A 70,281-nucleotide genomic window follows, 5' to 3' on the forward strand; every position below is an offset into this window, starting at 1 on the left:
TTTTCTCAAGATGCCAACACCCCTCAGCTATCATTTGTCACCTGCTGGGGTGGCTGCATTGCTAGGAGGGACAGGAACGGGGAAGGGGGGAAGGGGGAAGAGATGTTGGAGGTCACTAAGCTTCCCCCACCCCTGAGCTAGACGTCTTATTTCCCAGGTGAGGCTCTTTTATGAGTAAGCAGAATATCCCAGGCTCCCAGGCTCTGAGGAAACACGTGAGCCAGCCATAAACGAACCCTTTCTGGTGAGGTGGGGTGCCTCTTGCCTGAGGCACCATGGGCAGAGTCCCCTTCTCTGGATGTTTGGGGCTTGGCTGGTTTTCTTAGGCCTGCCCCTTGGTGTCAAGCCCATGCTTTCTAGCCTCTATCTCCTTCTGAGGCCTGGCGGTGGCTCCAGAAAGCTTCCTAGGGTCTTACTTGGTTGCTCAGAAACTCCTGGAGGCCATGGATTTTGAAGACAAGGTCAAACCCCTGGGGTTCATGAAACCTGTCTATAATCCTAGCTACTCCAGAGGCTGAAATCTGAGGATTGAGGTTTGAAACTAGCTGAGACAGAAAAGTCCATGAGAGTCTTATTTCCAATTAACCATCAAAAAGCCAGAAGTGGAACTGTGGCTCAAGTGGTAGAGCACTAGCCTTGTGCAAAAAAGCTCAGGGACAGCACCCAGGCCCTGAGTTCAAGCCCCAGGTCCAGCGTATGTGCGCGTGCGCACACACACACACACACACACACACACACACACACACACACACACACAAATATAGACTATAGTTAAGCAGTTATACAAATGGATTTCAATTCAACATGTCAGTTTATGAGCACAATGGATCTGGATCAAAGTCACCCCTTCTATCATTCTCCCATGTCTGCCAGCCTCCTTTTCTTTTTTTAAGGACCTTTAGAGCCAAAGATCTTAGCCAGCTGCTAAGAACCTAGATGACCTAAAACTCAAACCACTCTTGCCACATTTGAAGAAACCAGCTGAGAAAGCAAGTGATTTGCTTCAAGCCAACACAGCCGGTAAGTAAAGAGCTGGAAGTCAAACTCTGGTCCAGTGACCAAGTCTTGGTCCTGCCCCTACTGCACGACAGTACTGCAAGCAGTTGTGGAGCACAGTGCTGCTCATGCGTTTAATGCTGCAGCCATCCCAGGAAGGAAATATTTCTCATTTCCATCTTACAGTTAAAGCGAACGACCCAGAAAAATGAGTTATAAAGCTCAGGGTCACACTACCAAAAACTGAGTCATATTTTAAACCTAGGTCTGTCCCAAAGTCTAGAGTATGATTGAAGGCATAAGAAGACTAAGTTAGAGCCCTAACTTTCAACACCCCAAAACTACCTCACAGGCTTCAGGGAACCCCCAAGGACTAGTCCCAACCAGATGGGGCTATGTCTGAGTTGTCGCCTTAGACCAAGAGAAGCCAAATGACATAGTGTGACCCTATATTGGGTTGTCAGCCATATCAGAGGCCACTAGTAATTTTGAAATATGGCCAAACTATCTAAGTTGGGTGGAGCTAGAGAGTCAAGGCACTGTCACCAGCCCACCAAGCCTCTCATCCTCTTAGAGGTGGGTAATCCTGGGGGTGGGAGTATGTGATAAACCAGGAAGGTTCAGATGATTGAGCCCATTGTGCAAGGGGAGAGGGCTGAGGCTGCAGGCTCTTCACAGAGAGAGCTGTCCTGGTATGATTCAGATTTCTAAGGAACCTGGGCACAGAGCAACAGTCATGCCCATGTTGTCTGGGGCAGGGGAGCCTGGTGACTAATCCTACCACCAGGGACATCCGCCATGGGCTGAGTGCCTTGGGGGACAGACACAAAGAAGGAACAAGACAAGGACTCACTGTTTCACTGGGGTGGCAAGAAATGCCATCCCTTAGACAAAACAACAGCAGACAGTTAGCATAAGATGCTGAATGTTAGCTGCATGTTACCCCATCTGCAAATACCTTACAAGTAAGAGTTAGGCCTGCTTTACAGATGAAGAAACTGAGGCTCGCAGAGATCAAAGAACTTGCTGAAAGTCACATGGCAATAAATTGTAGAACCTGGATTTGAACCCCAGAATGTCACAACTAGCTGTGCTCTACCACTTGTGTGTGTGTGTGTGTGTTGGAGCAGGTGATCAGTCCACAGTAGAGATCTCTGTATCCGCTCAAGAGTGAGATTAGCAATCTCTTATGGACTCCTCCTACATGAGTTCTGTGACACTTGATAATAAAACTAATAGTCCACAGGTAGGTAAAGGAAAAGCTTTCCAAAGCAAAGGGGCTTCGTAAAGGTGGACTTACTTGTGGGCAAAAGCACACTTACTGCAGATAAGTACAGATGCTGGACCTGAGGATGTCTCCCCACGGTTATTAAATGATATGCACTAAGCTGACATAAGGTGATGGATGGGTTCCAATTCCAGTGCAGTTATTCTAGAGATGTATGACCTATTAAAGCTCCATAGTTGGCTCCCACATGTATAAATAAGATGTGGGCAATTGTAAGGACTAAAGAAAACAGGACAAGTCAAGTGCCTGAAGCCTGGCATATAGTAAGTGCTGAGAACATGAGAGCTCTCTCCCCGTATAATCTGGAGGTAGGCTAACGTGCTTTCTTCCTTTGGTATGCCTGTTCCATGCGTCATCAATCTCTTTTCTCTATCTTTCAAAAAAAATGAGGTTTTAGCATGTGCTTAGGGTGCTAAGCATGTACTCTACAACTGAAGTATATATAGATATATATACACACACACATATCCCCTTTTATTGTAATTTTTGATGATGATTAAGTAAATCTCAAAAGAAAAAAGAAAAAAGAAATCTCCATATTCACTGAATGTAAGTTAAACAAAGAGTGCATAATGAGTATAGATTTTAGAGCTCTGGAGAATGGAAAATGTGGGGCATAGGACCAAATAAATGAACCAGCCTAGAAGCAGTTGATGTAGGCCTGGAGCACATGTAGGCAGTGTGGCTGTCCGGAGTCCAGGCTGGAAGGTCAGCAGTGTCAAGGAACAGGTGGTAATAATGATGGTGACTTTGAGCAGTCACCTTCCTAACGGAAGAGCCAGAGGGCCTTGATTTGCTCCCTGGGCTAGTGCGCGGGCCACAGGATCAAAGGTCATAGTTTCTAAACTGTCCCCTTCCCATTTCCCACTACCCCAAATTGAGGGCTTTTTAAACCTTCTTGGCAGGCCAGCCCTGGGATTCAGAAAATCTCTCTCCTGAATATTCAGGCCCAAGGTTGAGCACTTAACCTCTGAATACATGTCTTCTACTGTCCTGGGATTGGGGGTGGAGGTGGGGATGGAGGTGAAGGGTGGGAAGAATTGCAGGACCCAGTGGAGAGCACAGTAAAACCCTCCCTCTCCAGCAAGAAAGATCAGCTCACCAGTGGCTGGTGGCTCACGCCTGTAATCCTAGCTACTCAGGAGGCTGAGATCTGAGGATCTCTGTTCAAAGCCAGCCTGGGCAGGAAAGTCCCCATAAGACTCTTATCTCCAATTACCCACCAGAAAACCTGAAGTAGTGCGGTGGCTCAAGTGGTAGAGTGTTAACCCTAAGCAAAAAAAGCTCAGGGACAGCACGCAGACACTTAGTTCAAGCCCCATTACTAACAACAACAACAACAAAAAATCATCTCATGAACACCTGTGAGGGCTAAAATGACTAGAACAGAGTTGGTTGGCTCTTGATGGCTCTCTACAGCAGGCTCCACTATGTCCTACCCTGACCTAGGATGGCATCGCTGACCCTGGCCACTTGCTCCCCCTGGTCAGTCCCATACCTTGTTCATTTTCCCCCTGCATAGTTCTTCCAGGAGCCTCTTCCAGGTCCTCCAAGACAGAGCTTGCCACCTGCAGAGGAGGAAGCGTATGTCCACGTCAGTGCCACTGCCACGTGGGGGGATTTTTCTCTGGGATGCACTTTTGTTTATAAATGAGCAGTCTCTTGTTGAATATCCCTTTAAGGCCCAGGATGGTGATAGATCCAACAATACCAATAAAGCTTTGGGCTGAAAAGGCAGAGGCACCGGTCCCTGGATACGGCAGACCCCAGAATTTTTCTAGGGCCAATACAATTGGACTCTGCCTTTTCCAGCAGGGCTTCTCTAGCATGACACCCCTCGCTCTGGCTGCCTCCTGTTTTGGCTGGTTACAGAGGAATGAACTTCTGGTCACAGAGGAAGGATCTTTTAACCATCACTTGGCTGCTTCCTCTCCAGCTTAGAGATGTCTTCCCTGACTTGCTACTTTTTGTTTACTTATTTTTTGTTGGTTGTGGGGCTTGAACTCTAGGCCTGGGCACTGTCCCTCAGCTCTTCAGCTCAAGGCGAGCCCTCTACCACTTGAGCCACAAATGTCACTTCCAGTTTTCTGGTCATTTACTAGAGATAAGAGTCTCACAGACTTTCCTGCCTGGGCTGGCTTTGAACGGCAACCCTCAGAGCTCAGCCTCCTGAGTAGCTAGGATGACAGGCGTGAGCCACCAGTGCCCGACATTGCTACTTTTTAGTAAGTACAAAATTCCCTTTTTTTCCTACTAACTAGAGATAATATCCACATATAAGCAAAAAGAATAAAATATAAACCATCATTAACTTATCTGGGTGTCCCTACATCTTGTCTATTCTTTCTCTGTTCCTCTAAATGAACTTTAAAAATAGGAATGGGAAGAGTCGATGAAAGCATTGCTTAGATTACCTGGAGTGAGCTGTGTCATTCCTGGGCCATTCCTCATTTGTAAAATAAAGATAATAGCAGTTACTGGATGAAGTCCTTGCTGGGATTAAATGGGGAAGTGTTAACAATCACACTGCTAGTGCAGGCAGTGACTTCCTCTGCATCCTTCTAATTGGTCACCCAGTCTCCAGCTGCATTTAGTATCCCCAGAACCCCTGCTGAGGGCATTTATATCAATTCTTATGTTTTTGTAGCAAACTCTGCACATAGAGATGATGTACTTACACTAAGTTCCTATGAGTGAAATCACTAGATCATAGGATGGGCTACAACTGGAAGCCAAAGCTAGGCCTAGCTCACTTTCTTCCCAGCAAGGACAGCCTGTTTCCCCTTACCTTTGCCAATACTGGGGCAGCATTTTCTTTCATCCTTATCAGCTTGATAAACGGGAAAAGTAACTGCTTGTTCTTAGGGTACTCAAGAGACTTCACTTCCTTTTAAGGGAGATTTCAGGGTGAGCTTAGACCCTATAATACTCCCAATGTTCAAGGAACCATTAATAAAGAATGTAGGTGGTGTCATAGGCAGAACCATGATAAGATTCTTAAGTACAGAGTGTAAAAGGGCCCAGTGGCTGCCCACGCCATATCTTGGTCCAGGAGCACAGCTCCCAGGTCCATCCAAGCCTTCCAAAGAAGGCCACGTCTTCTATCCCTCCACTTCGGTCCAGTGGTATGAAGAGAAAAGTGTAGTAAACATTGACAAGAGCTAGAGGTGCACACCACACCTGGATGGGTACACATGGATGTGTAGGATGATGCTTCCTCCAAAAGCCCAGGTTCCAATTTAAAATCTTCTAACTGGAGGTGGAAACTTGTTTCGAGATCACATGGAGCCAATACCACATTCTTGCCCTGTCTTCCCAGGGCGGATATGCCTAGACAAACTCTGGGCATGAGCTCTATGTGCAGAATGGGTTGTTTTAAAGGGAGGTTGCACCCAGATGCTGTGCACTTCTCTATGTTGAGGCTGGGAATAGCAAGGCAACTAAAAGGACCCCATTCTCAGGCAGGGCTTACCTATGACACCAGCTGTCTTTTATTGGGTACCTACCTTGGCTAGTGACTTTACATCAAGATCCCAGCTAACTTAGCCCTCAGGGATGACTGTGGGGAAAGCCCTTTCAGAAGTGAAATCACAGGGCCAGAGTAAAGTCACTGGGACATGCTAGTAAGCCAGGGTAGGGATTCAAACTCCACCAATCTTCCACAGGGGGTAAAAAGTGTGGACATCTTGCAGTCGATGCTCATTTGGCCTTTTTCATTTATTGAACAAGTATGTATTGGGCACCTGCTACACTGAGCCCTGGGATGGGGCTAGGTGAGGTTTTTCTTTGTAGTTTCTGCTCTCCAGGTGCTTACAAACCCTATCTACATCATACAGAACTATCAACCAACCTATCAACCTTCCTTCTTTTCTGTCCTCCTTCCTCTGCCTGTCAATCCATCCTGGCCTTGTTCCACATTAGAAATCAGGAAAGTCAAAGGACTGTTTCCATGGCTTTGGAGACAGGCAAACCTCAATTTGATTCCTTGTTGCTAAGTAGACACCCAGGCGGCCTTAGATGTGACATTTAAAAATGTACAATTATAGCCAGATACCACTGGCTCACATTTGTAACCTCCAACCACTCCAGAGGCTGAGATCTGAGGCTGAGCTTAAAGTGGAGCTCTGGCTTAAGTGGTAGAACGCTAGCCTTGAGCAAAAAGCTCAGAGACAGTACCCAGGCCCTGAGTTCAAGCTCAGGACCAACACACACACAGTAAAATTATAATATGGGATAATTATGGCAACTACCTTGCATGACTCCTGAGGGAGTGCCACAGATGTGGGCACATCTGGAGGACATGTCATTGTCCTGTTTAATCTTCATGACAGTAATTCCACTGAGGGGGAAATGGGTAAAGATAATTGAAGTTGCTAGTTTCCGACAGTGAGACCGACTGGCCCAGCATTTACCACCACCTTCAGTAACTCAGCCAGTACTGTCGGAATCCAGGCCATTCAGGGGAGGATCATGCACCCCCATCTCACAGGTAGGAATGGGATAAATCATCTGAAGCAAGCGCCAGAGGTAAGTGTTCAATAAATGACAGTGGTGATTGTGCTAAATTGCAATCAGATCTAATACCTCAGCTTACTGTTTAGAGCCTGTAAGTCAGCCAGCCTTCCTTCCCCATCCCTGTCTTCCCCTTCCCAGCGGAGGTCTTACCAGGGACTCTGAATCTTTCATCTCTACCATTGCCCCGGGAAGAAGGGACACACCATCTACGTAGTCAGCAGGCACTTGCTTTGCTAGACAGGTGTTCTGTCACTCCCTACACTCCTGGCCCAGTTGAATGATATTTAAGCCACAGCTTTGAGAACAATTCCTACTTAAGAGAGCCAATGCACGTTTAATGCAGAATTTTTAGAGGGGAGGAGGAAAGGAAAACATGGTCTCATTTCAGCATCCACAGCGAAGCTCTGCTGGGAATATGTCATTTCAGTATTTTTGCGTAGGCTAACAGATTCCCATTAAGAGTGCTGGTTAATCATGAAATCTTGGTGTAGAGAAGGAAGGGTGTGGAAACCCCCTTCACAGACACATAAAGCAGCCTTAGCCCTTCGTGCTGACTCGGCTCAGTGGTCCCAACTTCACCCTCCAACATGCGAAGGGGCATGGTCCACTCAAGGACCAGGAGAGTCATACTTCCTGGCAGGAGGGAAGGGAGTGAAGGGCTGTGCCTTGTGTCTGGAGGAAGAACAGAGGACCCTGGAAGAGAAAACCCTAGGTGATTTGGATATGTAAATCCACCTGTCCAGTGATTCATGAATCTGGTATCACAGGGAGGGAAACTGGGGTTCTGAGAGGAGATTACTCAATCACAGAGTAAGAGGCCAGAGAGGAGGCAGAACCTTAGCTCAGGAGACTCTCTAACTTAGTCGGGTTTTATAAGCCTAGGAAGATGGGGTTCAAGTCCCAGTGCTTACTTTCAACAAATAATTAATCCCCACTTCAGTTTCAGTTGTAAAATAAAATACCATCTTCCTCAGTGGGTTAAATAAGGATTCAATGAGGACAAAAGTTTTCTAACAGTCCAACACTATGTGCTTCACTTGCTCATGTGACTTAAGATAATAATGTTAGGAGGGACAGGTGTTACTTTTATATCCATTTTACAGATGAAGTAACTGAGATTCAGAGTTAAGTCACTTTCAACATCATAGACGTACTAAGTGCATGGGCTAGGATTTGGACCCACGATGAGAATGGGCTAGAATTTAAACAGAGCCCCATATTTTGAACATATTATATCACAAGTCATTGGCTGGTCTGTTTTTAATCTCCTCAACAGAAAAAACAAGATCTGGGCTGTCCAAGCAGGGGAAAGAGATCCCAGCTTTGTGTGGCCCTGGGCTATTCACCAGTAGGAGAAGGGTGGCAACAAGGCCTGGTTACTGTCTCTTCAAAACCATAGCCTCTCTTGAGTTGTGGGGTCGAAGACCTGCACCAGCCTTGCCTCCTGACTGGGAGGCATGACTCCTGTGGGAGGGGTCTAGTGACCTTGTATGCTCGTTCACAGCGCCTCTGTGTACCTATTTCAGGCCCTCCATTTCACCTTCGGCAGCTTCTGGAGTCTTCCTGTGAATGGGGCCACAGAAACCCTGTGCCCCATGACTTGGGTCTCTGCTGATCTATGAAGATGAGTACAGGTGATTAAAGAGGCAGCACCCAGAGACAGAGGGAGAGGACCCATTTTTAAAAGCCCAGCGAGCATGGACATGCCACCTAGAATCCCAGCCTCGTCTCCCAGCATGAATCACCCCATAGCCATTGCAACACAGCTGATGAAACTCCACAGCCTTCCACGAGGTGGGGAGCAGGCACACAGAGAAGCGTGCCATCCTTTGGACTGTAGCGATCTCTGCAATTACAGTTGGCACCAATAGCCTCTGAGTGTCTGTTCTCATTAAACCCACTCTAGCTCCACCAGGGGCCATACTACCCCTGAATAGTTTACCTAATCACTTTGTGCCTCGGTTTGCTCATCTATGAAATTCACAGGGTTGTTGTAAGATGAGGTGGTACAGAGGCTTCGCACAATACTTACTTGATGCCTGTGGTATACGGACTGGGGGACAGACACTGCACACAGTGACTGTCACAAGGATCGCAGAGGGCTTCAATGAGGAGGGGCATTATTAGCAACTATTATTATTAGGGTTTATTAGGGTTCTGTGGGTTCTCCGGTGAGGAACAAATGTCTCGATTTCTCAAACCTAGCACCCCTTCTCCACAGGCCTGACCCCACCACAAGAGGGCTCCTTTGAATTCTGAGTTTACCCTGAAAACCTTCATCTAATTGGCAAGAGTAGCTGAAACCGCACCAGCCTTTCCCCCGAGAGGACAAAGCATGCGTCAAGGTGAGGCTCCCAGGAAGACAGAGCAAAGGCATAATTGCCTAGGGTGGGGGAGGGGAAGGAGGAGAGAAAGATGGAAAAATAAGATCCTGAGATTTTTGGCTTAGAATCAATTTCGAAATTAATCCTAGTGGAAGCTCTTTAAAAAGCTCTTGTGTTCTTTTGTTTGTGTGTGTGGATGTTCTGGGTTTACCAACCTTGTTCTTTAAAGAGGATGGCTCACTGCAGTTATTCCACAATTACTTTGTCTAACAAGTCATCTGGTTCTCCCAAGTTCCCAGTGCAGAATAGGGAAATGAGACATGGGCATCCAGGTAAGGCTGCAGAGGTGGCCAACCTCAACTTTTCCATCCTCTCTGTGCTGCTCAGAGGCATGTGGTTTGCCCACATGCAGATCTGTATCACACCAAATAAAAGGCTACCCCTGCCCTACTCCCCACCCCCACCTCATCTCTCTCACCCACATACATGAGCACACACACGCATTCACACACACACACAGCTAGAAGGTAAAATCCAGACCCAGGATTGTTGTCCTCGGTTTCCCCAGAACACAGAGCAGCACCTTGCACATAACAGGTGCTTAGTGAATGTCTGTTGAATTGAGGCCACTGGCTTTAGCTCAAGAAATAGCTTAGACTCCTGGTGAGACAACTGAAGATTGGGATCTGGGCTTTGACACTCACTAGCTTGTGCCCTTAGGCAAGTCACTTGTTTCCATTTCCTCCCTCATCTGTAAAGGGCGTGTCTAGGGAAGAAGAGAAGGTGACATTAAGTCCACCATCCTGTTTCTGTAAGAAGCAAAAGAAATTACTTGAATAACTGTAAAATACTGCTCATAAATATTAAGGGAGAAATTCCTGAAGAACAGCAAGGGAGTTGGTACGGAGACCCACCTAGGAAGATCTGCTTTCTCCTTTGAGGTTTTCCAGCAGCCAAGAAGAAGGGGGCAAAGGAATTTAGTGCATGGGGGTTGTTTGGGGAATCCAGAATGTTAAACAGAAACAGGGGTCGAGACTTCCCTTAAGCCAAATCTCTGTCCCTGTATTTTTCCTCTAGTGATGTTACTTCTTTCCAACTTATTTTCTCCTCCCTTCTCTCTCATCCCCGCCCTCCACCCCCTCACCAAGGAAGGAATTGGTCAGCTCCACCCAGTCAGCCCCCCATGGCTCCGCCTCCATTGGCTGGCCAAGAGTTAACAGCTGCACCTGTTGAGGTATACCCGCAGTTGCCGGCACCTGTACCTGCAGCCAATCAGCGCCAGTGTTGCCGTGAACCTACTGTCAGCAAAATCTCAACACCCAAACCTCAACATAAATCAAACACTTCCCTGGGCAGGGAATGTCTGTGTCAGGCCAGAATTAGAGACCAGCGGTCAGTAGAGCCTCCGTGCCGATTGATTCCTTGGAGCCTGGGAGCAGGAAGATGTCGAATGAACTTGAGTGAGTAAACATCAGCGGATGCCTGGCGCTCCCAGAGCGTGGAGGCTGGATGGGGCTTCTAGGAGGGGGGAGGGAGAGCAGGGAGGCCGGCGCCAGGATTCACACGGCAATTTGTAAGGGTAAATGAATGGGCTGACAATCCTGCTTTGGCGTGTGGAGGCAAGCCCGGGTCTCGAGGTAGGGCTGAGTGTTTCCCTGGGAAAATAGTTCTTCTCCTTCTCTCTGCTGAGCAGTTTCGAGCCACGTAGGAAAAAAAACACAGTACAGAAACTGTGAAGGTTTTTGGCACCACTCTTGGATACTCTAAAGGGGCTTTGGAAATCAGACAGCCCCAGCCCCATGGAGAGTCTCTTATCTTCTTGCCAAAAGGAACTTCTCTGAGGTGGTTCTAGGAGCTGTCTTAGGCAGTGCTGGGTTTCATCAAAGGTACTTGTTTTGTTGAGTTGGAACAATCCCAAGCGGGAAGGTGACAGTGTGGTGGCTGAACATGTGTAGCCTTGGCCATGGGCTTGCCTTAGATGAAAATCTAGGCTCTGTTCCTCCTGAGTTATGTGATCTTGGACAAAACTCCTTTAACTTATTTGATCTCCATTTTCCTCGTCTGGAAAATGGGAACAGGAGTGCTTTGTAAGAGTCTTGAGAGAGGTCTAAAGGATATAAAACACTTAGCGCAGAGCCAATGTCTGAAGATGCATTCAATAAAATGAGGTCAATTTTACTCAGCGGCAGTTCTAAGGCTAGGGAAGCTGAGTGGTTTTCAGTGAGGTCATCTCTGTTGCTGGCAGAAGACAGGTGCATTCCTGCCCACATCTGGGCTTCAGAGTCCTGACTGTCTGATGTAGACCTTCATTATAGAGTTCCCTGCTTCAGGTCCAAACCTCAGATAAAGAAAGTGGAATAAGGCTGCTTTAGACTAAGCTCAGGGAGCTGAAAGAAGCCAGATCTCTTAAACACTGACTCTTCTCTTCCTGCCACCCTCAGCGGTGAGTGGGCAGAGGCATGAGTAGGACAATTTGTTTTTCAAGCTTTTCCTCACAGATTGTTTCACAAACTTAAAAAGACCTACAGATAGAACTGTTGTTGGGCCCTGACTGCAGATAGGATTCCAAGATACTAGATAGATCTTGGGTTTGTCTGGGTTGACCCGCTACTATGGTTAAAGCACTAAAAACTGGGGTTCACAGGTATCAAGTGTCTTTTAAATAAATTCTCTGGGGTGACAACTGCACACTGGCTAGAAGAGGGTAGGGATTTGGGCTGATGTTCAAGTCCCAGCTCTGCCACTTATTATCTGTCTGACTTTGAGCAAGTGACTTCACCTGAAGCTGTGTTCCCTTCCCCTATCAATTTTGGCCAGCAGTGGCACTCACCTACCCCCATGGAGTTGCCAGCGATTTCAACAATTTACAATCACTGGCTGCTGTTTTCATAGGGGACAAGGTAATAACACCATAGCAACTTCATGGGGAAAAAAATCAGCAGTTGGGTATTTCTGAGCCCTCCTGCTTTTATTTTTCCATACTTTGAACTTAAAAGAAACTTTGAGATATGCTCCTATCCTCCATAGATCTGTTGGTTTAAACCACACGGGCTTGCAGACAGGAGCTACTCTTATTGGTCCTTGAAGGTTGTATGTGTCTTGAAGTTAGGTTCCTTGAACAGAAGGGTTTTCAGCTTGCCTACTCCTTAGCGTTTTGGGTTTAAAGTCAGATTTAAGGTACGGCAGTGAGGGAAGTCTGTACGCGCCAATGAATTGCAGACTAACACTAAAGCCACCTTTTGAGATGAGCCACCCTATGAATGTTCTGAGCTGCTGTGGTGGCCTTGATCGAGTGGCGTTTCCGATCGGAGGGCTGGTCCTCACAAGCATCTAGAGTTGAGATAAAGTGGCCTAAACGGTTTTTAGTCCTGGGGGTCTCAGGGGTAGTCAACCTAGCCTGGGACTCAGTTCTGCCACTTCCCAACTGCAAGCTCCTGGTGGATGTGTTGTCCTCCCGGCGCTCAGTTCCTCCTCTGTGACAGGGCTACCAGCACCTACCTGACTGGGGAGCCTGAGTTTGGAGCCGGAGCGTCCCCGAGGCCGGGCGGCCGATTGCTAGGCCTGGGGTGGGAGGCGGCACTGGGAAGGCCCGGCGCCGCGGAGCACCGAGGCCAGGAGGTGCAGTCAGAAACCTGCTCGAGGCAGTCGGTGGGTGGCGAGCGCCCAGGCCTTTCATGTGGTCAGGCCCAGCGCCGGGTGCTCTGCCAGCCAGCCAGCCCCAGGCCTAGGCCTGCCGCCGGGCAGCCTCGCCGTGCCCCACGCCAGCGCCTGGCCGCAAGGGACGCTGGGACTGCAGCCTGTGTGGCGGGGGAAACCGCCGGCGCCTGCGTGATGCCCGCTGCGCCTGCGTGATGCCCGCTGCGCCTGCGCACTGCCTGCCCTGGGCCTGAGTGGGCTGCGTGCTGGAGTCCTGTGGTGGCCTGAGAGGGGCAGGCGAGACGACCCCCCACCCATGGGAGCAGCAGTGACTTCCGGCCCCCCGGTGCTGTCCTGGGGGTCCTGAGGCCTCCCAGTGTGACCTGTACCTTCCCACCCGGCAGAGGACTGCTTCGCCTCACTGAGGGACTTGGCACCGAGTAGGTCCCGTCCAAGGGAGGTGGCGTGTGGAACCCTCCGGGCATCTTCCCGCAGCCAGCAGCAGCCCGGCCCCGCCCGCCCCCTCTGCTCTGAATCCCACCCCACCTCCCCAAACCCCGGGGAGAGGTGAGGGGGGGGCGGGGCGGCTGGGGACGCGTCCCTGGGCCCAGGCTTTCATCTGATCTCCCTGCAGTCGGCTCCAGACTGCCTGGAGCATTGAAAGAGTTAACCAGGAACGCCCCGCTGCGGTTTTGTGGTCGAAACCATGATTGCCAGGAGCAAATTTTTGTCATGCACAAGGTGTGTTATTAAAAGTCGGAATTAAGCTGCTGGTGAATGAAAAGTTAAAAGCCCTCATTAAGCTCGGGCTGTAAAACTGGGAAGCCTGGACACAACCATAACGGCCGAGAGGGAGTCTCTGCAGCCCCAGGGTCTGCAAGTGTGTGAGCCTGGGCCACTGGCCGCTTCTTAGAGCCATCCCCCACCCCCTACCTACCGCTCCCCGCCGCCCCCCTAGGCCACAGGGCTGAACAGTTTAGTTCCTCAGGACTTTCTGTTGGGTTAAATCAAAAGTAGAACACTCCTTTGAGTTCTGACCCCAGTCTGATACTATAACAAATACTTGCTGCCCTTATGGCTTTAATCTCTCTGAATAGCCCGAAGTGGGATTTTTGCTTGGGTTTACCTAACATCTACAAGAGGAGGTCTCACTGGGTCTTAATCACCAGCCACATCAATATGCTAATTCTTATGTACATAGACACTGAACTAAGACAAGGAGATAGGCTGATCTGTAGTTTTCTCAGAGTGGAAACATGTCGGCGAATTCTCTTCGCTGCTTCCTAGTTTACTGTAGGTGCCACATTTTATATACTTGTATTTTTGAAAGCCTCTGTTGCTTTTGGAAAGGGGAAGAGAGGGAGTCTTTTTTTTTTTTTTAAGAAGAGAATCATTAGTTCACTCAAGAGGGTGTTTTCAAAGTGTGCTCCCTATGTTGCCGTCATCATCTGGGAACTTGGAAATGCAAATTTTCAGCCCTACCTTAAACCCACTGAGTCAGACACTTTGGGGGTGGGGCTCGGCATTCTGTGTTTTAACAGGCCCTCCAGGTGATTCTGGTGCCAGTTTACATTTTGGAACCATTGCCCTAGAAGATCAGGCAGAGAACCAGGAGGCAGAAGGTCCCTAGATCCAGTGCTGACTCAGGGTGTAGTTATTGAGTCAGCAGGCTGTGAGCCCCGCTACAGGGTTACACCTGTGTTTAAAGCCCAGCTCTGCTACCCATGGATTGAGTGACTTTCCCACAGCTCTTTTAAGTGTCTGTGCCCATGTTTATAAAACAGTGATAACAACAACAACAACAAAAACCCCTCACAGGACAGGCACAAATGAGAAGGTGCGTGGCTTGACTGTATTAACTAAGTCAGTTCTTTTCCTTTCTTTTAACTTCCCTTTCTGGAATGGGAAACTCAGGTTCCCCATTTGTAAAATGCAGCAAAAGTACTCTGTGTGTGTGTGTGCCTTTTAAAGGGGTCAGCTGATCTAGTGAAAGTCTCAAAGAGAAATAATCTCACTGATGCTTGGTGTTATTTAACTGGGCCTTCCCAAGGGGTCAGCAAGATTTGGGAACTTTCAAGTGGCAGTTACCTTTGTGTCCTCATTGCTTAGCACGCGCCCTGTTACAAAGTAACCCTCAGTGAACCTTCATCAGAGAAACTGGTGAGCAAATGAATGAATGAGCCAGTAAAGGAATGAATGAAGGGATGTGGCACTCTGGTTTAAAGGTAGATTTCTTTCAAGTCATGGAGAGAAGATAGAAGCAATAGAGAAGTCTCACACCAGACAATTTTGCAAAGGGCAGAAGGTGAGTTTCCAGAGTAATTGGAAAAAGGCACCTAATTAATTGACACACTATGAAAAGTGTCTGCTGGGATCTGACCATCCTTAACTTGCCGGCCTGTTTCCAGTGAAGAAGCTATGGCTCCTGCCATCCTGGCTCAGAGTGTCCAAGCAACACATCTGCTTTATCTGCATGAATGCATTGTATCCTCACACTTCACAAAGTTCCTGCAAAGCTTCACAACAACAGTGGCTAGGAATTATGGTGTTGGCCTTTGGTCAGCCCTTAACAAAAGGTAGCTAATCTAGCATAATAATTCTGTGAGGTTAGCACTCTCCTCTGCCTACATTTTATAGGCAAGCCACTGAGGCACACAAAGATGCCAAGTTGTTTGCTTCAAGTCACACAGCTGGTAAGCAGCGGAGCTGTGGTAGAACACAGAGCCATGTCCTATACCATACTGTTTCTAACCCCACCCCCCACCAAGGAACCCTCAGCCCAGGTGGCAAGTTACAGACCTGTGCATCCAGAAAGCCAGATAGACTGGCCACTGACAGGCACACGAGCCCCCAAGTGTCCCTCTCGTTTTGGGACACACCTTGCATGGGGCTCACTGAAAATTTGATTCTTCTGGGAGCACCCAGTGGATGATCACTGCTGATGAGGCTGGTGCCTCATGGCGGGTTTGGCAAGTTGCTGACTGGGTGTATCTGGGTGTCAGCACCCAGCTCAGGTAGCCCCAGAACTGTTCCTCCTTGTGCTGGAGGGAAGGTAGACCCAGCTGGCCAAATCCATCCTTGGGCCAGGCACTTGTATAGGCAAGGCTTGAGATTAACTCCTTTTGGTGGTGGGTTTTCTTGCCCTTTCTGTATCTGTCCTTGTCCGTCTCAAGAGTCTACAGATGCCTGTGCCATAGGACAATGAACAAATTAAGCTCGGGATAGCAAGCCTGGGACTTTAGTCCCAATCCTCCTGGCCTAGGTTGTAAGTCATACCCCGTCTCTGGGATTCCATGTCTAATTCTGTTACCTAAATAGCTAGGAAATGATCCCAAAGGGTCTTGAGGCAGTAGTTTCCGTAGGAGTTCAAAGCAGCCCTTGAGGTCAGACACCTGCTGGGATGAAACCCTGCCTCTCCACTCCCAGTCCTCTCCTTGCTGGTGCTCACAGTGATACATGCTGGAGTCAGGAGGCTGAGGCTGACTGAACACCCAGCAGCCGGCACCACACCCCTTCCGAGCTGTAGGCCCAGAAGAAACTGCTGGGGAAAGGCCCCACCCACCTGATACCCCTGCTGGGACAGTTTCCACTTCCCTCAGCAAGCCAGGCCTAGCAGCTAGACAATGAGTTCCTCCTCTGTCTCTCAAACTTATTCCCAACTCTTCCTGGATGGAGGGAAGCTCCGAGGAGGCAGCATTGTGTGGGATTCTTGTGTGTGTGTGTGTGTGTGTGTATGCGCGCGTGCTGGTACTGGGTCTTAAACTCAGGACCTGGATGCTATCTTCCTTAGCTTTTACATCAAGGCTGGCACTCTGCTACTTGAGCCACAACACCACTCCTAGATTTTTGCTGGTTAATTGGAAATAAGAGTCTTGTGGACTTTCCTGTCCTGGCTGGCTTCAAACTGTGATCCTTAGATCTCAGACTCCTGAGTAGCTAGGATAACAAGCATGATCCACCGACACACATCAGCTGTGTGTGGGGTTTTGATACTGGGATATGCAGACATCAAGATAACCAGTTGGGTGGGTGGCCTTGGGCAAGTCAGTATCTCTGTCCCTGGTTATTTTTCTGTTATCAAATATGGATAGTCATATCTTTCCTCCCCACCTTTCAGGGGCGTTGCAGGATCTAGGTATGACAGATGTGTGACATATAATATGCTGAAAAATATAACACACCATGCAAATGCAATGGATTATCAAATCTCGGACTTGAGTTGCCTCCTCAGTGGGCTGGCCTTCCTTGAGCAAGCTGTCATATGCAAAGCATCTGGCTCATATCTGACACACAGTAGGCGGACAAGCTCTGGGAGCTGTCCAACACTATAGACTTTTGCTCTTCCCTTCCTCTGTAAGGTCCAGGGTACACTCCACCCACGTCTCTCCCGCCTCTTCCTGGCTACCCATCTTCTCAACAAACATCCATCCCAGGGCTTGGGCAGCTCAGAGGCCTTCCAGCTTTTCCTCCATAGCATTCTTCACCTATCTCATACTCACTGTTTGTTTTTGTGGTCATGTCTTTTCTCCTGTCCACTGAAGCGTATCTCCATGACAGCCGGGAAAGCCTTGTCTTACCCTCCTGGGACAGTCTGGCCCATAGTAGTTACCTGATAAGTATTTACTGAATGATGGATGGGTGCTATGAAGGGGTGTGTGTGTGTGTGTGTGTGTGTTTGCTTTTCTTTTCTCTCCCCTACATTCTTGGTGGAAAAGTGACTAGTTACAGAGTTCCCAGGCCAGATCCCCAGGTCACCAAATGTCTCTGTTGTCTGCTTCTGAGCTGCAAGGTACAATAATAACACACTGTATGTTGGGAGGCTCCATGAGAAAATGAATATGAAAGTCAAGTCAGGGGGTTATTAGACTATCTCTTTGCTTTTGATTCAGAGCTGGGTTCACAGACAGAAGGCTTGGAGGGTGGTGGTAATTTAAGAACCTCGGGCAGAGTCTGTCCTTCACTCTCATACTGGGGTTCTAGGATGTTGGTGGAGATGATGGTCATTATTTACTGAGTGATTATTTCTGACAGGCTCTAGGCTAAGCACATTGCTTACACTAATGTACTTAATTCTCTTAACGACCAAAGACATGAACTCAACTCTAAAGTAGCCATTCCTCCTGACTCCCCATTATATCCTACGTTCTAATCTTCTTCACTTCTCATCATGAGCTAAAATTAACTCATTTACCTACTCATTTACAATCTGTCTTCTCCAATTAGACTGGAAGTTCCATGGGAGCAAAACCTTATCTTGTTCTTGGCTGAGTTCCCAGTATTCGTAGCTGAGTAGCACACAGGAGTCACTCAATAGACCCATTTCACTAGCCAGGAAATGACTGAGAAGAACTAAGTGCCTTACTCAAGGACATACAATTACCGAATTCATGGGCTGTGTCCTTGGACTTTCTCCCATGGTGCAGCGGCCCCCCACACCAAAGATGTGAGGTCAAAAAGGTTTCCTGAGGCTAAGATATCTCCTCCCACTGCCCTTTCCCATCCTGCTTTCATCTTCTGATGGCTCAGGAGTTCTGTCTTGGACAACAGCAAAGACTTTGTGTAGGCCCTAGGGAAGATGACCTCATAAGACAGAAACACCTGGTTTCCCCTTCAATTCCTTTTCTAAACCCTTGTCACATCCATCCTGAGTCAACTCCTGGGCCTTCTTCTCAGCCCTCATTCTGATTTTTCAGAGAGGAAAAAAGTTCTTGGATTTCAAGGTTGGATACACAATTCAAGGCTAACCTTGAAAGTCTTAGCCAAGGCTTTCTGAATGCTTCATCTTAGCACATGAGGTTGACAGGCAGTGCAACCAGGCCTGGAGACCAGAGCTCCTGGCACCTGGCCAGAAGTTGCCAGTCATCATCTTGCCTTCCTTCTCAGTCCCTCCTGCCTGGTGTGGGTGGGAAATTCCTTTCTGCCTTGCAACAGAATTGGTTCAGTGTATTCCAGAGGAAGGAAATTTCCAGATTAGGAAAGGTATCTAGACAGGAGGGTAGCACAGAGTAAAGAGCGGCATCTTGGAATCCAGCAGTCCAGGGTTCAAGCTGAGCCTTCATTATTTACTTGGCTGAGTGATTTTCAGCAGATGATATTGCTCCTTTGAACCTCAGTTTCTTATTTTCTAAAAGCAGGTGCTAATTCCTGTTTTTCAGGGCTGTTGTGTATGGTAGAGGAGATGCCAGGCAAAAACAGTTGGTCCAGTGTCTGCTGGTAAAATACTTAAGACATGGTAGCAGCTATCCATTAAGGAATTGGGCTTTGGGGTTCTAGGAGGGCTTGTTGCAAACCCCAGCAGATCAAGATAGTGTCCCAGGTGAACAGAAAACATTCCATCTAGAAATAGAGCTGTCGCTCAAAGTGGTAGAGCACTGCCCTTGAACAAAGATGTTCAAGGGGTAGCACCTAAGCCCTGAGTTCAAGCCCCACGGCTGACAAAAGTAAAAAATAAAAATGGTGAACTGGGAAGAGAATGAGGGAAGGGGATGACACTGTCCCAAAAGAAATGTACTCTTTACCTGACTTATATAACCAGAACCCATCTGTACATCACCTTTATAATAATAATTTAAAACATTAAAAAAATCTATCTTTTTGCTTAGGGTATGACTTTACCATTGTCTTGTAAAACTTAGTTTTATAAAGGTCCAGATTAACTGATAGCCTACCACTGATAATAACTTATTCTACTAGCCAGAAGATCATAACAGACACCCAGATCTTCCCCTGTTCCCATGGCCACGTCTTAAACATTTTGTAGTCCCGTATCCAGCTCAGAGCAGGCCTGGAATGTGGTGGTAGCATGTGGGCATTCAGTACTCCTTGTGTGCCAGGTACAACTCTGGCCATCCTTCCTTCCTTCTTTCCTTCCTTCCTTCCTTCTTCCTCTTTCGCTTTCTCTTCCTCTTTCCTTTTCTCTTTCTTCTTCTTTCTCTCTTCCTCTCTTCCTCTTTCTCTCTTCCTCTTTCTTCCTCTTTCTCTCTTCCTCTCTTCCTCTTTCTCTCTTCCTCTTCCTCTTTCTCTCTTCTTTTCTCTCTCTTTCTCTTTCTCTCTTTCTCTCTCTCTTTCTCTTTTTCTCTTTCTCTTTCTTTCTCTTTCTCTCTTTCTCTTTCTCTCTTTCTCTTTCTCTCTCTTTCTCTTTCTCTCTCTCTCTCTTTCTCTTTCTCTCTCTTTCTCTTTCTCTCTTCCTCTTTCTCTCTTCCTCTTCCTCTTTCTCTCTTCCTCTCTTTCTCTTTCTCTCTGTGTCTCTCTTGCTTGTTTTTGGTGTGTGTGTGCCAGTACTACAGCTTGAACTCTTGAACTCAGGGCCTTGTACTTTTGCTTGCCTTTTTCACTCAAGGTGAGCCACAGCTTTTCGCTTCCAGCTTTTCACTTGTTAGTTGGAGATAAGAGTTTCTCAGATTTGTTTGCCCAGGCTGGCTTCAAACCTCAGTCCGCAAATCAAGCCTCCCTACCAGTTAGGATTATAGCCATGACTGCCAGCACCCAGTATGAACATTCTTCAAGTGTCAATGCGCTTAGTCCTCATAACCTTACATAATGGATACTTTTATTAGACTTATTTGCAAATGACAGGAATGCTGAGTCCTAGTGGTTCTTGTTGAAATGTGGGGGCTTGGGGGACAGGTGGGGTCTATCGAGCAAGCACCCCTTGGCTTTTCCTGACCTCCTTACATTAGGAGTTCCCTTCAACCCAGGGTGGGGATAGGGGCAGCCACTCTTGGCTTATTCAGTGAGTTCTTCTAACCCCAGGCCAGGGAAACAAGGGTGGGGGGTGTCTTTCCTCACCTCTCTGTCTTGAGGCGTCTTGATTTATAGCGACAGAAACTTGGGCTGTGCCTCCCTCTCTGTGCCCCTAGAGCAGGCAGGCTTCTATTATGTCTTTTTCCAGAATGACAACTCCTTGCCTCCCTTTCAGGGCTCACAGCCTATACCTGAGACCCAGGGGAAGGAGGGGTGCTGTTCTTCTGGGTGAAGCCTCCAGGAGAGCTGCCCTCCTCAGAACCCACTGTTTGCCTAGGTCTGGCCTGGCCTCTGTTTGCCACTGTGATTCAGAAAATAGCGGCCAAGCCACTGGGTAGCAGGTGGGCACTTCCTAAGGGGCATGGCTCACGAAGGTCCTTGCCCACCCACTGGTCTGTCACCGGAAACTCTGGCACTAAAGCATTGCCTTCGCTGGTGGAGATGCTCTCCTTGTGTCTGAACAGAGTGTGGCTGAGCAAAAAGTGTCTTGGTGTTTGATAAACTAAGTTTAAGTCTCAGTTGTGCAGTGAATCATCTGGGTGATCTTGCATTGTCTTGTCCTCTCCAAGTCTTAGCCTCTTTACTGTGAGTCTCAGCACCTGATTTTTACCTTCTTTTGGTCCGCAAGAAGCAGAGCTAACCAAGGGACAGCATTGTATATGCCGTGGTAAATGGCACCCACATTGTCCTTGTGTCCCTAACATTGATTGGTAAGTCGGTCAGGCCCAGGTAGAAAGGGAGGCTGTGGTGCTCGCTTTGTCTGGGCCCAGGTAGAAAAGGAGGCCATGGTGCTCGCTTTGTCTGTAGCCATCCTCTCTCTGTCTCCTCCACACACTCTGCTTTGCAATGAACTTGACTAGAACTTCACTCAGGACTTACCCATGATGCCCAGAGTGTAGTCTCCAGACTACCACCAGCCGCAGCACCAGGGAAGTTACTAGAAATTAAGTCTCAACTACCTCACACCAAGGGAATCAGAATCTTTAGGGCCCAGTAGTCAGGGTAAAAAGCCTACTGTAACCTCACGTAGCTCACTTCTGCAAACACTATCCAGGACTTTCCCAGTCTCCTGCCGGAGCCTGGGCCGCTCCCTTACAGGGACCTTGTGCTGCTCCCCTATCTTTCTGTGCTTTGATGTGCTCCGTTGTCAAAGAAAAACCAGAACCTGTAGCTGAGAATTCAGTGAGATGACAGTTCATGACAAGCAGTTAGGTCAGTGCCTAAAACATGGTCAGTGTTCAAGAAAGATTAGATGCTATTTTTCTCATTCTTTTTTAAAATCTGTTATGTCCTTCTTCCAGCTTCTCCTCCCTCGTTTGTTTTTTTTTTTTACTTTTTTTAGCTTTAAAGGTTTATTTTCACAATGGAGAAAGGTCAAAATGGTTAATATAAGGATAAGCTTTTATCTTATGAATTTCAATAAAAGAACACATTAAACCAAAGAGAAGCAGAAGTAAGAATAAAGATAAGGGCTGGGAATGTGACTTAGTGGTTGAGTGCTTGCTTGTCTAGCATTCATGAAGCCCTGGGTTTGATTCCTCAGTACCACATACATAGTAAAAGCTGAAAGTGGCACTGTGGTCAAGTGGCAGAGTGCCAGCCTTAGCGGAGAGGCTCTGGGACAGTTCCCAGGCCCTGAGTTCAAGTCCAGGACCCGCAAAAAAAAAAGAATAAAAGAATAAGGATAATACAGAATCAATGAACTAAAGCAGAAGTCAGCAAAGTGACTAGACAAAAATCTAAAACAAAGAGGTCACAGAACATGATATGAAACTCAGTTTCCAGCATGCATAAAGTGTGGATTAGAACACGGGTGTACTCATTCATTTACTTGCCATGGGTGGCTGCTCTTGAGCTGCAGCAGCAGAGTTGAGTAATAGTCACACAGACAATGTGGCCTGCAAAGTCTGGAATACTTACTGTATGGCTTTTTATTTTAATTAATTAATGTATTTTTATTTATTTATTGTCAGTTCTGGGGCTTGAACTCTGGGCCTGGGCGCTGTCCCTGAGCTCTTCAGCTCAAGGTGAGCACTCTACCACTTGAGCCACAGCACCATTTCAGATTTTCTGATGGTTTATTGGAATAAGAGTCTCACGGACTTTCCTGCCTGGGCTGGCTTTGAACAGTGATCCTCAGATCTTAGCCTTCCGAGTAGTTAGGATTACAGGCATGAGCCACTGGTGCCCAGCACCGTATGGCTTGAGATATATTTGTAAGATATATTAAGTAGGTAGGTTTCATTAGGTAGCTGATGAAGAGAACACCACGCGCTATTCAGGCAGGAAAAGAAGTTTATTTATCAGACTGCTGCCCCCATCATGCATGGTGGAGAGGCATGGCTGAAAAAAGGGAAGACCCACCTCCAGGCCAGCACTTATCTAGGCCAGGGACAGGAAGAGGTGTGGCTAGGTGGAAGAAAGGTGTGGCTGCACCAGATCTAGATGTGACCTAGCAGAAGGGGGAGGGGACTGCTTCTAGGTGTGCCAGTTACCTAGGTAACAGATACTGGGTGGAAACTTGAGCCAAGAGGTAGGGAGGTGTCTCCCTCATTTCTCCCTCATTTCTGATCAAAAAGATTCCCAGCACTGAGTGTCCCCAACTGAGGCTCTTTCCTGTACACTCTTCCTGGCCCCTCTCCTTGGGCCCTTGTGTTTTTCTCTTAGCTTCCACCTTGCCTTTGCCCAGGCTTTCTGGGCACCATGCCCAGGTCCTTCTATCTCCGTGTACTCTGCAACTTTTGTTCTACTTCATGCCAGGAGAGCAGCTACTCAAGACCCTGTGGTCCATGTTGGTCTGAGATACCACTTCTTGAAACCAAACTTTCTCATGGGCTTCTTGGTCTTGGAGCTCTCTGCCTGTCACTGGCCAGCTTTCCCTTGATCTGCGGCCTTCTAGCTCTGTCATGGTCTTGACTTCAGAAGAAGACATGCTGGGTGATGTGGAAGTTCAGTTCTTCCCAGTGGCAGTCCATTGTCATTTCCCATCCTGCTTCGGTAATTCCCCTTGAACAAATATCTACAGTGGCAGTGCTTCACTGACTGCCTCAGGGCTGGCTTCGCAGTCTTGTGTTGTAGGTGAGGGGACCGAGGTCCAGGCCTGAGGTTTCAGCCTGGCAGTACTGGCACTGATCTAGCTTCACTGTTTACATCTGCTCCATGCCCCAGCATGGCCTAACGCTGGCAGAAGCAGCAGCTTCCAGTTTCCAGGACTGGGAACTCACTTCCTGCGCTCCATTCAGAGACCTTCCTCCGAGACAACTTAATGGGACTCTCCTTATTGCCTTCAGTTTCAGGTCTGTGCGGTTGCTAAAGAATGACCCCATCAACTTCCAGAAGTTTCCCTACACTAATGAGGATGAGGCCTGGAAGACATACCTGGAAAACCCCTTGACAGCTGCCACCAAGGCCATGATGAGAGTCAACGGAGACGATGACAGTGTTGCGGCCCTGAGCTTCCTCTACGATTACTACATGGTACCTTCACGCCCCTGGTGGGCCCCCTCTGGTGAATGTGGGTCTCTGCTTTCAGGCTGAGCAGCCCACCATGACCATCGCCAGCCCCTCATCTCTGCAACTTTGCATCTTTTGCTCTCTTCCTCTTTCTTCTTTAAGCCCTACTTCCCTGCTGGGTAGTAGTTTAAATATTGCCTTATCCTTTTGTGGAAGGAGAGAAGGCTTTTGGGGGACCCGTATTCTGTGCCTCCTGCTGACATTCCCAGCAGTCTTTGTCCTCTTTGCCTCCATCCTTAGAAACTTACTGCGTGCTCATTGGTTTCTCCTTCTCCCCTTGAGAATGACCTTGAGAATGTTCCTGGAGGCAGGCACACCTGTGAGCATTACTAAGTCACCATAGCCCACTCAGCCTGCACAGCAAGCTTTGCTTAGATGGATGCCTGATTTGGCTTGGCCAAGTGCACTCAACACAGCAACCAACCAACCCACCACCCTTTATATCCTGAGCCTTGGATATATCAGCCTTCTTAACCCACTTGTCCAGCCCATCTGAGGCATCCCCTCTGCTCTGAACCTGTGCCCTTCCTTCAGGGCATCTCCCATGGCCCATTAGATCACTCAGATGCCATGGTCCCACATCCCTTCTCTCCCCTGAGTGTCTCTCACTGTGCTTCCTACCTCTGCTACCATACTGACATTCACTGTTTCCTAATTGTTTTCAGGGTCTTGACTCTGACCTGGGAAACCAATGTCTCCGGAGAACAGTAATTAGTTAGCAACCAAAATATGATACACACACACCCATTCCCAGACCCAGTACCTGTGCCAGACATTACATCTTCATGGAGTGTATAGAAGGCTCCAGTATCTTTGTCAGCCCAGGGCTCTAGGCAGCCTGCCCCATCAAGCTAAACTTACCAGTCCATCTGCTGGGGAGTCTGAGGCCTTGTCAGGCTACAAACCAGCACTGTGACTCTGGCCATGTAGGACTGATGGTAACCAATGTTGCTTCTTGCTGGACACTAGGTTCCTCCCTTGTCCTCGCCAGAGGTTTGTGATTAAGAGTCACTAAACAGGGTTGGAGTCTTGATAGAGACTTTTTTTGGCCTTAGGGACAAGTAAGTGTTTGAAGATAGAGTAATGTTATAATCACAGAGGACATGTTTCCATAGCCTGCTCTCTGCCACTAGGGCCTGTTCTGGGCAATTCTGAGGTTGCTATTCTTACAGCACACCCCCTCCCATCTCCCCACCCGTTACAGATGAGGGAGCAAGACATACAAGGGCCAAGTATCTGGCCCAAGCCCACATAGGCCTAGGAATCAAACCAAGATATCTAGATGCCAAGCCCATACTCCTAAGTACCAAGACGGTAGAATCTTTCTGGGCCTCATCCCTGCCTCCATGAAGTTATGATGTTTGTAAATGCCTCAGTGGGTGTGTGGGTTAGAGAGCGGGTAGAAGTATGTAGTACAAGGTCTAGCATATAGAAAGTACTTGCTTTTTCAAATTAGTATATCTTCATAATCTCCTCAAGTAGGTGTTACATTCCCTTACTTGACTTTTGAGGAAACTGTATCTCAGATAGATGCAGTCATTTGTCCAAAGTCACAGAGGCCTTTGAAGCAGTAAAGCTAGGGCATTAGCCCAGCCTGCCTCACTCCAAACCCCACGCTCCCTAACTGCTAAGCTTGTGTACCTCTTCCTGCCCCGACTTGCTGCTCAGACTCAATGGTGGCTAGAGCAACATGAGGGGCCCATGAGCTTCCTCCAAGTGTCCCAGAGCCTGGCTGCAGGCACAGTTTGGAAGCTAAGGCTCTTCCCAGCCAGGCTGTAGCCAAGGACCATGAGTAAATCCCTCCTTCCATCTTTTCAGGGCCCCAAGGAGAAGCGGATACTGTCCTCCAGCCCGGGGAACCGGACCGACCAAGGAAAGAGGTAAGGCCACTGCACCCTCCCTCCACCCCACCTCAGCACTGGTGGACTTCCCGGGGTACCACCAGGGCTCAGGGAAGTGTTTTAGTTTCTTTTAAAACCAGAAGAAAAGTGTTACTCTAAGCCAGCCTGGTTAATCTGTCATTATACTGATATATATGTATAAAATATTTCAAACTATTTTGGAAGGGGTATGGAAGGCAGAAGAGCCAGGCCCCAGAAAATTATAGTGAAACTGTGCCTGAAAACACACACACACACACACACACACACACACACACACACACACACACACACACACACACACACACACACACACACACACACACACGCCTTTAGGCCATGTGGGTCGTCTTTACTGAAAACAAACCTCAAAGCTACAGTAGTGGAAAAGCCTTGAAGGCAGATTTTCTGTCACAGCTCCAACCCCCCCCTCCTGTCCCTGGGGAAGGGACATCTGAGTTCCTGGGCTTCTCTGGCCTATGCCTGGTATCCGTGCCTCATGGCATCAGTGTAGGCTCAGGCTGTGTACATAGCCAGGTGGGCCAGGAACCTTGTCCCTGCCCCGACTGTCTCCTTCCTGGCCACCATCTCAGAGATGTTGTGAGGGCTTCTGCTGGCCCTTCTGAGTCTTTCCACGCCTTCTGGAAAATCCAGATCACCGAGGGGCATTGCTATTCTTCTTGGGGGCTCGGTGTGACTGTGCAGCTAGCTCAGGCCACTGCCAAGTACGACCGGAATGGTAGGTTGAGGCACACAGGAGCTTTTCTCAAAACGAGTTTTATAAGGGTTAGTAACTCTTCTGATTCCAAAAGCAACACCTATTTCCTGAAAACGATTTAGACTGTAAGAACACCTAAAAGTAAAAATGGCCTGCAATCCTAGGCCCAGCTCCCTTAACCCGTCTCCCCTTGCAGTTTGGAGTCTATCCTTGCAGCCCTCTTTCTCACCATTCATGAACTGTATCCCAGGTAGGACAGGGCCTCCGTGCAGGCCCAGAGGCTGCCTCATTACAGTTGTTCTCAAGTGGACAGTTTTGATTCTGGCTAAGAAATAAGTGATCAAACTTTCAGGTTATTTGTTTAACTAAAAGTCCCATCATAGTTAAACAAGGCATTTCCCCTTCAACCCCCAGTGTGTCTGGGGTTCCACCTCCCGCACCCTCCTCCTCTCATTCCTGTGACCAATCAAACCTCTGCACAATCTTTCTTGTAGCTGGGAATCGGAAAGGGTCAGTGTGTCAGCAATGGTCACCCTGTGTCTAGCCGAAGACCCCACCTTCCCCCAAGAGCAGAAGCACCTTCACCTGTTCCCCCTTTTGCCAGGCACTATCACGGCGTGGAATATGAGATGGACCTCGCCCCTCTCGAAAGCCCCACGCACCTCATGAAGTTCCTCACAGAGAATGTGTCTGGAAGCCCAGACTACCCAGACCTGCTCAAGAAGAACACACTGATGAGCCTGGAGGGGGCCGGGCCCACCCCTGGCAGGCCAGCCTCCCTCCCCGCCGGCCCCAGCAAGCTAGAAGCCAGCTCTGTGGACAGTTACCTCTTGCCCACCAGTGATATGTATGACAGCAACTCACTTAATTCCTTGTTTGAGAGCATTCATGGGGTGCCACCCACACAGCGCTGGCAGCCAGACAGCACCTTCAAAGACGACGCACAGGAGGTGAGGGCCTACCCCAGGATATGTGTGTGCATGCACAGGAAAAGGTCAGAGCTTTGCAGTTTACAGGAGAAAGAGTCCTAGAGCTGAAGCCGGGCTGCCATGTTTGGTTGTCCCAAGTTGTACACTAAACATTTTGTACAGCTATCTGCGCCTCCCTGGACTGAGGCCTCTACGGCCTAAAAAACAGTGATTCAGTAGGATGCTGGTGGCTCACACCTGTAATCCTAGCTACTCAGGAAGCTGAGATCTGAGGATCGCAGTTCAAAGCCACTCTAGGAGGGAAAGCCTTTGAGACTCTTATCTCCAATTAAGTACCAAAAAAGCTCCAAGTGGAGTTGTGGCACAAGTGGTAGAGTGCTAGCCTTGAGCAAAAGAAGCTCAAAGGCAGTGCCCAGGCCCTGAGTTCATGCCTCAGGACACCCCACATGCAGCCCTCCCCCCCTACACACACAGTCATTCATTCTCTCTGGATTGTGTTTCTCTGCAGTTGCCACTCTTCCCAGATATCCTGAAAACATCCCCGGAACCCCCCTGTCCAGAGGACTATCCTAGCCTCAAGAGGTAACCGGACCCCCTGGACCCTTGGCTACCTGGGCAAGTAGGCACCAGGCTGCAGACAGAGTCTCCCAAAAGTCCCCAGGACATAGCAGGCATGGCCGGGGGTAAAGGAGGGAACAAAGGCAGCCGGGGCAGGAGAGAAGGATTTCCACATTCCTTCACAGGCTGGGCCAGGGAACCGAGCACCCAGCACTGATAGAATACTGAAGTTCTGTAGTCCTTTGTCCCCTGTAGCTTTGAACATCTCTCTTTCACCAGGAGCGTGGCTCAACAATGCCACTAAAAAGCCCAAAGTGTATATATAAACTAAGGCACAAGGGGGACCAAGGAGACTTAGAAGGTCATGGAGAAAGGCTGTGACAGAGACTGGGGCTTCTAGTCCTAGTACCCCCCTAAGCACCCCCCAATACCCTCTGCCTGGAACCTGCCTTAAACCGCCTCCCCCCACTTTCCCTACAGTGACTTTGAGTACAGCCTGGGCTCCCCAAAGGCCATCCACATCAAGTCTGGAGAGTCACCCATGGCCTACCTCAACAAGGGCCAATTCTACCCCGTCACCCTGCGCACACCAGCGGGAGGCAAAGGCCTTGCACTGTCCTCCAACAAAGTCAAGGTGCGTTGCCCTGGAGCAGCTTGGAGACTGGGTGGGGTGAGATCACCAGGGCCCTGGAGGACAGAGGCTGCAGGGCCAGGCCTCCAGACCAGGCTCTGGGGAGGGAGTGGGAGTCAGGGTCCCCAGCTGGAGGGTGACGTGGCCTCCGGTCTGCAGAGCGTGGTAATGGTCGTATTCGACAATGAGAAGGTCCCAGTGGAGCAGCTACGCTTCTGGAAGCACTGGCACTCCCGACAGCCCACGGCCAAGCAGCGAGTCATCGACGTAGGTGAGTCCAGAGCCTGCCCAGCCCCCGCCCCAGCCCCAGCCCGGCCCCAGGTCAGATCTGAGGTGGCATCAGCTGCCAAAGCAGCAGCTCTTTTCTGCTATGCTTGGGGCTCCGGCAGCTGGGGAGGGGGAGCCGATGGCCCTGTGTTGGCCTGCCCCAATCACATGAAGGCCCAGTCCAGGCTCTGGCTCCATCTCTCTCTCTCGCTGGCCATGTGGCCTGTGTTGCCTCCCTTTCTCGAACCTCAGTTTGTCCAGCCTTCCACATAGAAAGAGACTTACTGACCACGCGCCCCACAGTGCTGATCGCTGCTTGGGACTGTGCATGCTGGAGCACATGAACAGATGAGGGACTGTTCTGTGGCTCAGATGGGAAGTCAGACAACACAGTGTTCTGGAGCCAGAGAGACCTATGCTCCAGCCTTACTCTGCCTTTTATTCGCTGTGTGATTTGGGCAAGTAACCACACCTCTCTTGAGCTTATTTTCCTCCTGTGTAAGCTCAATATCTGCAGAAAAGTTACGAGGGGTAACAGAGCTTGCTGTACCGCATGTGTTCACGAACTGGGGGTCCTGACCCTGAGGGTGGGGCTAGGCCTTCAGATAAGTCTACTGTCCAGGTCGGACATCTTCCACTCTACAAGTTAGGACACAAGGTTCCCTGTTACTCCTGGACCAGAGCCAGGTCCCCGGGGGAGGGGAGGCCCGGCCCTTCTCTCCATGCCCTGAATCCCTTCCTTCCTGACTCTCATGGCCTCCTGCACTTTCAGCTGACTGCAAAGAGAACTTTAACACTGTACAGCACATTGAGGAGGTGGCCTACAACGCACTGTCCTTCGTGTGGAATGTCAATGAGGAGGCCAAGGTCAGTGAGGACGTCCGTGGGCTGGGGAGGGGCCACCGAAAAACCCCAGGCCCCAGAGAAAGGTTTACCAGCAGCCAGGATTGTGGCCTCGACTGTGATGAGGGCCCTGGTGAAGAGGCAGCATGCAGGTAGTGAGAAGGTGGGGCTCTGGGCTAGACAGGCAGGTTGAAGCCCAGCCCTTCCATTGGCCAATCATGTGACTTTGTCCCTCTGAGCCTCCGTGTATTAGCTATCAGAATATAATCACAGTGCCAGGGAACCCCGCGTGGTGAGGATCAGGTAAGATAAGGACATGGTAGAACACAGGCCTGGCACATACACTGTGGCTATGGGTATCCATCCAACCCAGCCCATATACCAGAAAGGAAATGGAGCCTAGAGCAAGGTGACCACAGGTCCCTGGTAGCGTGTGACTTTTAGGCCAGTACCAGTTTGCCAAAGTGCTCAGGAGTGTGGAAGATGAGGGCTCTGTCCCAGGGCCTCACTTCTTGGAGCCCTTGGGCAAGACACTGCTGTACTTGCTGGGTTTGGGGGAAGAGTGGGGAGGATTGCATAAGATCCCATGTGTACGAGCAGCTGGAACACGTAGATCCTCGGGCCCAGAGGGGTGGCCAGGGAGATGAGGCTGGTGGCTTCCTTCAGGCTAGCGAAAGCCATGGACCTTCCTCCAGCCCAGCCCCAGTACCTGGCTACCTGGTGGTCTCTGCTTGGAGAGTTGATGTAGAAAGGGCACTTGTATGGGAGTCAAGGGCTGACTGGATGTCCCACCACCACACACAGCTGAGTCTCACTGCCAGGGCTAGGTCTATGCATGTCAGAGGCCTCTGCACCCCCCACCTCCCCTCCCCCCCCCAAGCTGAGGGGCTGAGGGACAGCCAGGCTGCAGAGAAACTGGGGGGAAGGAGTTCAGGAAACAAAGGGAGGCCCCAGGCCGGATGGTTATTATTCAAACAGAGCCAGGGGCTGCAGGAGGGGCTGGGCAAGTTTCATGGGAAGGAAGAGCTGGTTTCGGTGGGATTTTCTCATAGCCTCAGCCACCCTCCACCTGGGTCTCTCAGGGGCAAGCCGGGTGGAGGCTGCTCAAGGGCTGAACTGGCTGAGACAGGAATGTCCAGCTTGTGCCTGGGGCTGGCTGGAACAAGGGTCTGCCCAGACCCCCACCCCAACCCCGTTGTGCAGTTCAGGGCCACTTCCAAGGGAGACATCCCCAAACCAGTCTGAGATGTGGTGTCACCCTGAGCCCTGTGGAGGAGTCAGCAGGTATCTGGTCACCAGGCAGTCAGCCAGGGCTGGCCCCGGTAAGACTGGCCCTCAGCTGCCATGAGGAGGGCATAGCATACGGAAACAACCATCTCTGCATGCCAAGCACAAGACAGCACACTCTCTTGGCCATACAAGGCAGATAAAGAATCGCAGGCTTGGGGCTGGGAAGATGGCTCAGTGGTAGAGTGCTTGCCTTGCATGAGGCCCTGGGTTCAATTCCTCAGCACCACATAAGCAGAAAAACCCGGAAGTGGCACTGTGGCTCAAGAGGTAGAGCTCTCACCTTGAGCTAAAGAGCTGAGGGACAGCGCCCAGGCCTAGAGTCCAGACCCCATGACCAACCAAAAAAAAAACAAACAGAATGGGAGGCTGGGATTTGCCCAAAGCTATAGAACCTAGCTTCTCACACAGATAGGAGTTGCCCATGTCCAGGTGCGTTTTCCGGATTCCCTGGAGGATGTTAGCACCCTGTTTTTACTCAGACCCTCCACTGGCTGGAGCTAGTGGTTAGCTCGTTAGCTGGAGGGTTGAGGCAATGGATTTCAGCCTTTGTGTTCCTGAGCCAGCAGGAAAAATCAGCCATTAAGTGGCTCTTTGCACACACAATTCTGGATATGTAGTCTCTATAGGACTTAGGACCCCTCCCAAGGTGGGCCACCCACTGCAAGTCAATGGGAGCATGCTGGCCTGGACTCAAGTACTGTGCTGCCTTGAGAAAGCTGACCCATGTCTCTGTGCATCAGCTGCCCCATCTGTGAAAGGATGTCTGTGATATATGCCTCGGACAGACCCCGACAGGCCGCTCACCCACTCCCCACTGTATTCCCAGGTGTTCATCGGTGTCAACTGCCTGAGCACAGACTTCTCCTCACAGAAGGGCGTGAAGGGCGTCCCTCTGAACCTGCAGATTGACACCTACGACTGCGGCTCAGGGGCCGAGCGCCTGGTGCACCGTGCCGTCTGCCAGATCAAGATCTTCTGTGACAAGGTGGGTAAGGAGTGGGCAGCCCCGCCTCTCTCCGGGTCGGGGAGGTCGACCTTAGCCGTTCACCCTCCTGGCCTCTCAGGTGTCTGCTCCTCTCTCCTTCCTCTGATGTCTATATCCTGGGCATGTCCCTGTGTGTTCCCTGTCACCACCTGGATCCCTGCGTTTCTGTCTCTTCTTTCTGTACACCTCCTTACGGCTAGCTCTCTTTTTCTCCATGCCAGCCTTGCTCACTTCTACCTGTCTGACTTTCCCTTCCTCTTCTTCTCTGCCCTGCTCCCCTACCACTCCCGGTCTCTGGCTGTCTGAGCATCTTGCTTCTCTCCTCTCTTGGCCTGTGCTGGCTAGGCAAGCTGGGCCAGGCTGGTCTGGCTGCACAGATGTGTCAGTACCTTCTGATTTTCTGGCTTCCCAGTGGGAAGAAAGTGGGCCCAGAAGCCTGGTCTAAGTAGCCAGCCTCTCCCTTGGAGGCCCTGGGTGACAACCTCCCCTGACACTTGCAGGGTGCTGAGAGGAAGATGCGAGATGACGAACGGAAGCAGTTCCGGAGGAAGGTCAAGTGCCCAGACTCCAACAGCAATGGTCAGTGGACCTCCCCTGGGCAGCACTAGGCTGGGCTGGGCTGGGGAGACACAGAGAAGCCCGGAGCGGGAGGCTGGGGGCCTGAGAGGAGGGACCCCAGGGACAGTGGCTTGCCTTTCCCACCAGGCATCAAGGGCTGCCTGCTCTCTGGCTTCAGAGGCAACGAGACCACCTACCTGCGGCCCGAGGCTGACCTGGAGACCCCGCCTGTGCTCTTCATCCCCAACGTGCACTTCTCTAGCCTGCAGCGCCCTGGAGGGGTGAGGGCTGGGTCCCTGGTGGGTGCGAGCTGGATAAGGTGCTCCCAGGTCCTGCTGCTCAGAACATTCCACTCCGACTCCCAGGAGCTAAGAAACATCTCTGTGGGCCTGTACTCAACGGCCTGTAGTGAAGAGCAGAAAGCTCATGAGGAAATGGACTCTGTAGCCACCACACTTGAGGCCCACATGAAGCAGGGTTTTTTTGTTTTGTTTTGTTTTTAAAATATCTAAGCCACAAGTTCGGTTGCAGCCGCGTGGCAGGTAACAATTTTCCCACAACACTCTGTGGGTTCTTTATACACCAGGCCCTGGGCCCAGTGCTTCCTGTACGGTCAGCAGGACAACAGTATTGCTGCCCTGGATCCCAGGGCCAGAAACAACAGCCCACACAAGAAAAGATAAAAACAAAAAACCCTTCCCAAATTGCACACCTAGTAAGTGGAGAGCTAGCATTTCAACACCCCCCTCTCTCCCCCTCCCCCCCAGCCTGGCATCAGGACCCATGCCCTTGACCACCAGCGGCTTCACCTGTCAGGCCAGGGGAGTCATCACTAAGTACCTGTGGGGTCAGGCACAGCCAGTGAGCCTTTGAAATAGACTGTGTTCCTCTCCTTAGCCAGACAGGGTCCCAAGATCAAGGACAGAGTCAAGACCACTGAGCCATCCATTCTAATGGTCTGGCCACGGCCTTCCTCTGAGGCCCAGCTCCCTACTAGTTCAGGGACAGCATATGCAGGCATGGGCCTTGGTGCCCAGGATGTGTTTAGGACAAGTAGTATATCATGGAGCGGGTGCTGGAGCAGCCCCTGGCATACTTGAAAAGCCCTTTCTCCAGTCATTGTCCTCTCCGCTGCCCAGGAAGCAGCCTGTAGCCTCTATGGTACATGGGGCAGCATTGGACTTTGTCTCTGGGTTCCGCCTGCCAGCTGGAGGTACTGTGTAGGAGGATGCCCACTCAGGATTAGTGTCCTGCCAGGTGAATGGCTCCTGTAGCCTCTATGGTACATGGGGCAGCATTGGACCTTGTCTCTGGGTTCCGCCTGCCAGCTGGAGGTACTGTGTAGGAGGATGCCCACTCAGGATTAGTGTCCTGCCAGGTGAATAGCTCCTCTCAGGCTGGAAGGAGAAGCTCTGAAGAGCCCAGTGTGGCCCTGAGCCTGCCTTCTGCCGCTATGTGATCCTGGAAGCTCTCTGCCCTCTCTGGGCTTGAGTTAACCTCCCAGCACATAGCTGTAGCACCAGGCAGCCCACTCCTGGCCCTGCCTCAACTCCTCCCACCCACTGACCAGGTACCGATGGGCCGCGACTCCCAGCCGCTGAGCTGTGGGGCTCAGCCAGGCTCACTGTCCCTCATAGACTGGGCTAGACAATTCCTTTAGCCTCAGGCCCCCATCACCTAGGGATTCATCTCAGCAGAATGGATGAGAAAAGCCTTGGAAGGGCCTCACACAAAGCCTTCAGCACAGAGATGCCTCTCATTTCCCATGCATGACAGGAGATAACTTTTTCTCTCTGTTGCAGGCCATCCCCTCGGCTGGACACGTCAGCTCTGACAGGTAAGAGAACGGCCAACGGGCTCCCTCCCACTCCTCCACTCCCCACAGAGCCAGGGCCCGGGCCAGGGGAAGAGGCCAAGAGACTCTCCTCAACCCCCAAGCTGGATCCGTCTCCTTTCTCACTGAAACTGCCTGGGTTTTTATGGGTTTGCTTTATGTGGAAAGTTGACAAATCTTGGGCGAGACACTGCTTGTAAAAAGGCAAAGACAAAGCCTCTGAGATGGGGGTGCAGATCAGGAGAGCACTGAGCGGGGCTGTGCTGGAGGACTTGGAGGGGTAGAGCCTGCTTCCCTCCTTAACCACCCCCTCTACACCAGAGGCCACAGACCAAGCCCTGCCCCCCTGGCAGCCCCAGCCTTGGGGCCTGCTGCAGGCCCTAGGCCTCTTGAGCCTCTGATGGGAACAGCCTAGCGAGCCAAGGCAGGCAGGAGAGGGCAGCGGGTGCAAGTGCAGAATCTACCTGGGAAGATACCTAAGCTGGTGGTGGTGGTGTCCACTTCTTCCCTGTACATAAGGCATACACTACATGTGGTGCTGTCACCGGAGCTGTGTCTCTTACTGCCACATCATAGCCCTGGTGAGTCAGGCAAACAGGAGTCCTTGTGCTGCAACTCAGAGAAGTGAAGTGACTTGCCCACAGTCACAGAGTAGCCTAGGCAGGACTAGAACCCAAAGTTGTGTTACTCCAGACGCCACATGCATGCTTGCACTGGTTCTCTTCAAAGGCACAGGGCTGCCAGAGGCACAGCTGTCAGCAGGGTGGTGGCGCTTTCTCAGGGCCCACTCCATGGATGGGCTCGTTCTGTAGGTGGGACTTGAACCCAGCCAGCCTCACTCCACACCTACTATCCCCGAAGTCCTGCTGCTCTGCACCCCAGCCTCCTGTGGCCTTGTGCTTCCCTTGGTCCTCACCAGCCACCCCCTCTTGTCCCCACAGGCCCCTGAAGCGCACCTGCTCACCCTTTGCTGAGGAGTTGGAACCACTGCCCGCCAAGCAGGCCAAGGAAGCCGACCTCCAGAGAGGTAGCCGCCTCCTCCCACTGTGCTCAGACCCCACCAGGCTGCCCCCGGGGCCTCCCCCAACCTCCCAGAAGGGCAACAGGGGCTGTTTTGTTTCCTAGGAGTTGGTCTGGGACAAGACCAGGTGCTTGGAGATTTGATCTCACAGAGCAGGGGGAGTTTCTGCCAGCTTTGACCCTGTTCTGGGGCAGTGGGCAAGGCCTCAGGCTCTTTCTTAGGGGTGGTGAGCAGCTTCAGTGTCTGGCTCACTTGAACACTGGAAATCATAACGTGGAGGGAGGGGGGGCGTGCGCTGGGGACTTAGCTGACCATGAGAAAGAATTCACCAGCAGCTGAGATCCGCAGCCTGTGACAGCCATGCACTGCTGTCTCCAACACTGTCTGTAGTTCCCCTATCAGCTGTGAAGTGGGGGGAAGACCCCCACCTTATATACCAATGATGTTAGCTATCTATTTTAAGGTCACTGCTGGCAGGCAGGAGGGTGGGATTGAAACCCACCAAACTCAGGACAGTTTAAGAATATGCGTGCTTCCCAGCTGGGCACAGCCCCTTGGCAGAAACTGATTTTATACTAAAGTAATAGTTGTGAAGGTTCCCCGTACCTGAGAGACAGATTCCAGGCTCACTATCCCCCCCCCCCCCGCCACCCCCACTGTTTTCCAGTTCTGTTGTACGTGCGGAGGGAGACGGAGGAGGTATTTGATGCGCTGATGTTGAAGACCCCGGACCTGAAGGGGCTGCGGAATGCGGTAAGGCGTTGGTGGCCCTGCCCACACTGATCCCCTCCCCTTCCCCTAGCAGTCCTCATTTCCTAACAGGAGGGCTCTGAGAAGGAACATGGGGGGCGGCAGGGGTGGGGTGGGGTGGGGAAGCTGTAGTTCTCTAGTTTCTGGTAACCAAGTTGTCCCACCCCGCTGGGGGGACCTGGGGCCCTCCTGGAGGAGGTGCCTCAGTGATGTTAGCTCCCAGCCAGAACCCCCCCCCCCCCACCGACTCCACCCTCAGAGTCGCACACACCATAAATCCTCCTTAAGCTGATGGCTGCTGTCTGACAGGCCAGAGCTTTTGTTGGCTTTGCAAACCTGTTCCTGTTTTAATGGGAATGAAACCCAAAAAGGCCATGCTGGTTTTGTTTTTTTGTTTCCCCTCTCTGAGGGGGGTGGGGGGAGACACGACCTCATTCTTCCTGCATATTGCTGGCTGGGGTAGCTGAGGGCAGTTACCTAGGCCAGGAGCCCTTCCCAGCCCCCCAGCCTCCAGAGAGCAGGCAGAGCAGCCTAGCCCTGAGCAAAACCCATAGCCCACAGGGGCCCGGCAGACAGTGAGCAAACAAGGCTCCACCAGGTGGCTGTGCTTGAAGGTGGAACCTTGGAGATAGTTCCAAGATCTATGCCTAGAGAAGGGAAAAATCAGTGAGGTAGTTGTTCCATGGAAGGCACAGCATCTGCGGGGCCTTCTGCCAGGCCTGTTACCCCTGCCAGCTCCCAGTAGGCCTGACCAGTGGGCCCTGTTCACATTTCCCCACTTCTGAGAGGAAACAGCCCCTGAGGTCCCGTGACTTCCACCCCCTCTCCATGCCATCTGCTTTTTACATACCACCAGCCTGCTTGGCATCAGCCCCAGGAAGTCGTGCTCACAAAAGAAACATAAACTAACTGTCTTTGGACTGGGTAGCACCTGAAGGGGTCAGTTTCCCATGTAAGGCCCTTTGTGTGGCACCCATTCTTGACTTGTTCCAGGGACCAGGAACTCACCACCTTCTGGGGCAGCCCATGTTCTTGGTACAATTTGTACAACATGTGTTCAGAAAGAATCTGAGCTCCTCCTTAGGTTGACTTGAGATCTCAGAAGCTTTCAGCTGCATTGCCATTAAAATAAACAGTCTATGACTGTTTCTGGCCCGGAAGGGTCTTCATCAAGAATACCAGGAACTGAACCCAGTCCTCTTCCTAAAATACCCAGAGTAAACAGCCTTCCCCTGGCCACCCTGGCCCAGGCTTGGCTGCAGCTTCTAGGTGGCCAGCACTATGAAGCACCAGCATTTGACAGAGTGCTCACCATGGGGTGGGCCCTGGCTACGTCCTTTCTGTGATTATCCACCTAGCCCCTTCCACTTCTCCCGGGTTCATCCCGTGACAGCACCCATTTTGCAATTGCAAAAACAGAGGCTCAAAGAAGTAGAAATTTCCTCACAGTTCTGCAACCCTAGGTGGATCTGGGGGCCAGACAGGATCCTTCTGCTGGGGGGGAAGCTTGGGGAGCTCCGGTGGCTCTGACTGCTTGAGCTCAGGCCCTTGAGAAGCCTCTGAGCCATGGTTTCCTTGTTGCAGAACAGGCTCTGACTTTATGGGGCAGGATGGAGTCAGCTGACCTGGCCTTCAGGCCTGCCATCCAGCTTGTGCTCCTACAGCTCAGCCCGCACAGCCACTGGCTATGATTCAGATTGCTGCCCAGAAGGAGCAGCGCACAGGGAGGCAGGGAGGGAGCACCCCCTTGCTTTGCTTCCAACATAATGCCATCAGCCACTCCCACAGACTTGGGTACATGCTAGCCAGGAGCTATTCCACACGGACCAAGCCGTTTAATTCTTTCATCTACCCTGTGAGATAAACCCTCTTACAGTTCCCACAAGGAGATTGCCAGGGTCATCCAGCCAGGAAATGGTAGCACCCTACATAGTAGAAAAAATCCCAAACAGATGCCAGTCACGATATGTCACAGCTGCTAAGCTGCTTGCTATCTATATGGAGATCAAAATACCCAAACTCATGGCCAGAAGAGGGGAAGGTCTATATCCAGAGGCACTGTTCATCTCTGGGAAGCAGGATTTGTGGATGACTGTCATTTCTTATTTACTTGGTCTCCACAGTGTACATACAGCCTGAGTTTGTTTTTACATTTATTTTAGAGACAGGGTCTCTCTATAAGGCCCAGGCTGGCCTTGAACTTTCGGTCTTCCTGCCTCAGTTTCATGATTACTGGGGTTGTAGGCATGTACCCTAATAGATGGGAACAAACCCTGTGTGAGCAACAGCACTGAACCCCCACTCCTGTCCTCCAGATCTCAGAGAAGTACGGGCTCCCGGAAGAGAACATTCACAAAGTCTACAAGAAGTGCAAGCGGGGGTGAGTCCTGGGCTCAGCCGCCCATGGCGGGCTGGTCAGGGCTGGAGAGTGTGTGAACGTGGTCTTCTCAGAGAGGCGGCTGCTCTTGGGGAGGATGGCTGCAGGGGAGAGGTGGGAGGCTCTTCATAGGTGACCGCCCAGGCCATGGGGGAAGGAAAGGGTCATCACTGGATAGCCAGCTTATTTGATTATATTGATAGTGATGGCAGTGACCACCATTCACTGGATATGCTGTGTGTCGAGTGCTGGGTTGGGCATGGCTCCTTGGCCCCACCACCACAATAAAGAGCAGATGCCACTGCATACTTTTTGGCCTGGGGTAGAGACAGTGCTGGGTCTTGCATTTGTTAGCAAGCAATCTTCCCCCTTGAACCATGTCTCCATCCATTTTTTGCTTTTGTTACTTTTTGAATAGGATCTTGCTTCTTGCCTAGGCTGACCTGGACCACAGTCCTATTTATAATTTCCACATAGTTGGGATGAGGGGCACATAGCGTTGCCCAGCGTTTTATTGGTTGAGGTAGAGTCTTATGAATTTTTTTGTCTGGCCTGGCTTTCAGTTGAGATCCTCCCAACTTCAGCCTCCCAAGTAGCTAAGAGTATAGGTGTGAGCCATCGCACATGGCTCTTACCCATTTTGCATAGCCAGGGAAACTGAGGGTGATGAGCAGTGGTCAGAGACAAGAGCCATGGAGTAAAGTCACAGTGACAGAAAGATCCAGTAGAGCTGCCATGGGTGAAGTCAGGAGCAGGCAGGGATGACTGCCATGAGCCCAGAGAGGGCATTGTGTTGAGGGGCACAGCCAGGGATGGTCCACAGGCCCCTCTACCCGCAGGCTGGACCAGGCGGGCCATCTAGCACAGCACCCCCCTTTGCTGTCTGCCCAGGAGACACTTAGTTATAGGGGGACAGGGCTGCATGGAGCCTGCCCGCCCAGCCCTCAGCCCCGAGCAGAGTCAGAGAGCAGATGGCTGAGGCCTCCCTGAGCAGGCCTCTCTACTAGTCCAATAGGGTTTCCCAGGTGGTGGAGTTTTTCTGTCACTGCCACCCCAGCACAGAGGACCCAGGATGAGAGCCTGGGGAACTCGCCCCTCTCCAGACAGTCTCCCTCCTACTGTGCTTGTGAATGCCCCCCTTCCAAGGTCAGGACCTGCCCACGTCCAGGGACTAAGTTGTGTCCTTTTCAGAACAGTTTGCAAAGTGGGGCCCACCTACCCAGCCCCAGGCCCTGCCCCCTTCCCACCTGGCCTCCCCTAGATGGCTGGGGTGTAGGGATGGGGAGATCTGAGATAAAGGACCCATTTCGTTTGGGTTGAATGAGAGACTAGAGTATTGTGTGTGCATGTGTGTGTGTGTGTGTGTGTGTGTGTGTGTGTGTGTGTGTGTGTGTTCTGAGTTTCGGTTTCAGACAAGGTGCATACACCCCCAGTGCACTCTGCTTCCTGGCTCTGCTTGTCCAGACAAGCCCAGTCCCTCTTCCCCTCTGTGCCCCACTCAGGTCCTCCGGTGCCAGCACCGCTTGCTCAGGCCTCTCCTACAAATCTCACTCCAGGCCAGACCGAGGGTCCCACCTGTCTGACCAGGGAGGCTGGATGCATACAAGGATGTGGCCAGAGGCTTTCCTTTAGTCCCAGACAGCTGTGGAAATGGTCATTTTAGTAACTTGCTTGGCAGAGCATTTCCAGCAGTTTCATAGTGCCTTCCCTCAAGCAACACAGTTATTGGAACCAGCTCATTGGTCCCTGGAGCAAGGTGGGATCATCTCTGTTGCTATGGGAACAAAGTGGGGTCCGGAGTATTACAGGGTCCTAAGTTAGTAACAGGCAGAAGGGATGCCATTGGCTGTCCACAGCTTACTGTTCTCTCTTGCCTCCTGCTCGTGCCTCTAACCACTAAATCAGTGTGTAAATAAAAGCTGTAGCCAGGCTGCCCAGTTTATTTGCCCAGTGCCAGAGCCCAGGGCATCACTCAGTGGTTTGCAGGAGCATCACCTACCCCATGTCCCTACAGCCATGGAAATCCTAGGATGGTCTGAATCCTCCTCCAGCTGCTCCTGGAAGGGGAGGCAGGCCCTTCTGCTGTCTCCGCCGGGTTCTCATTGGAGCAACAAGAAATTCTAACTAGTGGCCGGCTTTATTCTCACAAAACTCTCCCGAAAGTCCCTGGGACAAAGGGAGATACAATCACTTGTTTTACAAGCACCATGGAATGCTTGAAAGATGAACAAATACATTGCTTGTGCTGGCAGCGGGCCAGAGGTATAGCTCCTTAGGACTAGAGGCTTTCTTCTGTGGCCACAGTTCCCAGACAGGTCTTTGCCACCCAGGGACCGCTTGTCACTGACCCCCAGAGGGGAGGGTCTGTGGCCTGGCTTGGGCCTGGTTGGCCCTGCTATAAGGAGGAGAGAGCTGGCTTTCAAGCCACTTGCTCACAGAGCATTGGCAGTGCCTGGCACTTATAAACAATGATCAGTGCCACCCCCACCCTGATATAGACAAAATGCCCTCTGTCTGCCAAGCCCTGGCATCATCTGGCCCGTCCCAGCCCCCAGCCCCCAGTTATAGATCCTTCTGGCAATCCAGGACTCCAGCAGGACCCCGGGTGAGAGGACCCTGTGTTGAAGCACAGTGCTCTGTACTGTCTGCATTGCACCTCTGGGATCCTGAGCTGGGATCTGTTCCTAAAAGAAATAGCCTGGTTGATGCTGCCAGGGACAGTCAACCGTCAGCAACAGGCTCCAAGCTCACCACAGTTGCCTGCCTTGGGTCCTCAAGAGAACATACATCTACCTGCCACTCCAGCCCCCTTTGGATGATCCACCCTTAGCTGACGATACCCAGACCTATATTTCACCTTCTTGTTATCTACCGCTTCCTAACTTGTATTTTGAAGGCTTTCACCTTTTAGTCTAGCGAGAGAGAATGGTTTGCATTCAAATCCCAGAAAGACCTCAGCAAACCCTGAGGCTTTAGAGGGATGGACAGGAAGCTGGAGAACAGGGTGGATAGATAGGAGGCAGTGGAAGCTTAACAGGAAGGGGCAGAAATGCTCCTCTCAGGCCCCCTGCTGGTGGCCTGTGATCAGGGCACAGCTCTGGAATGGGGTCCTTAGCATAAACCAGGGGCCAGCCACAGGTCATCTGTCTCTGTCAGGTTGGACAGGGCCTTGCCTACAGAGTGGAGAGAGAGAAGCTAAGTTCCCCTGCGGCCCCCACTTGCAGCCCCTGAGATTCTAGCTGATTGCAGAGTCTCTAGCTCTGCAGGCATGCCTGAGCAGCTCATTGTAGCCTCCTGGTGAGCCAGATGGAGGCTCCTCCTGACCTCAGGGGCTGCTCGGAAGCGTTCACAGCCACACACATCAGCTGGCAAGCCAGGGTTTGAGGTAGCCTCAGACCACTCTCCTAGGAGGGGAACTTGGAGCCCCAACCCTGCAGATTGGTGTTGAGGCTCAGGGAGGGGCTGGCGAGGCACCTGCCATGTCCCCATCGCGTCGCTCAGAGTGAGGGCAGGACAGGGACTGTCGGTTCCAACCACGGCACCTCTTTTCTTCCAGGATCCTGGTCAATATGGACAACAACATCATTCAGCACTACAGCAACCATGTGGCCTTCCTGCTGGACATGGGCGAGCTGGACGGCAAGATCCAGATCACCTTGAAGGAGCTGTGAGGCCTGAGCCCACGCCTTGGCACCCGGGTGGGCCCCACACCGCACACGACCTCCCCACGGTCTCAGGGCTGCCACTGGACTGTCTTGCTCAAGTCACAGACCCACCTGTGTCAGATCCAGGAAGGGACCTCGGAGGTCCCCTGATCAGAACCCCATCCAGCTTGAATCCACTCCCCTTTCCCTGAGCCAGCATCTGGGTTCCTCCTCACAGTCCCCCGCCGAAGCCCCTGCCCTTCAGAGGGCGAAAGCCTCACTCCCCATGGACACGCTGCCCTACTGGACTCTTCTATCAACACTCCAAGGACTTCCCACCCTGTGGCCAAGTCCCTGGAAGACTTGGTTTTCAGCACAAAGGACTTGGTAAAGATCCGCTCATGAAGATGTCTTTCCTGCCTGCTTCCTCAAGGCAGGCTGGGTGTAAATAGCAGAGCTGACTGGATCAAAGCCACCACTGGGTAAAACGACTGCCTTGCCACTACTACTGTACACATTTCCTATTTACAGTTTTCATGTATGTTATATATATATTATAAATATATTGTGTATATATACATATGCAACGTTTTATATTTTTCATGGATATGTTTTTATCATTTCAAAGAATGTGTGTTTCACATTTCTTGGACTATTTTTTTAGTGGCTCTTCAATCATGCATTTTGTACACCCCTAACAACATGATACATGATGTACTCAGTAATAAAAGCCTTCTGATGTGTCACTGCACCTGCTGTGGGAGTCTTCCTCTGCAAGGATGGGGTACATGAAGTCTCTGTCCCCCTCCCCCCACCTTCTGCCTCTCCCTCCTCATTCCCCTGTCCCTCTTTCTCCCCCCTCCCCTCCCCTCCTTCTCTTGCCTCACGTAGGAAGGGTGGAGGTCAGCACAGACTGGGGGGGGGCCGGTGTGGAGGGGTGGAGGTGACACCCTGCCCGGCCGCTGGGTCCAGCAGTGGTCCCATGAGGCTGAGGGCTGCTGACAGATAAAGGCCCGGAAAGGCTCCAGAAGAGCTGAGATGAGCACTTCTCAGGTGGGGCCAGGGTTGCGATTCCTGCGACCTAGGCCCTCTGCCAGCTCCGCCCTGCCAGCCAGCCTCCAGGCACCTGCCAGCTCCCAAGAGCCACTATGCCCAACTCTTCCCACTTGTGTGCCAGTGACATCGTGGGTTTACTGGTGGGAGTATTTAGGCCACAGATATCAATGACTACCAGGAAGCCCTTTGTTTCCTCTAGAGGATGAACAAGTCAGGGTTTCCTCCTTCCCTCCCTCTCCCCCCCCCCCTTTTTTTTTTTTGGTCTGGTCGTGGGGCCTAAACTCTGGGCCTGGGCGCTGTCCCTCAGCTCTTCAGCTCAAGGCTAGTGCTCTACCACTTGAGCCACAGTGCCACTTCCGGCTTTTTTCTTTTTGCTTATGTGGTGCTGAGGAATCAAACCCAGGGCCTCATGCATGCAAGGCAAGTGCTTTTCCACTGAGCCATCTTCCCAGCCCTTCCCCCCCCCCCCCAATTTACATCCCTTCCTCCTTTCCCCACGTTTCACTGCTACAGTTTGTGTTTCTTCCTATAAAATGTAGGACCTAGCCCAGCGCAGGTAGCTCATACCTGTAATCCTAGCTACTCAGTAGGCTGAGATCTGAGGATCACGGTTCAAATCCAGCTAGGGCAAGGAAGTCCATGAGACTCTTTTTTTTTTTTTTGCTAGTCGTGGGACCTGAACTCCGTGAGACTCTTATCTCCAATAAACCACCAGAAAACTGGAAGTAGTACTGAAGAGCTCAGGGACAGCACTCAGGCCCAGAGCTCAAGCCCCAGGACCGACAAAAAAAAAAAAAAGTAAGACCTAGTATACTCTGCCAGTAGCGATCATCTCCTGAGCATCAGGTTTACTCATGGGTCTTCAAGGCCCAGGCTGACACCCCAGAACAGCCCCAGCTTCAATCCCAGAAGCTCTGCTTTTCACATAGTAGGATTTGTTTAACAAAACCTGTTTTTGTTTTGTTTTTAAAGTTTGAGCCAGGCACCAGTGGCGCATGTCTGTAATCCTACCTACTCAGGAGGCTGAGATCTGAGGATGGTGGTTCAAAGCCAGCCCAGACAGGAAATTCCATGAGACTCTTATCTCCATTTAATCACCAAAACACCAGAAATGAAACTGGCTCAAGTGAAAGCACTAAAAAAAAACCTAGAGAAAGAAAAACCTCAGGGACAGCACCCAGGCCCCAAGTTCGAGCCCTAGTACACACACACACACACACACACACACACACACACACACACACACACACACACACACACACACACACACACACACACACACAGAATTAATTTGAACTACATGGAGAGATCCAGGGTACAACGATTCCCCAGACTGCCAAGGAGTCCACACCTCAGGCAGCCAGGAGCTACAGCGGGGCTGGCTGCCCCTGTGGACAGCCACGAACTCAGCTGGTTTGTTTGCATTGCGCATCGCTCACCCAGGCCCTGGCAGCGTTGGGCCTGGGAGGCCCTGAATTCCAGCTAGCTGGCTTCTCTCAGAGTCGGGTCCCGAGCAGACAGAAGCACAAAGTGGTTCTACCTTTAGCCCCTGCTGGAGTGGCATGTGAGGAACGCATCTGAGAAAAGCAAGAACTCATTTTAATTGAATATGTTATTTTCACTTTCCTTCTCCCTCCCACCCCAAAGGGAGAGCCAATCAGCAGCCAGTTCTGAGAGGGAGGCTCAGGATGTAGCATTCCCAGAGAAAGTACAGGAGAGGCAGGGCAAGTGCAGGCCCTATGCGTCATCCCAGATGTCCTGGGGGTGCCGAGGGCTGGGGGAAGGGAGGGGAGCCACACAAGAGAAATTCTCATTTAGAAAAGCGACATCCGCCAATGCTGGAGGAGGGGGTAAGGGGCGGTTAGTTCTATTTCTCAACTCCTTGATCACCTCTTCCTCTGGTGAAGGGGGAAAGATCTGGAAAGCCAGAAGAGATCCATTAAAGTCTGTATCCAACTTGGATATTGGAGCAGAAGATGGGGTGAGGGTGGGAGGTGGGGGGAGCAGGACCAGCAGAGGTTGCAGGAGGAGCCTGCAGGCATGGAGCATGGTGGCCTCCTGGCCCTTTGGGACCAGCTTCCAGGACAAGCTCTGTAGCCTGCAGATCCCATAAACTGAGAGGTGCAGGGGCGGGGCATGGGATTCCCATGGCTCCAGGTGAAGACTGAGGCTTGGCTGGGGGCAAGGGGCCCGGGCAATACTCCATGTCTCTGTCACAGCCACCCCTGGAACTTGCTGGCTCTTGGAAATCGAAGAGTGTGGGCATCAGGACAGATGGGTGGGGCACTTGCGGGGGGGGGCATACTCGAGGCCCCAGATCTTCTACCAGGCCTTAGGTTTCTAGACAGGGATTCTGCCACTGGTGGTCTTTGTGATAGATGGGAGCTCTGCTCCAAGTCTGCATTTCAGCAGCCTCTCAAGACTGCGGAGGGGACTCACCCAGAGCCTTGGCCATAGACAAGGATGGGTGTAGCCTCTGGGAGGCAGGTCAGGACGAGGCTGGGTGGGGGTTGGCGGGTGGGCAAGCGGCCACACTCTCCTGCAGAAAGTCCTGGGGAGCAGGGGCCAGGGTCTGGGGGCTGCAACGCTACACAGCTGGAATCCATTTGTTGTCCTCGTTATAGAGGAAAGACTGCTTCCCTGGGAGCTGCGGCTTGTACGTGGCTGCAGAGAGACAGAGAGAGCATGAAGAGGGGCAGAAGATGGCCCAGGTGCCCAGACTCCAACTTTGCCCCCTCCCCGCCCCCCACTAGCCCCAAACCCTACCTGTGGAGACAGGGGGAGGTACTGGCTGGTTATATGGCTCATAGCTGGCCAAGGATGGCTTTGAACTATGGCTCTGGCATTAACACTTTTTAACTTGTTTGATTGAATCTGTAAAAGTATTTTCTATGGAATTTTATAACATGGAATTAAGCCATATTCTTTTTCTTTTTTTTAAGTGCCAGGAGGGCTTGAACTCAGGCCCTTGAGCTCTCTCCCTTAGCTTTTTTTACTCAAGGCTGCCATTCTACCACGTGAACCATACCTCCATGTCCAGCTTTTTGCTGGTTAACAAATTGGAGATAAGAGTCTCCCTGACTTTTCCTCCTGGGCTGACTTCAAACCACAATCCTCAGATCTCAGCCTTCTGAGTACTTAGGATTACAGATGTGAACCACCAGTGCCTACCTAAAGTTATATATATAACTATAATTATATATATATATATAATATGACTTTATTGTTGTTATTAAAGTGTTGTACAGAAGGGTTACCATGTCACAAGTCAGGTAATGAGTACAATCCTTTTTGGACAATGTCACCCTTTCCTTCGCTTTCCCCCAGTTTCCCCCTCCTGTCCCTGCCCACAAGTTACATAGTTCATGCTCCACATAGTGTCTACTGAATACCATGACTTCATTTGTTCACCTATCCTCTCCCATTTCTGTGTCCCCCTCCCCCCTTTGCCCTCCCTAAAAAGATAAAACCCCAAAGCAAAAAAACAGACAACAACAACAACAATAACCAAAACCAACTCATGTCTCCATTTCCTGGATAAAGCCATATTCTTAAAGAAGCAAGGAGCTAATTTAGCAGGGTTTTTTTTTTGGGGGGGGTCCGGTTGTGGGGCCTGAACTCTGGGCCTGGGCGCTGCCCCTCAGCTCTTCAGCTCAAGGCTAGCGCTCTACCACTTGAGCCACAGCGCCACTTCCAGCTTTTTTCTTTTTGCTTATGTGGTGCTGAGGAATTGAACCCAGGGCCTCAGGCATGCAAGCCAAGCGCTCTACCACCGAGCCACCTTCCCAGCCCCTAGCAGGGTTTGTTTTGCTTTAGTTCATTTCCAGAGTGGCAGAAGCCATGGAGATTGCAGACAAGGGTCTCTAGGAAATGAGCAGGCAGGACCAAGCAAAGCGGGGGAACTTTGCCGAGGTAACTTCGTGTCTTCTCAGTAGACAGTGAGGGAACTGGAGGGCAGCCTGGATGGATCTGTACCGTCTTGAGGCCATGAAGACAAGGTACCTGCTCTTGCATCTGCTGAGCAGGAAAGCCAGCATGGTGGAGCGGACCATGGTAGCAGCCATAGCTATACCTATGTGCCAGGTGCCACACACTCAGACACAGCTGCTAGAAGACCCAGCCCCACAGGGCCAGACAGCAATTCCTCCCATCCCCAGGCTCCTGGACCAAACTATGCTCTCCTGCCCTGACCAGAAGGACTCAGGTCAAAACCCTGCAGTCCTTAAAGGAGGGTTCCCTTAGGGAAGGAACCCAGAGGCCTAACTCCTCTGAGCATTTAAAACGCTGCTTATCCAAATGAACTCTAGGAATGGGAATATGCAGGAGTGGAAGGGGGGAGGGGGGCGTGTATTGGTGCTTATTTTTGCTTTTGGTTTTTTTTGGGGGGGGCAAGGAAGCACAGAAAGGGAGGAGGAAGGATGAACAAGTACAGTCATGGTACTCAGCTGACACCATATGGAAAATGAACCATGCAACTTGTGGGCAGGAATGGGAAGGGGAAACTGAGGGAAAGTGAAGGAAGGGATAACATTGTCCAAAAAGAATTGTACTCATTACCTGACTTATGAAATGGTAACCTCTCTTTCATAGTAACAAAAAAAATCATACTTAAGAAGAAAACTGCTGGGTACTGGTGGCTCACGCCTGTAATCCTAATTACTCAGGAGGCTGAGATCTGAGGACCACAGTTCAAAGCCAGCTCGGGCAGGAAAGTCTATGAGACTCTTATCTCTAATAAACCACTCAGAAAACCGGATGTGGTGCTGTGGCTCAAGTGGTAGAGTGCTCACCTTGAGCTGAAGAGCTGAGGGACAGCACCCAGGCCCAGAGTTCAAGCCCATGACTGACAATAAAATAAAATAAAATAATCCTTTTTTTTTTGGGGGGGGGGTCAATTGTGGAGCTTAAACTCAGGGCCCGGGGCGCAGTCCTGAGCTCTTTTACTGAAGGCTGGTGCTCTACCACTTTGAGCCACAGTGCTACTTTCTGCTTTCTAATGGTTAACTGGAGATAAGAGTCTCCTGCCCAGGCTGCCTTGGAACCATGATCTTCAGACCTCAGCCTCCTGGCGTAGCCAGGATTGCTGACAGTGAGTCACCAGCAGCCATTTTTGTTTTATCATCTCGACATCTACAAGGTCAGAGCTAGACTGGCCTTCTCGCCTCTGCACTGTCCTCATCTGGGACGAGGAGGGGGGTCTCACTCACCGGGCGAGCCTGCCAGCCCCGGCCCTCCCCCTGGCAGGAGCATGGCAGCGCTAGCTGCTTCTGAAGGGCCCCGAGTGCCATCTGCGCTTGGCCTCCTCCTCCTCCTCCTCCTCAGGCACTCACTCTTCACATCTGTCAGCCCCGGATGTCACCAGTTCTAGCCTTTGTCAGGGCCACCAGCTCCACAGCTGCCATTGCCATTAGAGCCTTAGCTACAGGTCTATGGGGAAGTACAGAGACGCCCACCCACCCCGCCCCGGCCACGCCCCTTGCCGGCCCCGCCCACCCATGGCCCCGCCTCGTTCCTGGCCGCGCCCCCAAGCTCGGGCTCCGGCCCCGCCCCCGGCCCGGTCGGCCCCGCCCACCCTGGCCCAGGCTCGGCTCCGGCCCCGCCCCTCGGAGTGTGCAGCTCAGGATTTTAGCCCCGGGTAGATCCCAATGGATCGACAAGGGAGTTCGCTGAAGCTCACACTGAGAGTGGTGGCCCGGTAGACTGTCCCGGGACTCCTTCATCACCGACAAGGCCTGGGCGCTGGGCCCGGCCACTAATACCACAAGCAGCTGTGCACAGCTTCTCTCCAGGTCTTCCCTGTCGGTGAAATACCTTGCACTAGAGCAGTGACTTCATTGCACATATTTATTCGTTTATATATGGTAGTAGGTATGCATTCAGGGAGCCACGGCCCGTCTTTTTGCTTTTAGCTTGCTTTTCTAATAGGGACTTGAACTGACTCCCAGGTTGGACTCAAACCATAATCTTCCTTGTCTCTACCTCCCAAGTAGCTGGAATTATAGGCATGAACTACTGTGCCCAGCCATATGTTAAAGAACAAGAGCTTTCCTGAGAAACTAACAAAAGCTACTATCTTCTTCCTAAAAACAAAACAAAACAATAAAAACAAAACAAAAGCTATCTAACCACTCCCAATTTGTAGACAAATCAGTCTCTCTCTGCTCCAAAGCCAGCCACTCTTTGACTTTTTTTTTTTTTTTGTCTTTTGTCAGCTGTGCGGCTTGAACTCTGGGCCTGAGCACTGTCCCTCAGCTCTTCAGCTCAAGGCTAGCGCTCTACCACTTGAGCCACAGCACCACTTCCGGTTTCCTGGTAGTTCATTGGAGATAGGAGTCTCATAACTTTCCTGCCCAGCCTGGCTGGATCCTCAGATCTCAACCTCCTTAGTACTCAGGATTACAGGTGTGAGCCACTGGCTCACCTTTGCAGGTTTCACTCATGGATCCCTGGCCTGTATCATCTGCAAGAGCCTATTCACTGTAAAAATCCAAAATCCTTTTATACTCTGAGACAGAGAACTGGTATCTCTTGTATGTAGCCCCATCCCCAGCCTCTGTGGCAGATAGCCTATACGTCAGCGGGTTTCGATGACCTAGAAATGACAAACATTCCCAGAAGATTTAGACTATACAATCATTTAGAGGAATTCTCTGACCTGGGCCAGGCATGCCTGACTGGGACCGCATCTCTGTCCACCGGCTGGTGTTGGACACGAATGATGCACTGGAGATATACTGCTTGGCAGGGCCTTCATAGTCCACGATATCGTACTGACCAGGGCCTGGGAGAGGCGGCTTCGGGGGCAGAGGCAGAGGCTGCGCTGAGAAGTTCAGGATGGGATTCCGCCTTGGAAAAAGACAAAATAGGAAAATATCAGTATTATTGTCTACTGGAGAAACATGGAACCACAGCCAAGGCTCACTTGGGCTGGGGGAGGCTTGCTCATGGACCTATGCAGAGCTGTTTCCACTGCTTATGAACCTTTGGGACCCCTGGGGCTCAGTTTCCTCTCATGCCCAAGGGTGATCATAGCAGTACCTGCTTTGTGGCTTGTTGTCAGGGTTAAATAAGACAGTGTATTTGAATAAAACTGGGCACTCAGGACCAGTCCTGGCCCCCAGTGGGAACTCATAATACCTTCTAGCTGTTGAGCTAATCAGAATGCATTGATCACATCTACCAACTGGTAGTGCTTACCTGGTGGCCTTGGTGATTGACTTGTAATGTCTGCCATGGCCAGAGAATGGCAAGAGTCATCCCACAATGAGAAGATCTCTAGAGACCATTACAGCATTGGTGATCTGGAATCCTGCTAAAACACTGGGCTGGGAATGTAGTGGTCTCTGCATGACATTAACTACATCAACACTGGAACCAGTACTTGAGTCTAAATCTTCTAACTGATTCATTCTGGGACTCCATTTTCCCACCTGTTAACTGAGGGAGTTGGATAAGATGACCTTTGGGGTCTCTTTCAACTATGACGATGTATTGGGACTTTTTGCACAGTTCCCTAGATCACCAGGCATCCTTGGGGCTCTCAGGCACCCGGGCCCCTCGGCCACTACACAGCGGGAAGGGCTGCCTCACACCTACAGCTTCTTCCTTCAAGGTTTCTCACCGAAAGGAGATGGAAGCTTCTCAATGCACAATGGCCCAGAGAGCATGCTTCATTTCAAAGCACAAAAGACACACAACGATTCCTCCTCCCTTGACTGCTTTGGCCCACCATTTTCTCAAACCCAAAGAGCCAGGGACTGAGAAGTCTACTGAAGCTCCCTCACTGTGTGAGGGCGGGACTACAGGCTTGGAGGGGAAACTTGCCCCACCCCAGTATCCAGGGAAGAACTCGATGTAGGATTCATCAGTAGCCTCTTTCCTCATAAACCAGCACTGCCTTCTCCCTGGTCTGGGTCTGGTACCCCTTCCCAAGCACCCCAGAAATTTGATAGGTGTATGACTGGTCTCCCTGACCAGTGTGTGAGGCTGGAATCGTCCTATGAAGTCACTGTCAGTCTGAGTCAGCCCATGATGCTAGCTCCCACTTTGTTCTTGATGAAAACCATGAGGTACCTGCTCCCCTAAGCATGGTCAACAAGCAGTGGAGCAGGCTAAGCCCCAGCCCTACCAGCACTCCCGGCCAAAGTGGGCTAGAGCAGCCCCTTCCTGCACTTCATCACTGCTCAGCGCCCTCTTTCCAATGCTAGGGGTCCTCAGAGAACATGGGCCTACCAGGCATTCTTGGGAGTCCAGGCTGCTGTGTTCAAGGACACAGACCCGGATGTCCTCCGGGTGTCCATGGCCCCAGTGCAGATGCACACCCAGACAGCGCTGTGTCTGGATGTCCCTTCCTTATTCCTTGTGTCCCTGGCTTCCCTAAGCCTCAGTTTCTTTGTAAAATGCCAGGCACCAGTGGCTCATACCTGTTATCCTAGCTACTCAGGAGGCTGAGATCTGAGGATTATGGTTCAAAGCCAGCCTGGACAGGAAAGTCTATGAGACTCTTATCTCCAGTAAACCATCAGAAAACTGGAAGTGGTGCTGTGGCTCAAGTGATAGGGCACTAGCCTTGAGCTGAAGAGCTGAAGGACAGCGCCCAGGCCCAGAGTTCAAGCCCCATGACCAACAACAACAACAACAGAAAAAAATGGTGGGTGGTGGGACCTGGGGTGGTCAGGGAGATGAGCAGCTCGCCCCGTGTTACTCTCTTCACAGGGCTTCTGTTGGCAGAGAGTTTAAGACTCTGCACTGAGAGTACACAGAGACCAATTCCTGGTGGGCAATTGTGGAAATCTACCCTGGAAGGGTCAGCAGGCAAGAAAGGGCATAGCCGGGCGCTGGTGGCTCACGCCTGTAATCCTAGCTACTCAGGAGGCTGAGATCTGAGGATCGCGGTTCAAAGCCAGCCCGGGCAGGAGAGACCGTGAGACTCCTATCTCCAACAAACCACCAGAAAACCAGAAGTGGCGCTGTAGCTCAAGTGGTAGAGCACTCGCCTTGAGCTGAAGAGCTGAGGGACAGCGCCCAGGCCCAGAGTTCAAGCCCCACGGCCGACCAAAAAAAAAAAAAAAAAGAAAAGAAAGGGCATAGTAGGGACACCGCGGGGAAAGAGGGAGCCCCATAGGAAGGGAGGACAGACAGACACCAGGAGACAGAGGCCCAGCCCCTCTGCCGCCTTCAGCCTCCAGCCCCCATCACCCGTGGGATGTTCAAGTCCCCCCATCTCTACCACAGAAGGCTCCCGTGTGGCCACTCCACGAAGCCTAGTTGCCTGACCTGCCCCCACATTCCCTTCTAGGGCCAGGAAGACCCTCCTCCACTCTTTCACCACCCCCGCAGGAATCCTCCATGGTAGACCTCTGGAGGGAGATGGACCAGTGTGGGTGGTCACTACTGGTGAGGTGACCAGAGGGGGTCCCTGTGAAGGCTCTGGTCCCATAGCACAGATTTCCATGCTTTCGTGTGTGTGTGTGTGTGTGTGTGTGTGTGTGTTGGTCGTGGGGCCTGAAACCTGGGTCTGGGCACTGTCCCTCAGCTCTTCAGCTCAAGGCTAGCGCTCTACCACTTGAGCCACAGCACTACTTCCGGCTTTTTCTGTTTATGTGGTGCTGAGGAATCGAACCCAGGGCCTCATGCATGCAAGGCAAGCACTCTACCACTGAGCCACCTTTCCAGCCCCAGATTTCCACAGTCTCTGTGTGAAGCCAGCAAGGTCCCAGAGCCGCTGGCCCTCATGCCATGCGGGGCTGATGGCTGGTGTCCCAGTAGGAGCCAGCAGCTGATGAAAGGCAGACAGACAAAAAAGCCAGCAGCTCAGGGGCACTGTGACCTGCAAGTCTTCTCCAGGATGCCACTGCTGAGTGACAAAGGGCAAAGCCAGCCCTGCCCCAAGGAAGCAAAGCATCCATCAAAGGCTCAGATTTGCCCCACTGGAGTTAAGGGTGTTGGAAGCTTCCAGTAAACATCCTGGGGGAGTTACACACTCCCAGACACAGGATCCCTATGGGGAGGGGGTTCCCAGGCCTGGTGTGGGGGGGCGGGTGGTGGAAATAAAGGCAGCTGACCAGCAGGGAGGGGATGTAGTATCTGGTCCTGGGTGGGTGGTGGGTGACAGATGACTTTTCTTGGGAAGATGCAGCCCCTGCCTTGCTTGTAATTAGTCTGCGGGAGCAGGGACTGTGAGGGTGTGAGATATGATGTAATTGCCAGAGTTGGAGCCCAGCCCGGGGCTTGATCCCGGGGCTCCAGCTGTGACAGGACAGCAAGCCTGTGCAAACCCAGTGGCTTAAACCTCCAGGAAGTGGATGAAGGGCGTTTCTTGTCCTGGCTGCGAGCGAGCGAGTCGGAGGGCCGAGCTGGGAGGGCCTGCCATCTGCAAAGCCCTGAGCAGGACTCGCCCTCCGCCTCTGAGTCACATGGCGGGTCCTGGGGACCTGCAGGGCCTCCACAAGGGAAAGCTTGTGACACTCGCTCCGCTTCTAAAGACACCGTGGAAGCCCGTAAATCCTCTCTGCTCTGAGTCAGCGCGGTGGCCGAAGCCCGGCCACGGGGTACAGAGCCGGGCCCTGGCACAGCACACCTGACCTCCTGGAACCCTGGAGAAAGCTCCCAGGTCCCTGGCCCGGTCTGAGTGAGGGTGACCGCGGGCACAGCTGCCCTCCGAGGCTGGACACCCGGGCACAGGGGCCTCGCTGCCCTGCACAAACATGAAGTCTGGAGGCAGACGCCCTCCAGGCCGGCGACAGCGTCTTCATCATTTGGCCTACAGGGCAGATACTTCTCTTTCTTGTAGTCCACAGTGTCATGTTCTTGCTTTGTCAGTAAAGCCTGGGGTTCCTCCGCTTCCTCTTTTCCATGTATTTTGTCTTGTTTTCCCAAGATGGGGATCTTGCTTCGTAATCCTTAAAGATTCTCCCACCTCTGCCTCCCGAGGGCTGCAATTTGTACAGAGGTGCACTGCCATAAACGGCTCCGGTTCCATTTTGAAATGTGCATTGTGCACCCCTCTCCCTCCCCCATCGGTGGTCCAGGCTGGCTCTGATGACTTCTCTGTGACAAGTGCTGGGGTCCTGAGAGCGAAGAACCTGAGCTAGGAGACACTGGGTCTCACAGCACCCTCTCCTGCAGGCCTTGTCAGGTCCTTTAATGTGCCAGACCCCCACCCCCAGCCCACCCCAGGGACTGTGGACAGTACACCACAGCCCCCAGCCATACTACCAGGATCTCTTCATTCCAGATGGCTCAAAAAGGCCATGCCACTGCACTGCTCCACCCAGTACCCCTGGGCTGTCTGTGGCCAGGACCCGGGGGCCTGTGTGAGCCTGCATTGCTGCCTGCTTTCCTGAGGTCGTCCCGGGTGGGCCTGGCTGAGAGGTTGGGTGCCCCGCTGACCTGAGGCTTCCAGTGTCCAGCCGTGACCCAGGAAGCCACAGGGCGGCTGACGGGACAGTCAGCGCCGTGACAATGATCGCCACTGCTCCTCCAAACTGAGCAAAGGCCAAAAAGCCATTTCTCTTGGAAAAACTGTAAGAACTTGAGTGTGGTCCACTCTCCTACCCACTTTCAAAGTTTCCTTGATGAAGTTTCCAGAGTCAGACTCAAGTCCCACCAGTCCATGTCTTAATACATCCACAGCCTATGGAGTGATGTCAGCTATACTAAGAATAATAACTAGAAGTCTGGGGGGGGGGGGGGGGGAGATCACAGGTGTGAGTGACCAGCAGCCTGGCTTGTCTCCACTTTTATTTTTTTTTAAGCTGAGTTAATATTAAGTCACCATTTGGACCTACTGTGCACCTAAACATAATTTTAATTCTGAAAGTAACCTTACGAGACACAAATAGCTCACACTTTTACTTTACATGGGTAGAAGGCTCAGAAAGGTTTGCCCATAACCCAAGGTCGCACAGCATAAAAACAGCAGAGCCAATAGGACTCATTCACACCCAGTGAGACCAAAGGAAGACACTTTTAGGGGTGCAATGCCTCTGTGTGTCTGATCATATAAAATAATATCTATCAAAATGAACTCCAGGAAAAGGAAACGAGAGGTTTGTTCTCTGTTGTTGTTGTTGTTGTTTTCTTTTTGTCTTGTTTGGTAGTTTATCTGTCTTGGGAGGGGGAGGGGGAGGGGGAACAAATGCAGCAGCGGTCCTCACTAGACACTGTGTTGAAAATGAACTCTACAACTTGTGGATGGGGCCAGGAGGGAAAAACTGAGCATGAGGGAAGAGGTGACATTGTCCAAAAAGGAAATGCATCCATCACACGACTGGTGTAACTGTACCACCACCTTTACAAGAACAATTTAAAAATATTTACAAACTGGAAGCAAAGCTGTGGCTCCAAGTGGTAGAGCACTAACCTTGGGTGAAAGAGCTCAGGGACAGCGCCCAGGCCCCAAGTTCAAGCCCCACGACCAACCAAGAAAAAAAAATTACAAAAAAAAAAATTAACAGAAATGGTGTTATAATGTGTTTGTAGCTTTAACTACATATCACTATCCTATTATACTGTGAAATTTATGTAATCATTTAATCTCAGTAAGACATTAGTATAAAAAAAAGAAGTGGTACTGTGTCTCCAAGTGGTAGAGCACCAGCCTTGAGCAAAAGAGCTGAGAGACAGTGCCCAGGCCCTGAGTTCAAGACCCATGACTGACAAATACATATATCAGAACCAGAGTTTAGGTCCAGCAGGTGTGATCAGCCTCCCTGGTTCTGTGTGTCCTGTCAGACTGGTTAGAACAGTGGAACAAGGCCAGCACCCACCAAGTGCAGATTCATGATGACTTGAGAAACTTCCAGACAGTCCCCAGCAGGGTCCTGGGGCGCCTAAGTTAGCTGTGTGGACTCAGGAAAACCCCTCTGCTTTTTCCTCTATCAAGTAAGAATAAGTATTCCTACAGCAGGGCTCACAGGATAATTAGGTGAACCTTTAAGTTCCTAGCACACACCATGCATTCACCAAATATTAACTGAACACCTATTACATGCTCTGGGCCCCAAGAGTTTGGTAGAAATCCCTCCCCATTCTGTCCATGTGAGGCTCCTCCTCCCCAGGCACTGACTGGCCAAAAAACAAACAAAGGAGGAGGAAAAGGAGGAGGAGGAGGAAGAGGAGGAGGAGGAATAATAATAATAATAATAGTAATCAGGACTCACGGAATCTGGGCTTTTTTCAGAACTTTGGTGTGCTCATTCAGGTTGTAATAGCCAGGCCCCGGGCCTGAGGTGTGCAGCTTGACTCCACGATCGGTTTTCGATTTGAAACAAGACATTAAAGTCTTGGGCGACTGCTTCACAAGGGACTCGTTGACATTGTAATGCCCTAAACAGAAAGGAGCAGGAGCACGGAATGAGGGCTCTTCTCAGCCTCCTCCCCTCCCCACACATCCAAGGCCGCCTTGGCTAGGGGGCAGCCTCCCTGAGGCGGCCCAGGGTGCAGAGGGCTGAGCCGGGGGATGGGGGGATGAGGTGGGACAGAAGGCCAGGGGAGACTCAAAGTCGCATTCCCCATGGTGGGGCTGCAGGCTGTGTCTGCGGGAGCCCGTGGCTGGCACCCCCCTCCATTCTCCGCACTAAATAGTTATTAATGCCAGAGGCTGTTCACCAACCAAGGACAGGACGGGACTCAGCTGGGCCCAGCGGCCGGTCCCACACGCACCACAGCCACCCTCCAGGCCACGCTGCGTGGTAGGAAGTGGGAGGCGTTCTTGGACACCATGCGGATGGATGTCGCCCAAGTGACAAGTAATTATGGTAAAGGGAAAGTTCCAGATGCCAGGCCACACACAGCAGTAGCTGTGGGCAGTGCCAATGCCTGATGCCCACGTCCCAAGGCAGGGCTGTGGGAGGGGTGGCTAAGCGGGAAGCCTGCAGGCTGTGAGACAGAGCAGGAAATTAAAACCCAGAGGTCAGTGTGCCAGAGGACACAGCTGGGTTAAAACAGACTGGAATCCAGAAACATCCATCATACACACATGCACGTGTGTACATACACACACGCGTGTGTGCACATATACACATACATTTTAAAATGGCATGTGTGCATGCAGAAAACTAGAACCTTTTGGGGAAATAATGGCACTGTGAGTGAGGAAAGTATTTCCAATTTTCTAAACTTTATACATTTACTTTTTATTGTTCTCAGTAGAGTTTGCTTCTCCATTGCAAAGTACACAGAACAAGACGGGGGTCAGAGCAGCGGGGCATCCTGGCGGGGGGGGGGGCGGTGTGAAGGAAGGAGATGCAGAAGAAGAATCACTCTGTGCTGAGGGGCAGTTTAGTAACAAACATCAAAACCTTAGGTATTAGCCGAGTGCTGGTGGCTCATACCTGTAATCCTAGCTACTCAGGAGACTGAGATCTGAGCATCATAATTCAAAGCCAGCTCAGGTAGGAAAAGCTTGTGATATTCTTATCTCTAAGCACCAAAAAAACCAGGGGTAGAGCAGAGACTCAAGTGGTAGAGTGCCAGCCTTGAGCGAAGAGCTCAGGGTAAGAAAAAAAAGGGGGGCTGGGAAGGTGGCTCAGTGGTAGAGCGCTTGCCTTGCATGCCTGAGGCCCTGGGTTCGATTCCTCAGCACCACATAAGCAAAAAGAAAAAAGCCAGAAGAGGCACTGTGGCTCAAGTGGTAGAGCGCTAGCCTTGAGCTGAAGAGCTGAGGGACAGCGCCCAGGCCCAGAGTTCAGGCCCCACGACCAGGACCCCCCTCCCAAAAAAAAAATACTCATTACCTGACTTATATAACTGTAATCCTGCTGATGTCTCCTATAGAATAACAATTTAAAAAAAAAAAAAAAAAGCTCAGGGACAGTGCCTAGGCCCTAAGTTCAAGCCCCAGAACGCGAAAAAAAAAAAAAAATCTTTAGATATTTATAAACCTGGACTAGGAAGGTGGCTCAGGGGTAGAGTGCTTGCCTTGCATGCATAAGGCCCTGGGTTTGATTCCTCAGCACCACATAAGCAGAAAAAGCTGGAAGTGGTACTGTGGCTCAAGTGGTAGAGCGCTAGCCTTGAGCTGAAGAGCTGAGGGACAGCACCCAGGCCAAGTTCAGGCCCCCACGACCGACCAAAAAAATTTTTTAAAAAATGAATAAACCTATACCTTAGCAATTCCACTTGAAGAAATTTACATAAAAATTATTGTAGTTGCAGTGGGGATCGAACCCAGGTCCTTGCACACGCTAGGCCAGTGCTCCACTGAGTTACATATCTCTAGCAGAAAGTCACCTTTTGTTTTTCTCTCCTAATTTTTCCTAGTACTGAAAATTGAACCCATACTCATAGGCCTCATACTCATACGCAAACACTTTCCCTTTTGAGCCTGACCTCCAGCTCAGGAAGTAATCTTAATCATGCACAGAATGCTAGCCGCCAGGAATGCTGCCCTGGTGACATCTACACACAAGAGTGCTCAATTTGAAACCCCCTAATTTCTAGGGAGATGACACTCATTCCCTAATTTATGCAATCACCACAGGATAGAATACTATGCAGCCACTAAAAATGATGTTTTGGAAAGATTTTCAACATGGTGACAATATACGCTTAAATTTTTAATGCCAGATGCCTACATCCTTGACAATATTGGCCCATTCTCTTTCATAGATCAATATATTTCAAAAACCTATTTTATATAATGCCAGAAAATAAACATATACATATATATTTGGGGTTTGAAGTAGCAAGTGTGGATCTGGATGCGTCTGGATTGCAATCTAGCTGTGGGACCCTGGGCTATGATCTGCACAAAGTCATAGAGAACATGGGGAGCTCCACGGGGGGGGGGGGGGGGGGAAGGGAAGGGGGAGGCGGGGGGGGGGGGGGAGGCGGGGGGAGGGGGAGGCGGGGGGAGGGGGAGCCACTTGAAAGGGCCAACACCCACACAGCCCTGGCACAGAGCGAGGCTGGGCAGGTGCCAGGAAGCCCCTCCCGCTCCTGCTTTGGGAAGCCCTCAGGGTCCAGGAGCAGGCCCCTGTGGCTGGTGCAGGTGCACACATTTCAGGCCTCTGCTCTCCGGTAGAAGCAAACCAAGGAGGTGGGGCTGTGGGCGGGCGATGCATGGTGGGCGGTGGCTGAACCCCAGGCTGAGCCGCTCAAGCGCTGTTTTTGTTTCTCAGCCTCACTCGGATCCTCTCAACTTTAATCAGTCACAGTTTTCCCCACGCCCTTGTGATGGCCTGGGAAGCCCAGGCTCTGGGGCGGGGCAGGGGTGAAGCAGAAGGGTCTTCAGGGCCTCCTGGGCCAGAGAACAGGCCACACGCTCCAGCTTGAACGCCTAGCAGCCCAGGTGGCCCCCACACTTCCCCAGCCCCAGCCCACCGGCACCTGCTGGCTCTGGTCTGTCGAGTCCCGTATCCTGGCCCAGTGACTGGTGGGAGCTGCCACCTCCTCGGAAAACCAGGGCTGAGGGCGTGGGCCTGGGAGGGCGAGGCTGGGTGAGGGGGAAGGAGGTGGAGAGCCTCTGTGTGGGGAGACCCGGCTGGGCCCCATCCAAGCACCTGGCTGTGTGGTCATCCCAGCTACAACACACACAGGCATGCACCCACACACATGCACACGCATGCACACATGCGCACGCACACACAAGCGCTTCAGCAGCCTGGGATGGGGCATAGAATTTGTACCCTTTGGACCTGGGAGGTGGGGTGAGGTTCCCTGGGGGAGGAACCCTCGGCTGCTGCTCCCCCTTCTCCCCTTCCTCTCCCTCCTCCCCCTCCTCCCCTTCCTCTTTGTCCCTCTCCTTCCTCCCAAAGCCCAGCTCTGGGAGGCCAGAAAGAACCGACGCTCAGCGCTCAGCGCAGGCAGCTTACCTGGGGCAGGTGCCCGTCTAGCAATGTGGAAAAATTCTCTTGGTGTTTTTGACATAAACCCCGCCCGGGCAGAGACATTGTTTTTCTGCCTGCAGCAGGCGATGGAGGCCTGGGGGAGACAGAAGGGGAGAGAAAAACACACAGGTGGACCCAGGGCCGCCCCTGCGTGTCTAGGTCACACTGTGTTCGAGTGAGTGGTAAATTAGGGCCAGAAAAAAAAAAGCAAGCCAGGCGCTGGTGGCTCCCACCTGTCATCCTAGCTACTCAGGAGGCTGAGAGCTAAGGATCACAGATCAAAGCCAGCCTAGGCAGGAAAGTCCATGAGACTCTTATTTCCAATTAACTACCAGAAAGTTGGAAGTGGTGCTCAGCTCTTCAGCTCAAAGCTAGCGCTCTACCACTTGAGCCACAGCGCCACTTCGGGCTTTTTCTGCTTATGTGGTGCTGAGGAATCGAACCCAGGGCCCCATGCATGCAAGGCAAGCACTCTACCACTAAGCCACCTTCCCAGCCCTCACCTGTCTTTCTGACATGAGCTACAAAGGTCATTTGGGCAGTGCCTTATGCCACTGCCCCTGCCCAAGTGATCTGGGATCCACCCCCCAAGGGAAGACCCAGTGATCCCTGTGGCTGGAGGACAGCACCCAGACACTAAGCCAGATTCCCTGGCCTCCAGGGTCCCCTCGGCTGAGGCCAGACTGTGTGGCCGAAACCCAAGCTTTTACCCTTTTTGAACCTGCATTTTCTCATCTGTAAGAGGGAGCCTGTGGCCCTCGGGCTGCAGGGCACAGGCAGGCAGGGTGCTCCATAGAAGTCGCCCACAGGAAGGTGGGTGGGGCTTTGCTCATGGGTAATGCTAGGCACACAAATTATCTTCGTTACCTTTTCTTTTCTTTCGTGTGGTATGGAGGATTGAATTTAGGACCTCATGCTTGCTAAGCTGGCATTAAGCCACACCTCCAACCCCTTTTGGCTTTTGGTTGTGATCAAGGGAAGGTCTTGCTTTACGCCCAGGGTCAGCCTGAGCTGTGATCCTCCTGTTTGTGCTTCCTGTGTTGCAGGGAAAGACTGGAGCATAGCACTGCGTAACTGGGATGGTAGGCACCTAGCCATTGGTTGTGATGGAGTCCTGTGAACTTTTATGCCCAGGCTGGCCTCAAACCATGATCCCCCGATCTCTACCTCCCAAGTGGGTAGGATTACAGGCTTGAGCTATTGTGCTTAACCGTTTTATTTTTCCATTATTTCTGACCCCCCTGACCCTACCCTGACCCCCCCAGCTGCATTCCTCAACTGTTTAAACAGTCCTATCAACGTGGCATCGGGCACACACAGGAGAGAGCCACCGCGTTTAAGATTGGCATCAGAATTGCAAGCGCTTCCTTGTCTCTAGAAAATAAGATTTCTGGCCAGTCCACACAATATACATTTGCGAGAACATCCGTCGTTGCACTCAGAACTCTAAAAATAGTAGAGGGGAAAAAAAAAAATAACCGCTGGGATTGTTCTCTGTTCCACATGAATCACTATAAATATTTCAAATGCCAGCTTGCAGGCCGCCTCCGGTCCCCACTAGATAACAGAGGTAATAAAATGTGTGCTCCGCTCCCTGCGAGTATTTACTGAATGAGGGAAACTATTTGATAGAACCAGGAGGGTTTGCTTTTTTTTTTTCTTTTTCCCTGTGATACTCTTTGGTTAAAAAAAAAAAAAAAAAAGTTTCTTGAGAAATGCAGATGGCATTTTGATTCTGTATTGACAAAGGTGGAGGAATTTGGTTTTTCCCAGGGTGCAGGGAGACAGACGAGGCTGCACGCAGAGAGGGCAAATAAAGAGGTCAGATGGACAGGCTAATTACTGGACGGGAGCACAGCCAGGTCGCAGGCAATAATCACCCAATGCTGGGGATACTCCCAGGGCTCTGAGTAGGAAGGGGGCCCTGGTGGGGGGGAGGGGAGAGGTGGCTAGGCATCCAGAGCTCTGAGCAGCCAGCGGTGTGGCTAACAGGATTAGGCCTCTACCCCTGGCTGGTGGACTCTGCCCTGGCTCTCCTGCTGTGATGGGGGTGGGGAGGGGGACTGCTTGCAGACAAAACAGGATCTCAGCTTTATTCTCCACCTCTGGGAAAGGGGGGCGGGTCGGTTGCACACTGCTGTCCCAGGGCCATCTGGGGGTGGGGGGAAGGGGAAGGCATAGTTAGGCAGCTACACCTGGATGGGGACTGGGGGGGGGGGGGGGGGAGGGCAGGATCCCCAAACTGACGGGAGGGAGGGCATTTAGACCCTGAAAGAAATCACACCTGGCTCTCGAAGCAAGTCTATGGAGGATTTCTGTTATCTACCCCTGGGACATGTTTTCTGATGAACTGCGTTACTTTTAGGATCATACTAAAATAATAATGGATTTTTTTTAAACCCCAAACACTAAAATTGATTTATTGGCAGAAGTGTACAACTCTCTCCCTCCCTCTCCCTCCCTCCCTCCCTCCCCCTCTCTCTCTGTTGTGAGACTTGAACTCTGGGTCTGGGCACTATCCCTCAGTTCTTCAGTTCAAGGCTACCGCTCTACCACCTGAACCACAGAGCCACTTCCGGTTTTCTGGTGGTTTATTGGAGATAAAAGTCTCATCGACGTTCCTGCCTGGGCTGGCTTTGAACCGTGATCCTCAGATCTCAGCCTCCTGAGTAGCTAGGATTACAGGCGTGAGCCACCAGTGCCCAGCTTCTCTCTCTCTTTACTTCTTTCTAGCAGTACTGGGTTTGAATTCAGGGCCTCCAGCTTGCTTCACTTTGTTGTTTGGCTGATGTCCTACTACTTGGGCCATGCCTCCAGCCTGGGTTTTGTTTTGTTTTGTTTTTAATCAGAGATGGGAGTCTCACAGACTTTTTTTTTTTTGCCCAGGCTGACCTCAAAACATGATCCTCCAGATCTCAGCCTTCAGAGTTGGTAGGATTACAAGGATATAAGCCATTAGTGCCAAGCTCAGCAGCACAAAACTCTGACTTGGACAGTGGCCATTTCTACAGGGTAAGGCATCTCTCCCTGGCTGGCAGCACCCAGGGACCACTGCTGGACACCAGGGATGCCCTACAGAGCACACAGGACTGGGGGAGGGTGGGTGGCACCTTTCCTGCCTGTTTATCTCCCGGGGACCCTCAAATGGCAGAGGTGCAGCGGCCCTGCATCTCCATTACTGCTTTCTTGGGCCACACTGTCCCCTGGACAGCCTCTTTGCTGAGCTCCCTGAGCCTGATCAAAACCCAGGCTTCCGTCATTCCCCTCATAATTGGTGTGCCAGCAATGGGGCGTGAACACAGGGCCCTGACCTTCCATTTGGCTTTTTCTGCTCAAGTCTGGTGCTCTACCAATTGAGCCACACCTCCACTTCTGGCTTTTTAGTAGTTACTTGGAGATAAGAGTCTAAGCAGATCCGCCAGTGGTCCAGGGGGCCAGGTCAGCGTGACCCCTCCCCCAGCTTCCCACCTGACCACCGAGGGCAAATGACGCCACCCAGCTGGCTGCGTGAGGCCGCGCCTCCTCTCCCATGAGAGCGGGAATCAGAGAGTCCACGCCATGGATGCTTGAGCGTATTAAGGGTGATGAATAAACCAGCACCTGATTCCTGAGAAGCATATCACTATTATCATCATCACCATCACCATCATCACCACCATTATCACCACCATCAACAACATCACCACGATCGTCACCATCACCATCATTTCACCACCGTTACCATCGCCACCATTATCACTACCAATCATCACCATCATCATCACTGTCACCATCACTATCGCCATCATCACTATTGTCACCTGAAACATAATCATCACATCACCATTATCACCATCCCTACCATCACCACCATTATCACCACTGTCACCATCACCACCATCACCATCACCATCCTTACCACCACCATCACCACCATCACCATCACTACAACCACCATCCTCCATCACCACCATTATCACCACCACCATCGCCATCATTATCTTCAGGTTCTCATTACCCCAGGAGGACCTCGTAGATCCACCCTGCCAAGGTGTGTCACCAACTGCCTGTGGCCATCACCCCTGGAAACATTACTGTTCAAAATTAAGATGTACAAGCCGGGTGTCGGTGGCTCACGCCTGTAATCCTCGCTACTCAGGAGGCTGAGATCTTAGGATGGAGGTTCAAAGCCAGCCCATGCAGGAAACTCCGTGAAACTCTTATCTCCAATAAACCACCAGAAGCCGGGCGCTGGTGGCTCACGCCTGTAATCCTAGCTACTCAGGAGGTTGAGATCTGAGGATCACGGTTCAAAGCCAGCCCGGGCAGGAGAGACCGTGAGACTCCTATCTCCAATAAACCACCAGAAAACCGGAAGTGGCGCTGTAGCTCAAGTGGTAGAGCGCTAGCCTTGAGCTGAAGAGCTGAGGGACAGCACCCAGGCCCAGAGTTCAAGCCCCACGACTGACCGACAAAAATAAATAAATAAATAAAATAAACCACCAGAAAACTGGAAGAGGCCCTGTGGCTCAAGTGGTAGAGCGCTAGCCTTGAGCTGAAGAGCTGAGGGACAGTGCCCAAGCCCAGAGTTCAAGCCCCACGACCAACCAAAAAAAAAAAAAAAAAATTAAGATGTGCAATATGTACAAAATATGCACTGATTCAAAGACTACAAGAATCTTCCTAAAATAACTGATCAATGATGGTATTTTAGATCTAGTGGACTAAATAAACACTGGAAATCCATTTCACTCCCTCCTCTTTATTTTCTGTTTTGTTCTGGTTTGAACTTCGAGCCTGGGTCTCACCACTTAACCCCGGCTAGCCTCTCAATCCTCCTGTCTCAGACCTCATGGTGCCTGGATTATCTGTGTGTGCAGTATGCCTGGACCTCATTTTTGCTTTTAAGTGTGACTCCTAGAAAAATTTAAATGACATAGCTAGCTCCAATTCTGCTTCTACTGCAGCACTGGCCTGGCTGGCAGTTACGTGCTTCGAGCACTTTATAGTTGATTTAGTCAATCAGACAAAGTGGGCAGTCTTTGTAGTCAGAAATATTACAAAACAGAGGAAAAGAGCTAGGTGCCAGTGGCTTCCGCCTGTAATCCCAGCTACTCAGGAGACTGAGATTTGAGTATCTAGATTCAAAGCCAGCCTGAGCAAGAAATCCATGAGACTCTTATCTCCAATTAACTGCCAAAAATCCAGAAGTGGGGCTGTGGCTCAAGTGATGATACAGCACTATCCATGAGTGAAATGGCTCAGGGACAGCACCCAGGCCCTGAGTTCAAGCCCTATTAATGGCCCACACATATGCACGAACATGTATACACAAACACACACACACACATACATATAGACACAAAACTAATAAGGAGCAATGTCTGCAGGTAAGATGTGGAGCACTGTCCCACTGTTACAGATGAGAAAGCTGAGCAGGGCTGGGACAGGAGAGCTTGCCCTGAGCGCTACCCAGAGCACTGGGCTTCCTGCTGCTCTCCGCTGGCCTCTGTTTCTCTCTGGGTTCTGAAATTCCCTACAAGATTCTCTCCTGGCCTTAGGCACCATTAAGTAGGCAGTGATCCTCGCTGCCTGCCCCGCTACATTCAGAAGCTGTTCCTGCCCCCAACCCCTTCCCTGCTTCCAGTCAACTATACTCATGCATGCATTCATGCAGCAGGCATAGGCTGTTCTTACATTATAGTAGTTTGGTGCAGGAGTTTCAAATTTGAGCGCTTTCATGAAGCTTGGCAGTTGGAACATGCTAGAGCAAGAAGTGCTGAAGTCTTTCTTCGATACAAACTCTGACGGGAGGGTGTATGCATTTGCTGCAGGATACTTAGAAATAATGGTCTTCAGCCTGGCACACTGGAGGAGGAAAGCAAAGGAGGCTGTGTTAGGGGTGAAGAGACAGCTGAGAGGTGGGCCCCATACCAGGACCTCGGGAACTCTCTGAAAGGTGAAGCTGAGCGCATCATGAAGATAGATGGACCTCTGCAAGTTCAGGCCTACTTTGACTTGTGTAAACTACTTCAGGTTATTCTGCTTCTGAAATAATTTTGCAATTAATGCATTTCCACCCAATTACACTTGACCTTGCAGCTGCTGGGTAATTTATTCAAGGGAATTTTGTTATTAGTGGTGGTGATGGTTGTGGGGCTTGAACTCATGGCCTGGGCTCTGTCCCTGAGCTCTTGTTTTGTTTTGGGCAGTTGTGGGGCTTGATCACAAGGCCTGGGTGCTGTCCTTGAGCTGTTTTGCACAAGGCTAGTGCTCTACCACTTTAAGCCACAGCTCCACTTCTGGTTTTTGAGTGGTTAATTGGAGATAAAGAGTCTCACGGGACTTTTCTGCCTGGGCTGGCTTTGAACCATGGTCCTTAGATCTCAGCCCTGAGTAGCTAGGATTACAGGTATAAGCCACTGGTGCCCAGTTAAGGGAATAATTTAGACTTTCACCCCGACCCTGATCTCTCAACCCAAACCCTCTTCTGAGGGAACCCTCCTGCCTTGCCTCTCAGAGCAACCCTCAGAACATCTTAAAGGCCTGGGGCTGCCCAGTGTACTCTGGCCACCGCCTCCGCCCCCCCATGACCATTTCCATGAAACCATACAATGAGTATGCCATTTCAACGCAACCAACACCATGCTAAACTATGCTCAGCTAAAAGACAAACAGAATCAATGTTTGCCAGGTGAATGGGGACAAAAGCCATTGAAACTGGCGTGATAACATCACCTCGCCCACAGAGTGTGTGGCTGGCACTGGAGTCGGAGAAAGCACAAGAAAATGTGCCATCACAGCCTGGGACTTCAAGCTTGGGAACATCGCCCTGGACAGGGATCAGGAACGAGATGAACACGGGGAGGTGGGGGGCTGAGAGAGGGCGCTGGTCCCCCACCCCACTCTGCTCTGTGCTCTCTGGCGACGGTCTGGCCTGCTCTGTGGACACCCACGGGGGTGGGGGGAGGGTATATGGTAGGCGAGGGCTCACCGCAGAGGAGTGTCCTCAGCCTGGGCCCAACCTGGGCCCAACCTGGGTTCCAGTCCCAACCTGGCCTCCTTCTCACGGCCAGGATTTGTTCCCACGCTGGTAGGTGCCTTGCCTTTGCTCTTTTGACCAACTGTTTTCCAAGTGTTTTTGCTGCGTTTGATTTTCATGGCCACCCCGTGTGGTGGGTGTTATAATGAACTCTGCTTTTCAGATGAGGAAACTGAGCTTTTGCGGGTAAAGTGGTATTGGCAACTCTCTCAGCCGGGCAGCTTGCCTCCACCCTGCAGTGGTAACAAAGCAGAGGCATGGCCCTGGACCACAGAAACCTTTTTCCATCATGAAAGTTGTGGGTGTACATGTGTGTGTGCATGCGCGTGCACACCAGCACTAGGGCTCGAGTTCACTTTTGCACTCAAGGCTAGTGCTCTACCACTTAAGGCATACCTCCAACTTCTGGCTTGTTTGGTAGTTAATTGGAGATTCGAATCTCATGACCTTTCTGTCCTAGTGGGCTTCAAATCTAGATCCTCCAGATCTCAGCCTCCTGAGTAGCTAGGATTACAGGTGTGAGTCCCAAATGCCAACTGTGACTTTTTTTTTTTTTTTTTGCCTTAAAAGAATTATTTATTTAGGGGGGAAAATGTTTAACAAAATTCCCCAGTCATAGCAGTTACATCAGATGCTGTAATAGGATTCGTTTCAGAAGACAGCCAAAGCCACACTCACTCACCCACACACCCCACCCTGGTGTGCCTGCCAAACCTGTGGTCTCCAGCCTGGCCACACACGGGCATTTATGAACCTCTTTCTGGCTCGTGTGAACATCTCCAGGCCCACGCCTGCCACCAAGGACATGGAGGAGGGCCTCCCAAGCCCCCTCCCACCTGCCTCCCTCGGCCTCCTCCCAGGGAGTCCTGTGAAAAATCCCGGAGGAAGGATCTGGAAGTTATATTCACGAGGTGCTTTCTATCATTTGGGCTTAGAGAGATGACAGGTCCTCTCAAAAGGCTGGGTGTAGCTCTACTGACAGCCATGAGGAAGTTTCGGAGATTTATAGGGCCTTGGAGTTTCTTGGTCAGCCTCACCCTGTAACCATAACCCTCTGACCATCGGGATTTCTGTCTGGTGCTTTAATTCTCTGAGACAATGGGATGTGGACATGGAGAAGGTGCTAAACGTGAAAGTCACTAGGAAAGGCGTGGAGAATGGCATTTTCTTCCGGGTCAGAAAGGAAATAGGCCAGATGTGGGCATCTCCTACCAGATCTGACCAACCACTTCAGGCCTCTGCCCAGTGATGTAAGAAATTCAGTGTCTAGAAATACAAACCTGAAGTTCCAGAGCTATAGGAGGGAGGGCAGATCAGGGGCTCCCTTCTTCTGAAGTTGGTTCTAATATATATATATTTTTTGGGGGGGTCCAGTTTTGGGGCCTGAACTCTGGGCCTGGGCGCTGTCCCTCAGCTCTTCAGCTCAAGGCAAGCGCTCTACCACTGAGCCACCTTCTCAGCCCGATGGTTCTAATATTTTTTTAGCAGTACTGGAATTTGAACTCAGGGTCTCATGCTCCTGCCATTAAGCCACGCTGCTAGCCCTTCTTTGGTACGGGTTATTCTGAGATAGGGTCTCACCTTTTGCCAGGCACTTACCTGGACTGCCCTCCCCCTAGGGGTCCTGAGTTGGAATGACAGGCCTGTACCACCATGCCTGCCTTCTTTTCAGTTAGACTCTCAAACTTTTTTTGCGCTAGCTGGCCTGGAATCACAGCCCTCCTGATCATAACGCCCCTCAGAGGTGGGTTAACAAGTATATATCACCGAACATGATTATCCAGTGAGAAGAGTCTAGAGCTGGCTTTGAACTGTGATCCTCAGATCTCACTCTCCTGAGCAGCTAGGGTTACAGGTGTGAGCGACTGGCACCTGGCAGAATTTTTCTTTTTCTAAAGACCTAAGGGGCCTGATTAGCCTCAATTGTACTCCAGTCTCCTCTTGAGTCCCCTTTCCCCAAATGGCCCAGCCTTGGAACTTGCAAAGCGGCTGCAGGTAAAGCCTGGCAGGACAGGGACCGTGCGGCTCCCTCCAACGGCTCCACATCACGGGCAGAGGAGCCGTCCGCCACTGGACAAGGCTGTCATGTTTATCATGTTTTGCAGTTTCACAGAGTGTTTGACTCACTGCGATTTACGGAGTGCCTCCAGGGAGTCTCCGCTTTATGAGGCAACCAGAACGGAGGGGGACGTGCGCCTGGGCACAGTGAGCCGCCACCGCTGACTCAGGCCACAGCGTGAGTCTCTCCTCCTAGGCCCGCACTGGGAAACGACACTTCTTTTCCCAGATTGCTTCTGGGTGTTTTTCTCTAGCGAGGGGTGAGGGGCCGGGGCAGAAAGTTGGCTGGAGGCCCGTCTGCCCTGTGAACTTGCTTGGGGCACATGCAACCTTGGGTGAACTGCAAGCCCTGTTTGACCTTGAATACGACTCTGCCCAAGTCAGCGTCCAATACAGAGCAGCTACACTCAGTGTATGTTAAATAGTTCATTTGTGTAGTTTTACAATTTCAATTTCAACCGGGTGCTAGTGGTTCACGCCTGTAATTCTAGCTACTCAGGAGGCTGAGATAGGAAGATCACAGTTTGAAGACAGATTAGATTGACAAACCCAGGAGATTCTTACCTCCAAGTAACCAGCAAAAGCCAGGAGAGGAGGTGTGGCTCAAGTGGAAGAGTACCAGCCTTGAATGGAAATGCCAAGTGGAAGCTTAAGGTCCTGAGTTAAAGCCTTGGTACTGGAACAAAAATATGTGCATGCGCATGTGCGTGTGTATGTGTGTATATACACATGCGCATGCACGTGTGTGAATTTCTATGTCAGGCATCGTAATAAATCTATTTGAAAGGCTTATTATACTTAAAGAGAAAAGGAGGCACATATGCTTTGTGACTGTTTGAGTCTGGCTTTGCCTTCTTTCTCTCTTTTCTTCCTTAGTTTGGCTCTTTTCCCTGTCAAGAAAAGGACTACCAGGCTGAGGCTGTGGCTCACTGGGACGTTTTTGCCTAGCATGCTGGAAGCCCTGAGTTCTAATCTTGCACATGAATGTGCACACGTGCGCGCGCACACACACAC

The 70,281-nt window shown here is 51.2% G+C and overlaps 2 protein-coding genes across 2 annotated transcripts in view; one reads left to right on the top strand and one right to left on the bottom strand.

Annotated features, from left to right (window-relative positions):
- The first annotated feature begins 10,352 nt into the window (after nt 1–10,352).
- Grhl3 (grainyhead like transcription factor 3) lies at nt 10,353–42,520 on the top strand. The gene is made up of 16 exons (XM_042688645.1): nt 10,353–10,583; nt 23,793–23,979; nt 25,834–25,895; nt 27,218–27,563; nt 28,051–28,124; nt 28,581–28,734; nt 28,891–29,002; nt 29,771–29,865; nt 31,958–32,116; nt 32,617–32,695; nt 32,822–32,955; nt 34,477–34,511; nt 35,450–35,535; nt 36,197–36,282; nt 38,595–38,659; nt 42,213–42,520. The coding sequence occupies exons 1-16, from the start codon at nt 10,567–10,569 to the stop codon at nt 42,325–42,327; spliced, it is 1,806 nt and encodes a 601-aa protein (XP_042544579.1). The 5' UTR covers nt 10,353–10,566; the 3' UTR covers nt 42,328–42,520.
- Nucleotides 42,521–45,509: 2,989 nt separating this feature from the next.
- Nucleotides 45,510–70,281, bottom strand: part of Stpg1 (sperm tail PG-rich repeat containing 1) — a 34,640-nt gene continuing 9,868 nt past the window's right edge. Inside the window, exons 4-8 of the mRNA XM_042688431.1 lie at nt 65,865–66,035; nt 60,174–60,282; nt 56,520–56,685; nt 50,012–50,202; nt 45,510–46,020 (exon numbers count right to left, since the gene is read on the bottom strand). Coding sequence (XP_042544365.1) covers nt 45,944–46,020; nt 50,012–50,202; nt 56,520–56,685; nt 60,174–60,282; nt 65,865–66,035 — 714 coding nt within the window. The 3' untranslated portion in view covers nt 45,510–45,943. The remainder of the gene's footprint in view (nt 46,021–50,011; nt 50,203–56,519; nt 56,686–60,173; nt 60,283–65,864; nt 66,036–70,281) is intronic.

Source organism: Dipodomys spectabilis, unplaced genomic scaffold, assembly GCF_019054845.1.
Source record: "Dipodomys spectabilis isolate Male_0828 unplaced genomic scaffold, ASM1905484v1 ptg000118l, whole genome shotgun sequence".
Classification (NCBI taxonomy): Eukaryota; Metazoa; Chordata; class Mammalia; order Rodentia; family Heteromyidae; genus Dipodomys; species Dipodomys spectabilis.

Excerpts from the sequence above, each read along its gene's own strand:
- Grhl3 (XM_042688645.1), top strand. Across the intron at positions 29,003-29,770 it reads GCAGCGAGTCATCGACGTAG|CTGACTGCAAAGAGAACTTT; the intron begins GTGAGTCCAGAG and ends CTGCACTTTCAG. Across the intron at positions 32,696-32,821 it reads CCCAGACTCCAACAGCAATG|GCATCAAGGGCTGCCTGCTC; the intron begins GTCAGTGGACCT and ends CTTTCCCACCAG.